The 67173-nt window shown below is 34.9% G+C and overlaps 12 protein-coding genes across 14 annotated transcripts; 8 read left to right on the top strand and 4 right to left on the bottom strand.

Moving 5' to 3' along the window:
* Positions 1–2517: 2517 nt before the first annotated feature.
* On the bottom strand, positions 2518–5075 carry RpL5 (ribosomal protein L5). Its single transcript, XM_066400757.1, has 5 exons — positions 4941–5075; positions 4429–4679; positions 3430–3621; positions 2846–3122; positions 2518–2797 (listed from the first exon to the last, which is right to left on the bottom strand). Exons 1-5 carry the CDS (start codon positions 4941–4943, stop codon positions 2588–2590), a joined length of 933 nt encoding a protein of 310 aa, XP_066256854.1. The 5' UTR covers positions 4944–5075; the 3' UTR covers positions 2518–2587.
* Positions 5076–5616: 541 nt separating this feature from the next.
* Positions 5617–6840, top strand: RpL18A (ribosomal protein L18A). The gene is made up of 4 exons (XM_066400827.1): positions 5617–5730; positions 6082–6311; positions 6464–6590; positions 6651–6840. Exons 1-4 carry the CDS (start codon positions 5713–5715, stop codon positions 6804–6806), a joined length of 531 nt encoding a protein of 176 aa, XP_066256924.1. The 5' UTR covers positions 5617–5712; the 3' UTR covers positions 6807–6840.
* Positions 6841–7421: 581 nt separating this feature from the next.
* LOC136415879 (dehydrodolichyl diphosphate synthase complex subunit Nus1-like) lies at positions 7422–8652 on the bottom strand. The gene is made up of 2 exons (XM_066400747.1): positions 8211–8652; positions 7422–8055 (listed from the first exon to the last, which is right to left on the bottom strand). Exons 1-2 carry the CDS (start codon positions 8509–8511, stop codon positions 7613–7615), a joined length of 744 nt encoding a protein of 247 aa, XP_066256844.1. The 5' UTR covers positions 8512–8652; the 3' UTR covers positions 7422–7612.
* A 217-nt stretch (positions 8653–8869) lies between these two features.
* On the top strand, positions 8870–19738 carry Girdin (protein girdin). The gene is made up of 19 exons (XM_066400733.1): positions 8870–9270; positions 9918–10173; positions 10232–10392; positions 10451–10580; positions 10632–10749; positions 10802–10883; positions 10936–11134; positions 11321–11427; positions 11590–11803; positions 11863–12272; positions 12328–12660; positions 12732–12941; positions 13080–13301; positions 13363–13851; positions 13972–14210; positions 14270–14345; positions 14692–14959; positions 16811–16993; positions 17624–19738. The coding sequence occupies exons 1-19, from the start codon at positions 9214–9216 to the stop codon at positions 17803–17805; spliced, it is 3936 nt and encodes a 1311-aa protein (XP_066256830.1). The 5' UTR covers positions 8870–9213; the 3' UTR covers positions 17806–19738.
* An 840-nt stretch (positions 19739–20578) lies between these two features.
* On the bottom strand, positions 20579–23029 carry Tasp1 (Taspase 1). The gene is made up of 7 exons (XM_066400851.1): positions 22843–23029; positions 22650–22778; positions 22173–22367; positions 21774–22040; positions 21224–21464; positions 21026–21173; positions 20579–20924 (listed from the first exon to the last, which is right to left on the bottom strand). The coding sequence occupies exons 1-7, from the start codon at positions 22859–22861 to the stop codon at positions 20805–20807; spliced, it is 1119 nt and encodes a 372-aa protein (XP_066256948.1). The 5' UTR covers positions 22862–23029; the 3' UTR covers positions 20579–20804.
* Positions 23030–23500: 471 nt separating this feature from the next.
* LOC136415803 (protein FAM185A) lies at positions 23501–25589 on the top strand. Its single transcript, XM_066400628.1, has 5 exons — positions 23501–23610; positions 23660–23994; positions 24047–24240; positions 24293–24476; positions 24686–25589. Coding segments are annotated over exons 1-5 (1062 nt in total). The 5' UTR covers positions 23501–23608; the 3' UTR covers positions 25033–25589.
* On the bottom strand, positions 25581–29399 carry LOC136415802 (ATP-dependent RNA helicase DDX54). Its single transcript, XM_066400627.1, has 13 exons — positions 29084–29399; positions 28856–29023; positions 28670–28799; positions 28386–28611; positions 28060–28228; positions 27789–27999; positions 27518–27732; positions 27206–27409; positions 26845–27004; positions 26494–26650; positions 26305–26440; positions 26105–26252; positions 25581–26051 (listed from the first exon to the last, which is right to left on the bottom strand). The coding sequence occupies exons 1-13, from the start codon at positions 29264–29266 to the stop codon at positions 25867–25869; spliced, it is 2292 nt and encodes a 763-aa protein (XP_066256724.1). The 5' UTR covers positions 29267–29399; the 3' UTR covers positions 25581–25866.
* A 534-nt stretch (positions 29400–29933) lies between these two features.
* Positions 29934–32328, top strand: Adck1 (aarF domain containing kinase 1). Its single transcript, XM_066400565.1, has 9 exons — positions 29934–30118; positions 30172–30397; positions 30538–30747; positions 30799–30925; positions 30980–31184; positions 31238–31487; positions 31542–31720; positions 31778–31911; positions 31966–32328. Exons 2-9 carry the CDS (start codon positions 30173–30175, stop codon positions 32172–32174), a joined length of 1539 nt encoding a protein of 512 aa, XP_066256662.1. The 5' UTR covers positions 29934–30118; position 30172; the 3' UTR covers positions 32175–32328.
* A 2174-nt stretch (positions 32329–34502) lies between these two features.
* On the top strand, positions 34503–37158 carry LOC136415775 (uncharacterized MFS-type transporter C09D4.1-like). Its single transcript, XM_066400566.1, has 8 exons — positions 34503–34936; positions 35187–35372; positions 35844–36024; positions 36084–36298; positions 36350–36453; positions 36507–36617; positions 36669–36781; positions 36834–37158. The coding sequence occupies exons 1-8, from the start codon at positions 34634–34636 to the stop codon at positions 37025–37027; spliced, it is 1407 nt and encodes a 468-aa protein (XP_066256663.1). The 5' UTR covers positions 34503–34633; the 3' UTR covers positions 37028–37158.
* Positions 37159–37404: 246 nt separating this feature from the next.
* LOC136415776 (heme transporter FLVCR1-like) lies at positions 37405–39815 on the top strand. 2 transcript variants are annotated; one of them, XR_010752649.1, is made up of 9 exons: positions 37405–37844; positions 38047–38317; positions 38371–38556; positions 38608–38788; positions 38833–39044; positions 39099–39206; positions 39259–39369; positions 39424–39560; positions 39612–39729. XR_010752649.1 is itself a non-coding variant. In XM_066400567.1 (9 exons), the coding sequence occupies exons 2-9, from the start codon at positions 38063–38065 to the stop codon at positions 39785–39787; spliced, it is 1362 nt and encodes a 453-aa protein (XP_066256664.1). In that variant the 5' UTR covers positions 37405–37844; positions 38047–38062; the 3' UTR covers positions 39788–39815. The 2 variants fall into 2 exon arrangements, 1 of the variants encoding a protein (XP_066256664.1); XM_066400567.1 differs by having other exon boundaries at positions 39099–39202; positions 39612–39815.
* A 1642-nt stretch (positions 39816–41457) lies between these two features.
* LOC136415810 (uncharacterized MFS-type transporter C09D4.1-like) lies at positions 41458–43630 on the top strand. Of its 2 annotated transcripts, XM_066400637.1 has the most exons (8): positions 41458–41507; positions 41574–41697; positions 41753–41938; positions 41994–42174; positions 42222–42412; positions 42464–42567; positions 42782–42892; positions 42952–43630. In XM_066400637.1, exons 1-8 carry the CDS (start codon positions 41476–41478, stop codon positions 43238–43240), a joined length of 1218 nt encoding a protein of 405 aa, XP_066256734.1. In that variant the 5' UTR covers positions 41458–41475; the 3' UTR covers positions 43241–43630. The 2 variants fall into 2 exon arrangements, with proteins under 2 accessions (XP_066256734.1, XP_066256733.1); XM_066400636.1 differs by having other exon boundaries at positions 41460–41697.
* A 2336-nt stretch (positions 43631–45966) lies between these two features.
* Positions 45967–50353, top strand: LOC136415945 (cathepsin L-like proteinase). Its single transcript, XM_066400868.1, has 4 exons — positions 45967–46146; positions 46214–46558; positions 48553–48847; positions 49958–50353. The coding sequence occupies exons 1-4, from the start codon at positions 46063–46065 to the stop codon at positions 50293–50295; spliced, it is 1062 nt and encodes a 353-aa protein (XP_066256965.1). The 5' UTR covers positions 45967–46062; the 3' UTR covers positions 50296–50353.
* Positions 50354–67173: the final 16820 nt, after the last annotated feature.

Below are 67173 nucleotides of genomic sequence, written 5' to 3' on the forward strand. Positions count from 1 at the left end.
AAACATCTACCATAAATTCGGATTCTTGACCATTTGGTGATCTAAAAATACATAGTGGTACCATACTAACAGACTGGTAGGCGAGAAAAGGAAGATCGATCGAAAGGAGTTTCGATTTTCTTTCTAGAATTATGCAACGGAAACCAAAGCTAAATTCCATTTTTTTTATCGACTCTTATTAGAGCACCTATAAAGTCTCTGAACATTGAATGTCCTAGTCACTTCAGGAATATACTTAAATGAGGTCATCTTACTTTAAAAAATCCAGTGAACCATAGTAAAGTTTTGGAGTTTCAAATTTGGTAGGTATTAAATTTGCTTGGTACATTTCGTTTGGCTAGCAGCCTAATTTGGTTTTATTCTCTAAAACTGACCAATATAATCTAAAGTGGGTATATACTTATGTACCTTTATTTCAGTTTTTCACCTACATAATTTCAGCAAATAATAGACCTGGGGGAACTATACACGAAAATAAAAAAATATATATATATATCAAACACGGCAATCCATGCTTGCTTTTCCTATTAATCGCATCACCGAATGTTCACATGAAAACTGCGTCATTGGCCACGGATAAGCTGACCATATAAAAGCCAATAGCCCAGTTTACAAGCCATTGTCGTTTCGATTCTTTAAAGTTAAGCTTCGAATTTCGTACAATCTTCAACTGGTACTTACTACGGTAGTCCTATTTTGCACTGGAGTAAAATGGCACCACCAACCAGCACACTGATCGGCTCGGCCTCCCGTTACATTGCCGGAAGAAACGCTGTACAAACCGTCTACTGGAAAGGGTCTTCAGGGAGCAGCCATAAACTCTTGAAGCTCTCCAAGACTTGCAACTTTGGGAAGTCCACCTCTAGCCCTCCTCAAAAGGTCAAGGAGTTGCAGCAGGTTAGGTTTTATTAGAGCGGGGATGACTGCTTAATATTGTGATGCTTTGAACTTAAGAATAAGCGCTTAATTTATTATTATACAGTTTCATTTACTACTTTATTTAAAGCTCGAAATGTGTGAATTATTGGGTTATGCCAAAAGATTGAGAATAATCCTGGCTAAGTTTTGCTATGTTCATTTATTTCTTGGAAACAAAAATAACCACCCGGTCTACGATGTTTTCAAAGACAACTATCATTTTGGTTTCGAAATTAGTACATTTCCTCATGTCCTATGTTAACGTCATTATGTCATTTAGTTATTACCAGGTATTAATAAAGTACAAGTAATTTATTGATTTACTTAAACATTTTTGTATTGTTTCTTTGCGCCGCATCACCATGCATATATTTCTTTTTCAAAAGAGCCGTTTCCCATTAGCACTTGATTTCGAGGAAACAGATACAGTTGAAATATTGTGTGTCTGGATAGCAAAATCCCAGAATAATTACAATTACAAAACAATTATCACCAACGGTTACAATTCACTACAGCAATTAAACCAGATATCCAAATTTCTGTTCTTAATACTTTAGTGATCCACAAAGAACAGAAACACTTCGAAGTCTACATACTTACATTACTCAAAAATACCAGTTTTGATCTTCGATGTCATAAGAGATGCAGAGTTGGTCAATTTAATGGTCATTTAGAATTTACTTTAATATTGGAAAAATTCCAAATATTTCCGGAGACAAGCGTGAAAAACCGAATGTTTCTAAAAATCTGTAGATTATTCTTATTTTTGCAGGATTTTTTAAACAATAACTTTTAAATGATAATTGTTTTAAATAATGCCAGTTTTACTTGAAAGGAACTGCTGATGAAAAAAATTTACAAATTGACTACTAAAGAAAACATCGTCTTTATGGTTTTTGTATTTGTTCCCATAGCAGATTTCAGAATAGTATAATATACAACAGACGAAAGGTTGATATCCAACATGATGCCGTAGGTAGAGTGCTTAGTCGTTCTAATTCACCCAGTAATAATTTTTTTTGCGATTCTGAATTAAAACAATGAAAATCAAAATCCAAAACTAACTTACGCAATATGGTGAACACGTAAACATGACTAACATTTCAAATCCAATTCTCATTTTTTTGCATAATTTCTCCAAATGTCTATTTGATTCTAAGGTTAATAATGTTTAATTTCATTTCCCACTTATCGGTTGTTGTGTAATTGCAACCAGTGGATTAACCACAAATCAGACTTGTAAAATACTATTTTGAGCCATTACAAGAGAAATAAAGCTTCTTCTTATTTCACCTATGAAATTAATCAAATTTCTGAAATGAACATAAAGAGCCCATCTAATAAAGTAACTATTTACAAGATGTTTAGTTATTGAAATTGGTATTTTATATCAGAGCTTTTTTGAATATACCAATTCACCTTTTTATCAGCATTTTTAAATTCTATAGTTATCAATATGAAAAGCTATTTTCGTCAATTTTTGATATTGAACAGGCATCATTATGTGTTAAAGTGATCATTCTGTGTTACAAAAAAAACTCCCAGTTTCTAATATTGCAATTTAAATTTTGGTATAGCGAATGAAATAAAAACCACAAAGATAACATTACTGTGTATTTGGAACTACACAAGAATGCAGGATTAAAAAAAATCAAATTTATAAATAAAATTAATCTTCTTGATCCTGCAACTTGGCCAAGAAGCTCTTCTTTTTCTGCGCAATGCGGTCTTTGCGCTCGAGGAGGGTGAGCTTCCTGGAGTTCTTTCCCTTTTGAACAGGCAGGGAATGAGTCGCAGCAGGAGCACGCTTCTCGGCCTTCTTTTCTGCAGCTGGATCAGCTCGGATGGCAGAATGGGCATTCTTGTAGATACCCTCGATCTAAATTTGAATAAACTAGTTGCTCAAAAACAAAAATAAAAATAAAACCTGGTCAGCATTAATTCCCAATTTGATATACTGGCTGAACTGTCTCTTAAATCCCTCTGGATCATCCTCCTCCAAGGATCTCATGTAATCAGCAACATGTTGACCGAAAATGTGGGCCCTATGTATCTCTGCGTTGAAATTCTTGGATTCCGCATCATAACCTGGGAACCTCTTAGTGGAATGCGGAATATTTAAACCGCCATCGACTGCGCCCTTCATAGCCGCAAATACACGAGCTCCTGTAGAAGTCCTATTTAGACCTACGTCAAGGTAACACCTAAAAGAAGAACTCTATTTATCAAGAGGAATTTCAAGCATCTAAATTAAGGATTTCTTTGTTAAAAATCAGAGACACATTATAATCAAAGAAGAGAGAAGAAGCATCAGAGGACAGAAGAATCCTGATTTGGTGAAATACTCACCAAACCAAGCTCAAGTCTACTTTTGCCACTTCAAATCAGATGACGCGCATGTGTCAAAAAATCATCACACAATCTTTTATTAAGGTTTATAAATGTATTAATTAAATGTTTTATGGGCCAAATCCAAATAACTAGTAATATTGGCATAAAAGATGTAGTTACCTGAAGGCGTTGGGTCCTTGTTCGGGAGCCTCAACATTATATGAATTTTGTCCCTCCTGAACACTTCCAGTGACTTCAAGGGAACCTTCATAAAATTTATCCAAGCCCAATTGCTTCAAAAGTCGACGAGCCACAAGAAGCCCAGTGCAATAAGCAGCAGCATAATTGGTCAATCCAACTTTGACACCATACCTTCAAAAAAACAAACAAAGATGAACCTCACATAAATGAGTACTGGTATATTTTTACATACTGAGTAAAATTGACAAGTAAACATTAAACTGATTTTAATAAAATAGTTCTGTTGGAGCAAAACCATAATACATATTCTATTTAAAATAACAGTTCATTGAATGTTGTTTCATGAAAACTACAATCTGTAAATATTTTCAATATTCACAAAAGGGTGAGCTCATGATCTGCTGTAGTCCAACTGCGACACTGTAATTTTATTAATTAAAAGAACAGTAATTTTGTTTGGACGTCAAAGCTGTATCTAAAAACAAAACTTCCCCAAAGTTAAAAAATTAAAAGTACAATTTTGTAATAATAGTTACATTCCCTTTAGAATGTTTCATTTTATATATAAATACAGATTTACATAAAGGTAGTTCTCTAAATTAATAACTATGATGCTGAGACCTTCATGACAACTTCAAATTGAAGAAACTTGGTCTTAGTAAGCCAATTTCATTAAATCCAAAAATACAACTGTTATTACAGCTCTTGCAAGTCATTAGCACACTTCATGTGAAAATGAACATCTCATTAAAATTTTGTTCAATTTTAAAGTCAGTTTTTCCACCAGCCCATGATTTGATTTCAATATATAGTTTTTAAGGCATGTTTAGTAAGTTTGTATTCTTTTGAGTTGTACATCTGGGATGTACGTTAAATAAATAAAATTTTGTTTTAAATCAATTTTCAATTTTACTCAATTTTGATTAAATTTTCTAAATAAATTATGTTAACGTCTACTATCATCTGATTACAACTTACCTTGGCAGTTCATGTGAGTATGCAGCACATACAATCTTGTCCCCTTCAATCCTAGAGTAAGCCACTTGGCAGGTAATGTCTTTATTGGACAGACGAACAATTAAACGGTATTTTGGGGTATTGTACTTGTTCTTCACTTGTACAATGAGACGTTTACGGGCATAATAATCAGTTTTTCCTTCCCTGCGCCTCTTGAATTTGACTTGAAACCTCTTGAAGTACTGTTTGTTTTTAACAACTTTGACGAATCCCTGGAAATTTGAAAAATTGTGTAAGCGTGCTAGGGAATACTTACTGGACCTCCAGTAAACATTTAAGTTTTAGTAAACATTTAAATCTTAAATGCGACAATTTCCTTATGCAAGTTAGTAATACTTCGATACTTAGCGAAAGTGAAAATAAATCTCCAAACATCGCAGCTCCTATATGCAACGTGGAGCAAAAATCCGAATCTTAAGAATCAATACACACTGCACTCGCGATGGCCACTCACAGTTTTTGACATTACTCACCATTTTTGTTAATTAATTAAAAAAGTTTAAACGCTGCAGTCTCCACAATGCTGTGAAATGGCCGCAGCAGTCAAAACGAAAGAGAGCGCATGTTGATGTTTTTTGTCAGTTGAAGTGTTAATAAATTGACTTTTGACAAATGCCAAATTATTTGAGGGTTCAAGCTGCAGTCGGCACTTATAGGGTTTTCAGTGCTAATTTCTTTACTTTGGCATTGTAATGTCGACAATGTAAAAATTAGGTGGCCACAAACCCAATACTACATATTAGAATTATGTAATTTGTTTTAATTTATTCGGTTAGTCCAAAATTAATGCTTAGTAAAAGAAACGCACAAATTGGGACACGTTGTGTAAATACCCTGATATAGAAAATTTTATTAGCGTATTAAAAACCAGCTATATTCTTTTGAACCCCAGTCTCACTTTAAATACTATTCCAGAAAAATTGTAAGGTAAAAATAATACGTACCTCTGCCCCACATTTGCTTATACTATAATGTTATATTACTATTTCCGTACTGAACTGTAATCGTAACTAGCGGCACATCAACAGAAGGGTCAAATACGTAATACTTTCGTTTAATTAATTTAAGATTTCAGGTTACATGTCCCTCTACTTACTCCAACTACTTCAAAAGTTTAAGTTTAAAATTACTATCTATAGATTTGACAACAGTGCGACATCTACATTAGTAAAGTGGAATTCAGTTGACAATTGACGTTGTAGTCATCGTCCATTTTCTTTTTCTTTTCTGTCGAAAACTGCAGCCATGAAAGCCAAAGGAGAGGTTTGTTTAATTATTTTTCCTAAAGTTAAGGGTATTTTTAAGTATTTCATCGGCAGAGACTGTTAGTTATTTAGTATATTTTGTCACATTTTGGAAAAGTTCAATTTGGGATTGAAATTACTGCTAGTTTCGACAAGTTGGGTTCAAATAAACTGCCGCATTGTACACGTGCAAAGCAACGTTTAAAAGAAAATTAGAATGTAATAAGATAAACTGTGATGAATTAGTATTAAAATTATTAAGAATTTAGTTTTAAAGGCACTACATTACCCTTTAAATTAGTTTCACTTGATTTTTGATCAATATAATTTAGGTTATAAGTCCTTACTAATTTTTTTTATTTTTTCCCAGTTGAAAGAATATGAAGTTATTGGGCGCAAGTTGCCCACTGAAAAGGAGAAGACGACCCCCCTATACAAAATGAGGATCTTCGCTCCTGATCCAATTGTCGCCAAATCACGTTTCTGGTACTTCTTAAGACAACTGAAAAAGTTTAAGAAGTCCACTGGGGAGATAGTGTCTGTTAAGCCTATTTCAGAAAAGTCCCCAACAAAAATTAAGAACTTTGGTATTTGGCTCAGGTATATAAGCAAAGAGGGGATTTTTTTTCTAGTTGTAATAATTCCAAAAAGCAAATTGTAAAAGTCTTTGATTACTTCTTTAATGATATGACTTTAAAGCTTATTTTAAATTTTCCAATAAGCTATTATTAACCTCATCTTTTGTCAAATAGGTATGACTCTCGTTCAGGAACTCACAACATGTACCGAGAGTACAGGGATTTGAGTGTTTCTGGTGCAGTTACTCAATGCTATAGGGATATGGGAGCACGTCATCGTGCTAGAGCCCATGCAATCCAGGTGAGTTGCTTCTTGGTACATTTCTTTGATCTTTTATGCTAATAATGGAAAAATATTTAGATTATTAAAGTAGAACAAGTCAAAGCGGCTGACACCAGGAGACCTCAGGTCAAACAGTTCCATGATTCAAAGATACGTTTCCCACTTCCTAAGCGTATCCAGCACAAGTCCATGAACTTGTTCTCTGTGCGCAAACCAAGAACATATTTCTTGTAATAATATGTTTTTAAATAAATAACATTTTTATTTACTGATTTGTTGAGTTTATGACTTGAAGTTCCCTTTTCCACCATAAAATTATTTTTTTAAAACTATAACCATGATCCAACTTTAATCCAATAACATGTTATATAAATGATATTCATGTTGTTTTATGTGTACAAGATGCTCATTTGTTGTTGATAAGCAACATAATTCCCATTTGGAGTCTATTGAACTTTGTCTCTCTTCAAGCAACCAAAATATTCAGACCTGAATTTGAAAAACATTCATCCTATATATTACGTTTGCAGTTTCCAAACACAGATTAACAAAAAAATCAAAAACTTTATTATTTATCTATTGTTATAATGTGGATGTACAAAGTCAAAGTCTTGACAAATGGATACCTATAGTCAAATGGACTCCACTGGAAGGTCAATGATGATTTTTTATAACATGATTTGTATTTAACATGTTTACACTTCTGAAAAGACATGTTCATTCTTTTTATTTGTTCAGTTGTGATTTATGTGATCAGTTCACTTTGAACCAGCCAGTTAAGACTAAATTTGGCTATAGTTATTTATATTTTTCTCAGCATAATTCCCTTTTTTGTAATTGTAATATGCATTTTCAATTGTTAGGACTAACTAACAAATCATTTTATCATAAAGATACAGATATAATTTTACATTTCATTTTCTTACAATAGCTAATTAGCACAAAAGAACGCCTCTTTATAAAATTGTATAAGTTATATATTTTAATAATAAATATAATTATTTACAATCAACAAAATCCACATTAAAACTAGTTACTGTTTATTTACCAAACCTTTGCTCACAATTCCCATAAACATATAATTGCTCTAAAAAAGTTCTATACCTTAACCGACGATGTGACTTTATACTTAAAAACTCTGTTACTCTTATCTGCCATGGGGGGTACCCTTGAAGGTTTAAATACTCCCCAAAATTTATTGCTAAATCTGGATCAGGAAAATTGAAGTCTTTCTGTAATGCTTTACCTATGCTTTCAATTGAAATATCACTTTGATTAATTGTAGATTTGGAAAGGTTTCTGGCGACTTGGACAATTGCCTGTTTCCCATTTTCTCTGGACAAAAGTTTTACATGAATTTTTTGACCTATGAAACCATTTTTATAAGTTGAACTTGGGCTGTTGTGCCAAATGACGTGATTGTTAGGCGGCAGTGTCTTTGTGATGGTCTCTTCAAATTTGTCTTGGTGCTTTTTTAAAGTTCCTAAAACACACAAAAAATTTTAATAACTTTGTTACACATTGCATCACTTTTGTTTTGTGTGTACATAGTTGATTTAAAGTGCTTCACTTTAACAGAATTTAATTTTCACCTTACAACATTTAATGTTCAATTCCTTTAAAAATCTCCTTTTTTACCTTTATGATCATAGAAACTAAGGAAAAGGATTTGGTTCCCTATACACCATAAAATGATATTTGCTAGATCTTTAAATGAAGGTTGCTCATTTCCCAATAATACTGTTATATGTTTGGGAATTTTGTTCATAAGAACTTCCCCATTTTCCTGGCATTTACGGCTGGGAGAAGGGCCAAACTCGTGACAAATATCAAGGAAAACACCGCCTATTTCTTGGAGTACATTAACTAACCACCTGTAAATTGAAAATAGCGCGTTCACGAGGACGTACAACGTCCTGTATAGCGGAGCACTAGCCATTACAGTCTGGTAATATATCCTTTTCACATGGTTTAATTTATTTATCAGGAAAAATATCTAAAAACATCGTGGCAGAGCAAAAGTTTACCCGACCCTTATGATTTTCGATTTTGAAGGACGTTTGACGTAGCGGCTCGTGATTGGTTGAGTAACATACAAGCTGGAGATGATCAGAAATTGATAGTTCGGCCAGAATCAAAATGAACAGAAACGTGTACTAAAGCCACTAATAAAAAAGAAGAAAAATAATATGAAATGCTGGTTGGAGCGATTAGAACAATAAAAGTACTGTAATGGAGTAGTGAGGGTCGACTTAATTGAATTTCACAATTTGACATTGACAAGCAACTAAGGTAGCGTATAGCGGGGGTCTTGTTGCAGTTTTATTTATTTGTTTTTATTATTTGGTGTGAAATGTGTGGAGAAATTGGCTTCATTATAATTATTAATGACATTTAAACTTGTTATCGGTCTATGGGCATTGGAAACGTGATATTTGCCTTTAGTACTGCTTCCTACGTTCTTAAAAGCAACACAGTTTATTGACCCTCGATCTTCCATCCGTTTTCTTGTCCTGTTTGAGGTCGTGAGAACCAAGACAAATCCTTTTAACAACTGCTATAATTTCCGCACTTTCCTCATTAATAGTTTATCTATAATGCTTCTCAAGTGTCTCCCTCACAATTGACACCTCATTCCAAAATGGCAGCTTCAGGTGCAACCATTGAGGAGTTTCTGAGTGGGCCTTTGGTGAAATGGGTAAGTATGCACCCCCAATTAATGCACATATTTTAGCTGTAGACAATTGAAATAATACACTGTACATAAATTGGAAATCTCTATTTTCATTTTGGTTTCAATCTTACTTTATATGGTATGAATTGATTTTAGAAATACATAGGGTTTGGGTCCAAATAAAAAGAATTAGGGTCAATCATACAATAATGGTTCGAAGGTTAGTTTAGCTAAACCCTAGTGGTACCAAAACCACCACATATTCACACATTCACAATTCTATTCTTATGGAATAATTAAATTAGCTGAACCAACTTTGGAACCATGATTGGACAACTGGGCCTTAATGTATTGTTAACTTTAACTATAAGCTACCTTTCATACAAACTTTGAAATAGAGCTTCGGTAAGTATTGGTTAGGCTCATAATTTATGTGGAAACTGGCTTGATGTTAAAGTTCACAGTACTTTGATAATTTGGTCCTTATAGACTTACATAATATAAGCTTAGCACAAAATAAAAGAGTTAAACCAGTTCAAATATGGAAATCAATTATTTTACCCCTGTATAAATAAGGGACAGCGATAAATATGTATAATGAAAAAAGATAATAGATAAACATAAAACTTCTTTATAAATCCAGTTTTAGTCTAAGCACACATTTTTTTCAGCTATCAACTTGTGTCAGAAAACCTGACTCCCTTCAAGTGTATGAGACATTCTTTGATGGGGCAGCAATAAATGAGGTTTTACTACAAATCGATCCAGAGCCTTCCTTACCAGTGCCTTCTCTATCTAATCTACAGGGCCTTCACATTACTGCTGCTAGAATTAAAATTTTTCATTCGATCATTAGAAATGTTAAAACTATTTATGAGGATGAGCTAGGGCAGCTTATAATAGGCCTCCCCGATTGTGTTACCTTAGGTAAGTTGTGGTGCACAGAAGATGCAAAGATAGTTTCTTCATAATTTGACTGCTTTAGGGAGAGCTCCTGGCTCTGAAACTGCTTTGGATCAGTTGAAATTGCTCATTTTATTATTGTTGGGCTGTGCAGTTCAAGGCCCTACAAAAGAAATATTTATTACTAGAATTAAGGAATTGGATGTGATTGCTCAACATGAAATTATGCAATGTATCAAGCAGGTAAATTCACATAATTTTTAATACATTAATAGAAGATAATTTGAAACATTTTGTTTAGGTTACCGATGACCAAAACTTAGTTTTGACTACTGATTGGACTGAACAAACATCACAAAAATTATTCTGCCATGTCAAATCACTCACCTCTGAAAGGGATAAATTATTGCAGCAATGGGTTATTGATCTAGGTTGGTACTTATGTCCAGAGTAGTAATTTTGCTTGATGAAACCATTTTTAGGACAAGAGGACATAATGAATGGCACTACTAAAGGTGGTCAAGATGGAGTTGAGTCAAATCACTTGGCAGTGGAATTGGCAGATTTTAAGGCCAGATTGAGAAAACAAAGACAAGAATTGTAAGTTTGTTTTGGGAATTTTAACAACTTCTATACATAAGATATTTTTTAGAGATGAGAAGACTGAGATTTTAGCTGAATATAAAGAAGAATTGGAGCACGTCAGAAGTTTGGTAGCTAAACTGAAGAATGAGGTACTGTTTATCTATATAAATGAGTTTTATTTCATTGAATTGGTTTTTGTAGAATAGCGATTTGTTGATTGAAGCTCGGAAGGCAAAAGCGTACAGGGATGAAGCTGACGCCATGCGTGAAAATGCGGAAAGGGCGGACAGACTCGATATGGAAGTTCAGAGATATCGAGAGAGATTAGCTGATTCTGAATTTTATAAAGCTCGAGTTGATGAACTGAGGGAGGATAATAGGGTGTTGTTGGAAACTAGAGGTGAGTGATTAATTATTATTGTGTTTCAGTTTTTCAATGCATTATTAGTTTTTGTTTTAAGCAATTTTAATTTCTCTGATGAAAGAATTTCCCAAATTCCGTACAATAAAGCTAGTTCATTGATTAAAGCGCTAGTGTGTACTATGTAGAACTTTAAAAAGTTTCAAAGTTCTAATTTTGTTTTAGAAATGTTGGAAGAGCAGTTAGCAAGAGCTCGACAAAGGGCAGATCAAGTATTGGAATTAGAAGCCAAACTGTTGGCGAGTAAGCAGACTATTAATGAAGTCATGTTGGTAAGAAGAATGTAATGTTTCTTATAAACTTATTAGTGGTGAAATCAATGTCATTTTTGATAATGAGTGTATGAGTATACATCCACCTTCTGGTAAACCTTTTAAATAAAAATTTCAATGAATGAAGTAACAATATTTCAAATGGTTATTTTTATCTGTTAGGAGAGAGATGCAGCCAGAGATAAAATCCAAGAACTAGTCGATGAAAATGTCCAGTTGCAACAAGTAACCAAGTCCGCATTGCAAGAATCCAGTTTGGGAAATATGTCTATTGACTCTGATTTGGAAGAGCCCAATTCAGGAGACAATAGTCTTTCTGAGCAATTAACCAGCAATGCTCAAGCTCGAGCTTTGAAATTGGAATTGGAAAACAAACGTGAGTCGCAAAAGTCAATATAAAAAAATAATTGTGACGTTACCTTTATTATTTTCTAGAGTTACTTAGTAAGCTTGATTCTCTCAAAGAAAAAAATTTCTATGAGAGCGCCAACAAAATTTTAGACCTGGAAAAGGAAAAAAAGAAACTGCTAATAAAATGCGAACAACTACAGGAGAATTGTGATCGATTGACAATACAAAATTCCGAGCTAGAAAACCTCTTTAAAAACGCCATCCAAGAGAACCGCAAAGTCCAAAACAGTATGGATTCCTTAAAACTGATGTCTGACAAACAAAGTCAGGACATTCAGATCGAAAAATTGAAAATTGTGGAACTTGAGAAGAACATTGCAAGTTTGTCCAAAGAGAAGCAGAGAGTGCAAGCGTTGTGTGACGTGGTTAAAAAGAGGGCTGATGATGCCGAGAAATCTTTAAATCAAGTGTCTGAAGAACTACATAATTTACAGGCTAGTAAAAAATTCAGTGAGTTTTTGACATACTTATCAATTCATCTTTAAATAGGAGGAGTTAGAGAAGGGTAGAGCAGCGGAAAAATTGGGTAAAGAGCTTCAAGATAGAGTGACGGGTTTGGAAAAAGAAAACACAACCCTTCAAAAGGAAGTTTTAAAACTTAAGGGGGTTGTTGAAGAAAAGGAAGTAAGTCTCGACAAGAACCTTGAAGAGAAGTTGAATTATGAAAAAGATATTGAGAAGTTGAGCAGTGAAACCTCAATCTTAATGGCTCAACTAGAGAAGTTGCAGGAGTTTGAACAGAAAGCTACTGAATTAATTTCTCAAGCCTCTGTTCATTCTGAAACTATTGCTACACTTCAGAAAGATTTGATTGCAGAAAAGGTGAAATTTTAACATGTTTTAAAGCTTTTTATCTGACTATTTAATTGAATACTATTGACTGCTATTTGCAGGTGAACAACGAAAAGTTTAAAACCAGTTTAGAGAAGTTAGGGCTTAACCTGGATATATTGGATAACGACGTTAACATTATTATTGAAACGATGTTGGAAAATAGCGAAATTTCTAAGTGCCTTCAATCTGTTTTCAAAGGAAAGGAAGTGGTTGTAGAAAAAGAGACGCCTTGTAAAACATGCCGGTTAGAGGGAGATTCCTTGAAACAGGTACTAGTTGCTCCTTTATTTTTATGGTTGTAGTGAACTACTGAATAGAGGCTATTTTTTGTTTATTTTGTCCTTTAATCTAGTTATTATCCCTTCAAAATGAATTAAGTTGCTAAAACTAACCTAAACATTTTATAGGCTGAGGAAGTAGCAAAATCAATTAGTGAGCAGTGGAGCGAACAATGCGACAAGCTCTATGCTGACATTGCTGCTTTACAGTCTCTTAATGACTGTCTGCAAAATGAGAATGCCACCTTAAAGGTGGACGTATCCACTTTAAAATCCCAAGCTAATTCTTTACAGGCACAACAAACCGCCTTGCAATTGGCCAATAGTCAGTTAGTTGCAGAAAAAGATGAGGTGGATATTTAGAAGCAAAAGCGACAGAATTTCTGATATTAAGGATATGATTAATTTTCAGCTGTCTAAACAACATCAGCAGCAACAAACCGAACGCAAGAAGCTTTTGTCGGATCAAGTGACTTTAAGAACTTTGCATGAACAGCTGAATAATGAGTATGAGGAGGTCAAATTAGAACAAGAAAATTTGAGGAAAATAAACCGTGATTTGCGCTCTGAAATCCGTAGTTTGAAAGAGCGTAACGATTGTTTGGAAGTAAAAGTCTCAAACAGCGAATTGGAAAAAGTGAGTTTGAGGACTGATTCGGTCAGTTTGAACAATTTACGGGAGGAGCATTCAAAACTAAAAGACGACTTCAGAAATTTGTTCACCGCTAGCGGGCGCTTAAAAGTCGAATACAGAAATGTTCAAGAAGAACTGAAGACGTTAAAGATGGAGTCAAGGAATTTAAGGTTGAGTCAAACGGAAATTCAGGGAGAATTGAGTTCGAGGTCCGACAGAGTTGCGGGATTACAGTTGGATAATGCCAAGTTGCAACAAAAATGTGATGTAAGAATTTGGCTTTTTTTGTATTTCTACATTTAAAATTGCAGTATAATCTTTTCTAAGTATCTTAACTTTTTCTAATAAAAAGAAAACTTAACGAGACACCTTAAATTTTCTTTTTAGATGTTATTTGAAATGAACCACTCCCTTGATTCGGATAGGCGCGCTTTGATGGATCACGTATCCCAACTTTTGAACCAATACTGGTCATTATTGAGCCATTCTTTGGAGGATAAAAAGCAATTCCATTTAGAAGAAAAGCAGTACTCTGACAAAGTAAACAACTTGTCCAGGCAGAAGGAAAAATTAGAGGAAAAAATAATGGAGCACTATAGAAAGCTTGACAATGCTTCAGCGAAAAAGTAATATGATTATAGAAATGGTTTTAATGATTGTTTAATGACGGAGAAAATGTTTACAGAAAAGGTTTTGGAGCTACATTAGTACGCAGAGTTAAGAAAGCGAGTTCGGATATAATGAATAAGGTTCCAAGCAGGGTAAGTGGATTTTCTATTTATATTTCAAGTCATACGGTGCATCTTGAGGGTGTCGTATCAGGAGTTAAAACATTTTCAAACCATTCGTTTCATAGATATCAAGATAGAAATTTTATTTTATAAAAAAACAATATACTGTACCATACAATATATTAGAAAGGGACTATTTCCAAAATCTAACGAATAATGTATTTAAAATGTTTTAATATAAGAAAAAATTTAGACCGATATGAGATTTTCCTTCTATCTAGCTTAGAAATAGGATTATTCTTTTAAAAATGTGTAATTTTGCCTACCCTGTACACTGTAATAACACAACATATAAATTTACCCGATTATGTTTTAGACTCGTCGATCGTGGCATGATGACTCTACCCGATTGTCGCAATCGCAGTTTACCCTAGCCGGTCAAGGTTCGGGCGAATCGGACAATAGAGAGTCGGATAATAGCGCCGAAGATGTAGCAGTGAGTAATCCCCGAAATACTTCGAACCATTTGGAACCCTTTCGTAGAAATACAACCGGAACTGGCAGTTTGCGCGCCTGTAAGCCAAGAGACGAGGTGGCTTTAAGGCGCTCGCATAGAGATTTGAGCAGCAGGAGTAGCATTGCAGGTACACGTTGCTCAAGTCTAAGTTTGAGGTATCATTTCACTTTTGAACCCCGATCATTTGTCCTGTGGCATCATATTTTAATTTCAGTTATATACAGTAGTGGCCAAAAGTAGATGAACACCTATAAAACATAGCATTTCTAATAATTTATACCATTAAGTCTCTATAGAATCTAATATTGCTATTCCGCCAAATAACTAATAGAATGCTTTATAAAAAAAAAAAAAATACAAATAATGGGTTTCTTATCAAACATTGTTAATCTACATAGAAATAAAAAATAGCTCTGGCCAAAAGTAGATGAACAAAAACTTTTAAATATTTTTGATATTTATCGATTCGGTTTTAAACGTTAGTATCTTGGTGGACGATAGTAGTAAGCCACTAGAATAATTTATTAAAATGCCACGAGGTGTTTATGTTTCTGAAGACTTAAAAATAAGAGTGTTAGCTGCGAATAATGCTGGAGTGAGTTAAACACAAATTGCAAGGCAATTTTAGCTAAAAAGATCCACTGTCTGCATGTTAATTAAGAGGTGCAATCAAAGGGGAGATACCACAATTAAGAATAAGTCGGGCCGTCCTAGAAAAACTGACCAAAGACTAAATAGGGCCATTAAGAAGATGTCTATGCATGATCCCTTTCTTTCATCTAATCAAATAAAGACCAAAATAGAAGAAATTGGTTTGCCTTCTGTCAGTTCTAGGACAATAAGACGTAGACTGGTAGAGGCTAATTTGTTTGCCAGAAGACCGGCCAAAAAACCTCTGCTGTCAAAGAAGAACGTTAAGGCCCGATTACAGTTTACAAAGGAGCATCAAAATTTGACTGTAGCGCAGTGGAAAAGGGTTTGTTTTAGTGATGAATCTAAATTTAATATGTTTTCATCTGATGGCAATGTGTATGTAAGACGTCCTCCTAACACTCGTTTATTGCCCAAATATACCAGACCAACCGTAAAGCATGGAGGAGGATCAATGTTAGTTTGGGGATGTTTTTCTGGGTACGGTATCGGTCCACTTTATAGGATCAAGGGAATAATGGACCGATTTATCTACAGGGACATATTAAAAACTCACATGTTACCCTATATCGAGGAAGTTTTGCCGGTCACGTTTATTTTTCAGCATGATAACGACCCCAAACATGCGTCAAAGATAGTTAAGAAGTTTTTAGAAGATGAAATAGTACCTGTTATGACATGGCCCTCGCAGTCACCGGATCTTAATCCAATAGAAAATTTATGGGAGATTCTAAACAGCAAAATTAGGACAAAAACCTACTCGAATAAGAACCAATTATTCATAGCATTACAAGAAGCATGGGCGAGCATGGATCCATCTGTTATTGAACATCTCATAGCGTCAATGCCCAAGAGATGCAATGAAGTAATAAAAAATAAAGGATATTACACAAAATACTGACTAATAATACTGTCTCAATGGTTTAGTTAATAAGAGTTTATAATATTTGAAATGATGTTTATTTTGTTCATCTACTTTTGGCCAGAGCTATTTTTGTATTTCTATGTATATTAACAATATATGATAAAAAATCCATCATTTATTTATTTCTTTAGAAAAGGCACTCTATTAGTGATTTGGCGGAAAAATTATATTAAAATTTATAGAGACTTGTGGTATGAATTATTAAAAATGCAGTGTGTAATACGTGTTCATCTACTTTTGGCCACTACTGTATATGTATATTATGCCATAATAATATATAGTCTGTCTTAAATAAGGATTTCCAACGTAGCATTAGTATTTGTTTTTACGAACTGGTAGTGTGAAATGTGCATGTCTTCATCTCATCATAGATCTATCTTTGTGATTTCTTTCTCACTTTAGGTGACCAACCATTCACAAGGGAACCCGGAAGTGCGTTGAGCTTAGGTTCGGTGGGTTCACGGCGAACGGTGTATCTTTCAGAAGATGATACGGGATCGGTAGCTGCAGCCCAAACTCCCGAAACCACCAGCCAGACGTCCAATCCTCCTTTGTTAGTTTACAACCGAATATCTACAGTTATCGGTGAGTTTAGACATTAACTCGTTAGATTAATAGATGTCAAATGACGAATCATTTTACAATAAATCAAAAGCAACGATGAACGCTGCTTGGCATATACAGAAACTGAACAAAAATAAACAATAAAAAGATACATGTGAGTTCGTGGTTCTATGGCATACTTGACTAGACATTTTTTAGGACACATGATAAATAAACAACGTCAACAATGTTCAATCGTAAATTTCTTAAGACCTGTTTAGGTATAGGACATGGTACATGAAATACACTTAGAATTTTACGTAGAATTCAAAAATGAAATAAAAAAAGTGTTTCCATTTGAAAAAACAAAGTTGGTGGTGGTATCTGATTTTTGGACTACTCTGTATATATGAATTTACCATCAATAAAACCATAAGAAGAAATAAAAATTGACGTGTCCAAAGATTTTGGCCGCATATGTTCGGCATCTTAGTTATATGGACTGTTCCATCCAAAACTTCTACACTGTATATTTCAAATATTTCATAAAATAGTCGAAATTTCCTATAGTTACACTAAGACGTCCTATATAAACATCAAAATTTGCCCACTCAGTACATTCTCATGTGAAGCCTTTGAATACGTGTAATCTTAGTAAAATTCTCTTTATAGGAGCTGAAGCTAGTCAAGCTCAGGCGCGCCGGCCTGTGACGCCTCAAAACAACCAGGCATCGACGTCACAACAAAATTCTCAAGCTTTAGTTGGATCAGAGGAAAGTGGAAATATCACAGGGGAAAAGAAAGACAAAAATTCCAAAGAAACCGCCATTTGGTATGAGTACGGTTGTGTATGAGTTTATAGTGTGTCTTACGAATATACAATATCCACGTAAACAAATGCATACCACCTGCATGTAATCCATTCAAGACAAGAGTATTAAACAGGACAATAGTCAGCCCGCTATTACACTGAAAAAGTTTTTAAAACAAGTTCTAGGTGTATTGGGCATAGAATTAAGCTATGTCTGGTGTATTTAAAAAAAGAAAACGTCCTGTATATTAAACAGTTAAATAATTCAATTTATATTCGATTAGGCGCGCGCAACAAACACTCCATCCAAAATGAAACAAGTTCAACATTGAAACGCCGTCGCCTTTATAAAATATTGATTGTTCTGGTGACACTACCGACCATTCAGCGGCGACCAAGTTGATAATCATACGTTTGGTTTGTTTACATGGATATTTTATATTCGCAAGACATACTATAAAATGAAATTCAAAAATGTGTGTTTCGTTTGCGAGAAAGTGTTTCGAAGTAATACGATGTTAAGAAACGAGGGTCTAACTTTTGAATTATCAGTTGAGTGAAACTTTCTTAAGACAATAATTAATTTATTAAGTAAACGTGATTTTTCGCTTTAGCAAGTAGTTTCAGAAATTGGCTTCCTATAATATAGTGTTTTAAGAGAGCGGCATTTAAGCAATCATTTTTTTAATGGTATTACATTGTTGTTACTCTTTGGTATTACATAATTGGATCTCAAAAAATTTAAATTGGATAACTTAGTGGCCGGATTCTTATATGTGATGAAAATCGTAGTTTGTTTACTGTTATATTGGCTACTACTAATAAGGTATACAATTTAAATGGCAAATTTAAGAAAAAATCCTTATTTTATATCTTAAGGAAGTCACCTATTTTATAATAATTTATATTATTATAAAAACAAATATATATTTATTAATTTTTCATATGTAAGTAATTTTTTTTAGTTTACCAGCAAGAGTAATCTCTAAAAGATATTTGGTATACTTGTAATACAACATATCCTTACAATATGTGTGTATAAGTCTTTAAAGCTTTTGCTGGTCGCACGTATTTTAAAGATCGTCTCATACAATTCAATACCCAATTTAAGAGACTTGGCATGTGTCTGATTTAAGCAAAATTCGTCAATTCTTGTGGTTTTGCTTGTTTTTAATTTTTAATAAACACTGGTTCTTAACCAACCCAATATTTCACTATTGATCACTACTTACTACTTATTTGTGAAACTTACGAGCTACTTAATTTTCAATTTATATAAGTACTTTATTGTACTTGATTTGGAAGGCTGCTAACTAGGCCTTGATATTACTGTTTGTGCTAATGGTTCTAGTCGACCGACTATTTTTGACGTTGCTTTCAACGCAGTCCAATGGACGAAACAGAAACTAACACAAGGCGGTATGATGTTGCTCATACAGTTATCACAATTAGTTATATTATAATATGCCATTATTTTCTTGTCTGTTTCTATTGTAACCTCTTCAAATCAAATGATCACTTTCCAATTTACTCAGCTTGTATTTACATGTAGGTGAAAAAATTAGTTAGTTGTCGACTAGCTTCAATATATTTTCTGAATTGTGATAATAAGTGTAAATCGAAATCATCCCGGGATGAACCATTAAATATGACATTTACAGATGACGTATTTATTTTTATACCTCTTTGTTAGTATATAAGGCACACTGTAAACTTACCTTTACTACATATTTGTACTTACCATTTTATAGTGATATTTTTAAGATATTTATACATGTTTTATACTATTTATGCTGTGGTTTTCCATAATTTATAGTGAAAAAGATCGCTTTACGAGTCGTAGATCTCGTAGAATGTTATGACTAATTTATGAGTCGTTTAGTTTGGAGAAATTTAATGTTAACCTCCGAAATTTTATTTGTACATAATCTAGACAAATAATTGAAAAGCAAGCACTATACAATGAAGTACTTTAACGTTTTATTGTTTCCGTACAATATCCCCTCTTCTAACCAGCGAGATTCATTTAGACGATTGGTTTTGTTGGTTTGCAACATTATCTATATATAAGTTCGTCAAAGACATGATTCTATTACATCGTGTTATGCGAACAATAATAGTGATTTTAAGCCAATACCAAATTAATAAAATTATTCAACTTTCATAGGGCTGACTTATTTTTTCAGTATATTTGAAAAAGCAAAAAAATAGCATTGTCTTTCTATGTAGTTGTACTTTACAACGAGTGATCATTAAAAAAACCTTAGTTTTTTAAATTTATTTATAGTTTATAATTTATTTATTTATATTTATTAGTTAGCACATAAACATAGTTTATGTGCATACGAATAAATAAAAAGGTAAATTTATTTTTTAATATTTTAATGCAATAATTATTCTTCGTTCAAAATCGAAAAGTTTATCTTTCAGATGGCTGCTAAATCCTACCAAAATCAAATAGGGCATAAGGGTCTTGCACAGATTAACAATACAGATACCTACCTACCCGATAATAGGTTTCCCTGAAAATTTTGAGACAGATAACCGTTTAGCAACAAAGATTTAACAATCAAAAAGGTTATTTATAAAAGAACCGACTTGGAAATCAATGCTTCTCGATCTGAATGGATAGCTCCCGTGGAATTTAAAAGTTAATGCCACATCTCTATTATTACAAAAATTTTTTCATACACTCTTTCGCTGAATGAATTATATCTTAAATATCGATATTTAAGACAATTCCATAACAACACAAGTTCGAACTTATTGGCTATAATCATTACACTTTACATTTTTTTTTGATCTGATTTATATTTTTAACGACAGGAACTTATACAGTGTACACATTAAATATTCGACAAGTTTCAGGCGTTGAAAAATTATAGAAATATTCGTTCATAGTATTTCGAACTTTTTATTTCAGGTCAAATCAAATCTATTTATTTTGAACTGAATTGACAAGATCATGTTATCTGTCGACATACAATTTCGTCTTCATAATAAGAGTGAGGTATGAGTACGATATCACAGCTAATGTATTGTTCAACTACACAAGTTTATTTGTTCAGGAGTTAATAGCAAATTTATGAAGTGAAATGCTGTTCCGCCGACATTTACCGATTTGCCTTCGAAAGCATTTTCTGGTAACTCTGAAATTTGACTCTGAAAAGTAATATTTAACGTTACGTACTAAACAAACAATTTGTGATAAGACATTGTTTTACAGGTCACAATTAGGGAAATTAAATTACAAAACTACTTACCTGAGCTTTTTTGTCGCCTTTTTTCATGTAACCAACGCCTAAAGACATAGAAGTATGTCCCCACATTACATTTACTTCCCCATTCTTATTATCAGCCTTTAATACTAGAACTCCTCCTATTTTAGGAGTGTTCGCTCCCTTCAAATACCTGTAAACAAACCATTCATACTTCTGTTTAGATATGATTCGTTTTCCTACTTTGAGTTAATAAATTTGTCGTTTAAACTATTATATAAATCGACTGTAGGACAGTTCTTTTCTCGGGCCATGTCGTCGGCTACAGTTTTGGCTAGTAAGGTTTGCACTAGATGTTCTCCACAGCCGGTGGTGCATACGGCTACGCTGGGTTGTAATTTTTTGTCTACACTATCTGCCCAAACTCCAGCACCGAACTGGGCGGCTTGACCCACTCTACCTGGTCGTTTTAGGAGTAAACCACCTAAAGCATTAAGGTTTTGAAAACAATTTCAATGCTTTCCTATTGCACTGCTCACAAAAAAGAAAGGTACTGTAAATATTTAGATTTATTGCCCTTGCGCCCGTTGTGTTAATACCTTAGCGACTCTAAACATCAGAATAAAATTTCATAGCAAAAATTGACTTGATTTGAGGTCTTCTACACGCACCTGTTCTCTGTCCATTGTGCTGCGAGCCATCCTGTATATACCAGTAGAAAATTTTGGTGTTGATCTTTTCAGTGAGCAGTTTAGTTTACAATAGAGCACTAAGAATTATATTTAAATTTCACCTGAACTACAACCGGCGGCAACATCTCCGTGGTTATCTATACACACAGCCCCTACAGTATCCATAGACTCACTGTAATCCATCTCAACTCCATCTTTATGATTTTGGACTACACCAATTTCGGCCGCATCTAACCTTGCCATGTATTTTGCTCTCTGCCTTAAAGCTTTTCTGCTCACTAATTTTGATTCATTGACGATTTGCATTCCAGCTTGTTTTGCATGTTTGTATGCCCCTTCACCCACCATCAGACTTGGGGCTACCAGACCTTAATAATGTAATTAACAATTACTTATGTCTAATAAGTGTAATGCCCAAGAGAAAATTATCTATAATTTTTGAGAAGACTGTATAGACACAAATTAAGTTGAAAAACAGCATGAGTGTGGGCCTTTCATACCTAGTGGCATAGGATCAAATTGTTTCTGGTAAATGTCAAATGCCAAACTAATGGGATTTTTAACTTTTCTTACAGCTCCGCATGCTCCAAATACCAAGTTTTCACCATTCATTATGGAGGCATCACCCTCAACTGTACCGTCAAGTGTTAAATTTGAGCCAAAGCCTGCATTGGTTAGAGGGTCGTCTTCTAGAACTAAAGATCAAACATTATAAGTGGAGGTAAAAAATTGTAAGAACTGAGCGGTAAATAAATGAAGAAAAAGATCAAATCATGAAATCATGTAACATTGCCTCAATTTGACTGACTTCATATATTTTATGGTTATCATAATCATCATGGTTGAGCTCGAAAAACAGATAATTCCAGCTTTAATATGATGGATGTATTATACAGATTTAGGGCAAGATAATGGAATGGTTACTAGATATTCGAATGTTCTGTTAAATATTTAAAAAGTTAATGCACAAATAATACCTCGGATAGCTTCCTCTACAGCCTCTATTGAACTTCCATTATTTTCTAGAATCCTCATACCACTTTTGCACGCTTTTTTACAAAGTTGTAAATACTCCTTTTTTTTTGATGAACTGTAATGTCCAGCACCTATGTTCATAAAAAATCATGAAAAAATAACGTATGTATGGGAAAGGCCTTTATATTCTCTTACCGCAATGGACTGCAATCATTATTTCAGGCGAATAATGGATAGTGAGGTGCGAAATGAAAATAAACTATTTAAATACAAAATTAACGAATTGAGAAGAATTTGATTGCTGCAACTGGTATTAAAATCAATGTAACTTCCTAACTGCAAATTAAAAAGAAAATAAAAGTGAAGTTTACTGCAAAAGACCTTGCGTGGCAGATTGCATGAAAGCTGTCCCAAACTTTTCATTTGATAAAGGTTCAACCAAAATCCTGTACAAAACATAGGGATTGTCGGAGGAAGACTGTTCTGACAGTAATTCCAGGTTTCATCATCAGAGGGACTACTTCCCCTACCAACGCAATATAAAAAGACGTTCTCCTGTTAAGGATGTTGGCGCAAGGATATTCTTCCGGCCTAAAAATTTCTTATATGACTCACGTCTTTTTCCTGAAATCTCCCCTGTGCTTTTAAACTACCAATGTCCGTCTGCTTCGTTCGGCATTTAACAGTTGATGGCTACTTGCCGCTTAACTAAGTTACTGCCCTAGTACTGAACATAAAGTTACCTTAATGTTCACGCACCATTCCCGCCCCCGAGAGTGGTCAGAGCTGCTCACACTCAACGAGTCTGAACTTCGATACCAAGGAAACGCCTGAAGGTTATTGAAGATCTAAGAAGAAGACATGATTATGTTTAAATTTTTTTGATGACATATGTGTGCGTTCGCTCACGTAGGGCCGTTTTTTTGCAACAGTCGAAGGACCGTTTTGAACGTTATTAAAGATGTATGTATTTCTCTACAATTTCTCATTACTATCTAACACTTTTTTCTAGGCTGTTCATAAAGCACTTGCTAAATCCTAGCCTCATTCTGAAACCTGATACGGGGCTATTTCAACTTTACCGCAAGTGTTCCGACCTTTCCATCGTTAAGACTCAACTGGAAGTTCCAACATTCTGTGATATCCATGTCGATCTTGCTTGTAAAGTTCGCATTAAGCCCCTGAATGTGCATAAGTACCACAATTCAAATGCTTTTCTCTTACAAACTGACCAAAAGTATGACAATGCTATTGAGCACTATGTTGATGGAAATAAGGTGATTGTTAAAGGCCATGAGAACCTTAATCCAAATACCCTTTGCAGCATGAAGGCTCCAGTGAAAGCAAGTGTGTTGTTATATCATATGTTAATTAGATTCATTCTTTATGGGCATTACAGATCTGCACATAAAGGCTCAAAACGATGTGTCTGTGGGTTACTTTCAAGGAGACAAGTTAAAAATTGAAACTGAGAAAAATGTGTTTGTTGATAGGTTTCAAGGAGATACTATTGATGTGTCAACCCAAAATGGGAATATAGTTTTACACAATTTTATTCAAGCTGCCAATATATCTGCCAAAACAACTAATGGGGTAAGAAGGAAGTTCCCTCTGATACCAGTTAATATTTACAAGCCAATTTCAGATTATTAAAGCTGGCAGGTTGCAAGGTTTGAACCTGAAACTTAAGTCTTTGGAAAAAGGCAATTTAACAGTGGATTCATCTTACTGCTCTGAAAGCATTTTCGTAGTTGAACATGGAAATATGGAGCTTCATAATATCCACAAAAACTGTAAAATATTCATGATGAAAGGCAATGTAATATTGAGTAAGTTGACATTTATGTAGCTGGCATATAATGATTATTGTCAAGTCAAAATCTGCTATTTGGTAACTTTGATATTTTTAACAAAAAGATTGCAATTTACATCTGATATTGGAGTTGTTATGATTTATTTGGCATGGCTAAACATAAAAATCACATAGCATTGACTTGACACCTATAAAATTGCATAATATTAATGTAAATTTATTTAGCTGGCTTTGATGGTCAACTCTCAATGGTGATCAATAATGGATGTGCTGATATTCACCTATCCCGTATTATGGGAAGTTCTGACATCACAATAAAAGACAGTGGCAGTTTAATATTAAAGTTGACTGATTCATGTTGTGATAGTAATATGTTTAAAATAGCCTCACCAAGAGTTACTCTAATGAACACAATTAAAGACTCAAGTATCATAAAAGAAGAAAACATGGTTGTGTTGAACTCAGAAAGCATCAGTGCAAATGTAGTTTTGGTAAATTGTTTAAATTCAAATGTTAAAGTGGAAACCACCTCTTGGCAAGAAATGATTGAAATGAAGCTTAAAAATAAATAAAGAGGAAGGTAAAAAAGGGAGGAATTTACAAGGTGATTTATTTATTTTCACTTGAATGCAGTATTGTGGTACAGGAAACATATTATAGCTAACAGATATAATTTATTTGTTAATTATATCTACTGATATTTCTCTCTATAAAATGAAATTTTTGACGCTTCGAATTAGGTCTGGAATGTTCCTACTATATGTGTTAAGCTTGTATAGTAATTATTTCATAGGAAAGTAATAAGATAAATTGCAATTAAAGTAAATCACCTTCCACCTGTTTATGTGAATATGAGATTGTCTTTATTTTAAAGGCACAGTGATTATATTATTTGGGTCTTATATAATTTTTTTTTTTTTTTTTTTAGTACGTGTGTAGTACTTTTCTTCACCATTGCACATGCTCAATAGCAATAATGTATTGTTACTTAATATATCAGGTGTTTTTGCCACGTGATTTGGAGGACCTGTTTTGCAGAAACTCAATATACCATAGTTCCATAAGTATCATTTTATTTTGTACTTAGTTATAATTTAAATGCCATTTTTTGTGGCTCAAGACTTTATGCAATCAAAAATAAAGGAAATAAATGCAGTAAAACTCGTTTTATATTTTTCCGATATGATATCGTTATATATGAGTAATTTTTATAACAGGAAAAAGATAAAGAAACAAGTCAGAAATAATGCTTTTCGTCAGCTTTAGCTTTAGGAACAATATTTTTCCTAAGTACTCATATAATGTTAATCTGGTTGATGTGGGTAAATACTTCGAATTTTAATTTATACATTACTCTATTCAAGACGAATACAATGATATCTAAAAACTTTCGACTTTGATTGAAGCTATTTCTTATGTCTTCCTTTTTTTCCTTTCCCCTTTCCCTTCTTCTGCCTGCGTTTTTTCTTCTCAGCCATTTCCCTCGCCTTCAATATCTGATCCATACTTTTCATTTCAGATTTCCGCTGTTTATTTTTCATTTTATCGTTATGCTTAGCCCAATGTGTATAGCGTTTCGGTGCGGTAACGCCTAGAAAGAAAATTTCACACATAACAGTTTATTAACTCACATATTTGCCGTACTTTGCTGAGAAATCTCTTCATCGTCTTCACCATTTTCTACATTCTGCGCAGCCTTAGTTTTGTCTTTCCACTCTGCGTATCTGTTACTTTTATAAGTAGCCGGAATCCATACGCCACTCTCGGTTTTAATTTTGCCTTTTTTCGGATTCTAAGTTATAAAAAAAATGAGAAAAAGCCTTGTGCACTGCTTAACATCGTACATCAATGGTCACCATTTTTTTCTTTACTCGATCCCATTTTTTCAACGATTGGTTGAGCTTAAACATCTGCTCCGAGTCCCCAGTTAGGTCCAGTTGCACTTTGCTAGCCTCATTTTGGAAATTGCCCACTGTGTATCTTTAGAAGAAAAATTACATTTGTACTTGAGACTTTATTTCAGCACAACATACCCTTCTTCCGTATGCTGATCGCTAGGAGCGTAAGGTATAAAGATGTCATCTCCAGTTTTGACTCTCTTAGATTTCTTGGTATACAGAATGTCCATTTTTCGCTTCTTAGGGACGATGACACTTTTGAATGTACTGTTTATATCAGCGTTTGTACTATCTAAAGTTGTATATGAATTCAAAACCGAGTATTTCAAGTTTCAAGATTAGAACTTCAAAAATAATAATTTAAATATACATATACTATATTATATGAATCTTAGTACTGAGAACTTAATGATATAAGCTTAATTACGTATGTTAGATCGTGAAAACCTATGACAGAATAAAATTTGTTTGCATTGTTTTACTTACTGGTTAAAGATGTTACTGGCTTATGAAACCCTTCTTGCTCAGATAATTTTTCTTGCTTTTGTTGTTTATATAATTCTATTTTATCTTTATGGGCTGCTCTTTTTTCTTTCATAGTTAGATACTCCTGTGATTTGTTTTTTCCACAAATTTCAAAAATAGTCTAAAACAATTATTCTATTTCAAATACCTGTAGAAGAGAAATGTAAATTTTCAATGTCTTAAGAATGCTTGACACAGGGTGTCCCAAGTATTACTCTCAACATGAGTCTTCGAAAACCTTTATAAATATGGAGTTAACTAAATGGAGATAATTATAAACAATTATTAAAATAAGAACCCAAGCTGCGATTCTTTTACTTACTCCTTGTGGTCGATAATTCTTCATTTGATCAATCAAATTCTCTCTTTCAAATTTTTCATTAACATCGGTAGTTTTAAACATCGAATGAAATGAACATGAGTTCAAATCTAGCTCTTTTATCCTTTTCGAACTATCAGCCGACGCCACTTGACGAGTCTTGATGTATTGTTTATACGCGTTTTCTATACTTGTTTTTGCCGATATCTAAGAACGAACATAAAATTGTGAAATTTTTTCCTTAGCATTAGCAACTAAAGCAATTCATTTACTTTTTTAGTAGCTAATCAACAGTAACATTAAAAAAGTCCATACCAAGTCTGCACGATTTTCATGTAATACCAATAAAGAACTAAGTTGATCTTCCACAAGGTCTTGTGGCATCCTCCCAATATTACCGTTTTTATTATTTATTGTAATCACCGACATGGGGCGACCAAGAAACAAGTGTAAATCCAATAAATACGCTTGTTCATCTGGAGATATTAACGAATAAGCTGTACCTGATCGACCTGCTCTTGCACACCTCCCTTAAATCAGAAAATAAAATCTTTCTGTTGGTATTTGGGAATTTTCGGAAATTTACCAACTCTGTGAACAAATAACTTGGCCTTTGCTGGGAAATTATAGTTGACGACATTGTCTAATTGAGGTATATCAATACCTCGAGCTGCAACATCTGTGACTACCAAAACTTTAACTTTTCCAGTTGAAAATTTCGCGGTGTTGATTTTACGGGCGGAAGGGTCTAAATCTGAGTATATATAGGTGTTTGAAATGCCCATATTTTGGAGGACCTAAATTTGTTTATGGTTGTTAATAATTAATATATATTTCAGGGGCAGATTTAACAATACCAAATGGATATATTCGACGTGGTATTTAGTTGCAGCGAAAACCACAGTTTGCTGTTTTGAATCAATTATTGTTCTTAGTAAGACTAAAAGAGCAGCTAGTTTTTCTTCAGGTCTTACAATTAAAAATTCTAGTTTCAATTCATCGGGGAGTTTAGTTTCCACATCCAGTCTGAAAAATAATAATAGAAATAAAAGCATTTTTATTCATTTCTGTATTCTAAGAGATCCTAGGTACTATTTTTTGGTGGGAAATTATTAATCATACTTTAATGAGTTTTTTATAGTTCTTATAGTATCACTTTTGTATTTGATACACAGCTACTCACCTCAATAACACTGGATCACTTAAACCAGCTTTAGCAAAGTCTACCAGAACTTTTGGTAGTGTTGCAGAAAACAATAATGTCTGTCTCGAGTCAGGCAAACGCCCTACTATTTCAGTTAATTGCTCACTGAGTCCCATTTCAAACAGGCGATCAGCTTCATCAAATATCACATACTCTATGCTGCTTAATTTCAAATCCATTTCAATGCAAACATGAAGAAACCTCCCTTAAATAACCTCAATTTCACACAAGCACCTTACATCCTGTTTAAAAGAAGTAAATACCTGGTGTAGCTACAATAATATCAGGATTGCCATGTATGGCTGAAAACTGATCTTCCATTGAGTCACCACCTAGAATTACTGCAGCCTTGAGACTCATGAATCTGCCAATTTCTTTAATAAATTTTAGGGTCTAAAAGATAACTAAATTAAATATGATATGGGTTTTAAGGTTGAAGAAAATCAAACCTGTAGAGCCAACTCTCTTGTTGGGGACAATATTAATGCACGAGCACCAGCTTTTGCACTTCTCATTTTTAGTTTTTCAAACATTGGAATAAGGAAAGCTGCAGTTTTGCCACTGCCAGTTCGAGCCATGCCAACCACATCTCTGCCTTCAAGAAGCAGTGGTATGGTCTGTGTAAAACTACTCATTATAAGAAAACAATATAGTTGTATTGGCAAAGATTAAAGTACCTTTCTTTGAATTGGTGTTGGCTGCTTATAGCCCCTTTTAGCGATTCCCTTCAGTACGTTAAAACTCAAATTCATAGACTGAAAGCCCCCCGACTTTTTTCGGGATTTCTTCTTTACGTCCTCTGTTTCGTTGAAGATTTCTATGGTTTTGTTGGGATCTGCAAATCCTGGTACGTCCACCATTTTTAGAGGACTTTCCTATCTCTTTTAAAGGACACTTTGTGATTAATAATTTTTTGTTATAAACTAGTTAATTCGAAAATAAAAATACACAAAATTTCTACCCGCTATTCCTCGTTGCCAGTCTTAAAAACAGATAGTTAGGTTAATTCGGCTGTCATAAATCAAATTGATTTATCAAAACTTGTTAAATTTGTTTTTCTTTATCTCATAGGAAAGACAAAGAAAAATATTACAATAGCTACTCTTAAAAATGAAACTATTTAAATAAAATCATTGTGGCAGTGCCACGTTTATCCTAACGAAGTAGATATGGGGAAATGGTGAAAAAAGGATTTAAAACAAAAAAGGTTAATTTAAGTGTGTATAAATATAATAACTCGAGAATTTAATTATATGATACGTTTCTAGATAAAACTTTAAAATTTGGGATTCAAGAACTCATAAATATCAGAGAACAGTAATTCTGCAGATATTATTTTAGTTTGCATGTTTGCATGTTTAGAAAGGCAGCACTGTATTCTTTCTGACCTACAAATATTGGGTTTGAAGGTTATGAAATGATTAACTATTGTTAAATATTTAATTAATTCTTTATATATCTATTTTTATTGTATTTTGATCAATTTTCAACAAAATGTGATATGAGTAAACATATTAAGTTATATGTAAATAAATAATTTCCGTACAATATCTACTGGTATCCTTTTAAGGCTCAGAATTCAATTTTTCATTTACTGAAATTCAAGGAAGTTCACAAGTACAGTTAAGTAGTAAAGTAGTGGAAAGTAGAAAGTGACCGCAATATTCTCATTAATACATTTTCAGTTAGTCTTATGTATTGTTTTATTCAAAGTAAAGTGGATAATTTGATAGCTCATACAATAAATGTAAGACAAACCTTCCAGAATGTTTCCCAATCGAGTTCGATCAATAATAAAGTACACTTTAATTGGGGGAGCCCTTGGAAGTACAGCTCTTAGTTTACAACGTAATCAGTTTGAATGGAACTCAATAGGAATAGTTCGATTGAGCAGAGCAGCTGTGACAGTGTTTAAAATAGGGTCTATCTATAAATATGATTTGTATAGCAAAAAACTTGATAAAAAGTCTGTAGAGTACAAAGAACTGAAGGTAGGTTTTACTAGTCTGTATTCTTTGTTATGGGTCACCTTAATTTCATACATTTTTTAGCATGCCTTTCTTACCTAAATTTACACAATATTTAAAATGTGATATTCTACCAAATACTTCATAAAATTTCTGTTTTTAAGTCAATTTGTCACAAAAGATCAGCTGAAAAACTTTTAGACCTGTGCTGTGCCAATAGGGGTGTGTACATCAAAGTGGGGCAGCATATAGCTGCCCTTGATTATTTGTTACCCCAGGAATATGTACAGACTATGAAAGTTTTACACAGCCAGGCTCCTTCAACTAATGTGAAAGACATATATAAAGTCATTAAAGAAGATTTAAAGAAGGATGTGAGTTTTACTTTTAAATGTAACATTAAGGTCTCCTGACTGAGAAAATAGATTTCAGAAATATTTGAGTCCATTGATCCTGAACCTTTAGGCATTGCTTCATTAGCTCAAGTTCATAAAGCTACGCTCAAAGATGGAACGGTTTTAGCTATAAAGGTGCAGCATCCCTATGTGCAGGGTAGGTATTATATGATTTTCTCCCTATAACATGTCTTACAGGAATATTTTGAAGGCAACTCTAAGGTGGACATGAAAACTATGGAGTATTTGGTAAAAATAATGAGTTGGATCTTCCCAGATTTTAAATTTCAGTGGCTAGTAGATGAGTCCAAGAAAAATATTCCTCAAGAGTTGGATTTTGTCCAGGAGGGCAAAAATGCTGAGAAAATTTCCAAACTTTTTGAAAATGTTGAGTGGCTTAAAGTACCAAAAATTAGGTGAATTATTCTTCCAATGTGCAAAAATATGTATTTACTTAAACATTTCCAAGATGGGAACTTACAACTTCAAGAGTCCTGTCCATGGAATTTGTGGAAGGAGGACAAGTGAACAATTTAAATTACATAACACAACACCAAATAGATCCTTATGAAATATCCACAAAACTAGGCCAATTATACTCAAAAATGATCTTTATCCATGGGTTTGTTCATAGTGATCCTCATCCTGGCAATATCCTAGTTAGGAAAAGTGAGAAGGGACACTGTGATATTATTTTATTGGATCACGGATTGTATGCGGTAATGGGAAATTTTGGTTTTAACTTTTGTATGCTCAGAAAAATTGATGTTTAGATACTAAAAGACGAATTTCGAATTAATTATGCAAACTTATGGATGAGCATTCTGGATAGAGATAGAAAGGGGATGAGACAATATAGCAAAAACTTAGGGATTGAAGGAGATATTTATGGATTATTTGCTTGCATGGTGACTGGGAGAACATGGGAAACCATTATGAAGGGCATGGACAGGTATTATTATGGAGTTTAGGAATCTTTATATGCTCAGGCAACTAAATAACGTTTTAGGCAAACTTTCACTAAAGGAGAAAAAGACTTTGTTCAACAACAATTCACAGGTCTACTTCCGCAAATTTCCTCAGTTTTGGAGAATGTTAATAGACAAATGTTGCTAATTTTGAAAACTAATGATCTGATGAGAGGTAATCATATATTGGAATGTATATAAACCATTGTTTAGTGGCAACTTTCCTCAGGTATTGAACACACGTTAAAGACGAACGCAAGAATGGGGGCTTTCAAAGTTATGTCCGAATGTTGTGTACAGTCAATTTATAATCAGAGGTATGGAAAGTGTGACAGCAGTTTGGAAAAGGTGAAAGTAATATTAGCAGAATATTGGTGTTTGTTTAAAATAGGAGTTTATTATACGTTTTTAAATTTGAGACATTTCACAGGGATTTGATTCTGGGGATTATAAGATCATAGTCGTAATGTGTAAAGTATATTATTATTTTTATTATGTTAATTATTATTAAGAATATTTATATGGTACTATTTGTTTAGGTTCATTTTAGTCGTTATAGGTTTGGATTAAATTTTATAAACTAATTTTTAAAATTATTATTGTTTTTTTTTTAGTGTCACAGAGTATAGAATGCTATTAGATAAACAAACTTGATCTATAGACTGATAAGCTGCTACTTGATATAATATATATTAGGTCGTGTAGTATGAAATGAGTAGAATTGAATTGAAATTTTAGTCATTTTTTTTTCATATGAAATGTTTTTATTGTCAATCGAAATATGCACCACCATTATGAATACACTTCTGCAATTTAACGGGAAGTTCATTGATTCCCCTGCTGTAAAAGCCTGCAGGCCGGGAGTCGATAAACTCTTGGAAGGCAGCTTTGACAGCCTCGTCGGAGTTGAATGTTTTCCCTACCAAGAAGTTATCCAAATTTTGAAAGAAGTGGTAATCAGTGGGTGCTAAGTCGGGTGAATGCGATGGATGGCGAAGAGTTTCCAATTCCAACTCCTGTAGCTTGGCCAAGGTAACTTGTGCGGTGTGTGGCCGCGCGTTGTCGTGCAACAATAGCGGTGCGCTTCGATTGACTAATCTTGGCTGCTTAACCGTCAGTTGCCTCATCATTTCGTCCAGTTGTCGGCAGTAGACATCAGCCGTAATCGATTCACCAGGTTTCATGAAGTTGTGATGGATGACACTTGCGTTGGATCACCAAACGGACACCATAAGCTTCTTTTGATGAAGATTTTTTTTCACGTAATGTTTTGGTGGTTCATCTTGATCCAATCACTGCGATGAACGTCTGGTATTGTCATATAGGATCCATTTCTCATCACAAGTAACAATCCGATTCGAAAATGGATCGTTATTATACCGGCACAACAAAGAACAAGCTTCGAGACGTCGTTCTTTCTGTATGTCGCTCAACTCATGCGGTACCCACTTGTCCAGCTTTTTCACCTTACCAATTTCAGCCAAATGAGTCAGTATTGTTTTTTTGGTTACACTGAATATTAACGATAATTCGCTTGCACTTTGACGTGGATTCGCTTCCACCACGCTTCCACACTTTCAGATAATCGTTATCCACTTGAGTTTCAGGTCGTCCACGTGGTTCATTTGTTAGGTCAAAATTGCCAGAACGAAATTTCATGAACCAACGAGATACTGTTTGCTGTGAAGTGACTTCAGTACCAAACACATCATTAATATTGCGAGCCGTCTGAGCTGTTGTGGTTCCACAGTGGAACTCATATTTCATTAACACACGAATTTCACTATTTTGCATGGCTGCACAAAAATTTTTATAAAAATAAAAGTTTTCAATAATTTTTAACATTTTAAACTCTGATCGAAAGAGGAAGAATGTGCCTTTTCCACATAAAAAAGTCAAGTCCAAATATAGATTTAGAGTGAAGTTATTCGCAGTTGAATGTGGCATTTCGAGAATCTACTCATTTCGTACTACACGACCTAATATAAATCCGATAACGTTCTAGTAATAGAAATTAAATATAAAAAAAAACACTAAAATCGACTGAAACTTTGTGGAGTACTAAAAATTAAATAAAATTTCTAAATTCATGTGTCAATGAAGGTAAATTGAAATCAATAATCTTTTCCAATCAATCAGCTGGATCCAAAGAATTGTAAAAAGATCTGATTAAATAAATATATTAATTTAGACAATAATGTCAGCAAATATTCACAATGTAAGCACATTACCGTCGTACCAACGGTGTTGCTTTTCACGAAACACGAGTCTCATTTTGATTATGTTTTTTTATCTAATCAAAATGCTGTTTGTCGTGAAATTATTGCATAATGAAATAAAATTTCGGGCAAAATACGATACTTAATTTACTTTTTTACTAATAAAAAGAACAATAGGTCTACGAGCGTGATGGCTTAAAAGAGACTTGTGTAAGAGAGACTTGTGTAAAAAGCAATTATATTATTCCCCTACTAGATATACTTAAAAGTCATTATGAGCAGGTAAAAACAATGGACCATTAAAAAATTAAATATTTTTATAAACAAATTTATATGTATAGCGACCAGATGCCATAAAATGCGATAATAGTCAAGAAAATTACCTCTTAACTATATTCCAAGAAATCACAAACTCACTAAATTACATTAGAATAATGGTTTGTGGTAGACAGATCAATAGTAGTAACTCCATTTAATATGGCTTGCCTTAGGTAAGTTTTTCTGCAATTTATTATTAGTTAATACCAAATTTATGACAATATGTGATGCTTATCGCTGCTGGCGAACAAACATGATCGCTAAAAATCTGTGTACCCAATTAAACACAAACGCCGCACTTGTGTGGCAGTCACTTCACACACAAAACGATTCGGTGGCAATAACAGAAAGTGATTAAATATGCCAAAGAAAGTTCTAGTGAATTTAGGTGTGCGACACTCCCTAGTGCCAGCAACCAGCAAAAACTTCCTGCAACAAGACAAAGAAACGGTCAAAGCTTTGAAGATTCGCTGGTATATTTTGGTTGTGTACTTGTTTTATGCTGGCATTAGCTGCTTCCAATGGGTGGAATACTCGATACTGACCAATATAGTGATGAGATATTACGACGTCAAACTCAGCCTAGTGGACTGGACTGGAGTGATGTTCATGATTGTCTGGCCCTTGTTTGTTTTCCCTTCTTCCTTTATGATTGATAAGTGGGTTAGTTTGCAAATAAAAAATTCATTCATCCGTTTATACAGAAAGACTTATGAAGACATAAAATTTTTCACCTCCTTTTGCCATTTGGGTGTGTGGGTAAAACCCTACAGTAACACAGGGGTTTCTTAGTAAAATGCAGAGATTTTATTAATAACTGTGCTATATCTTTCATCTTAGAGCTTTTTAGTTATCTCCATTTGTCTCTGTCATTACATTTTCTACTAATTTTTCTTCTATTTATGCATTTTAGGGTCTACGGTTTGCTGCTCTTACAGGATGCTTCTTGACGACTGTAGGCACTGCTATAAAAGTGTTCTCCATCAATCGCAATGCGTTTCAAATAGTTTTAATCGGACAAGCCATCGTCTCCTTATCCCAAGTCTTCATATTAAGTTTACCGCCTAAGTTGGCCTCAACTTGGTTTAAGTCGAACGAGGTAAGATTACGTTTTCTGGGACTGAAATATGGATTTAAGCGCGCTTCTTGCGCTGATGGGAACACAAACAACGAGAAATAAACTGAGAAAAATTGTAAAAAAGGTAAAGTCGTTTACTTTTTAACGCCAATTCCCAGTGCCTAATCAGGTCACAGTTAAATAAAATTCTCTTGGTTTTCTAAGAGTTTTTATAACTCTTGATTACTGTTCATAGAGAAGGTAACATATCGTCATGGTGGTATTTCGGGGAGATAGTACTCTGCAAAATAATAAAAAAATGCTAATAGGCTCATTGTTAAAAACGTGCCATTCTCGATATACAGGGAATGTTTAAAAAATTAGGCTTCACATTACTAAATAATCAATAATAAACGATTTTCATGTTTACTTACTTACATGCGAAACTTCGAATCCAAGTCTTACTGAAGGGTTTCCAGATATATGACGACGACTCTTTAAATTGTGTTGCAGTTATCCACAGTATGTTCAATAGGAATCTTTGGAATGCAGTTGGGCAGTGCTCTTGGTTTCCTAATCCCTCCCATCATTGTAAAAGACGAACCAGATCTAGATGAAGTTGGGAATGGCTTAAAGGTGCTTTGTTGGGCATTAACATTTGCCGTTATACCTGCCTTCTTAGCAATTTTAATTTGTCAGTTGTAATTAGATATTAGGCTCCTATGCCTTCATATGCAACAACATAAATTCTAGACTTTCCACATGAGCCCAAGTACCCTCCAAGTTTCGCTCTAGCCGATGCAAGAGCAAATGTCGAAAAAGTAACTTTGAGCACCTATCTGCTGGAGCTTAAGGAGCTCATGACTAACATGGGGTTTTTGATACATATGTTGGTTTACAGCATTAGCTACGGAACTTTTTCCGCTTTTGGGACGCTGCTCAACCAGGTTATCCTTTCATTCTTCCCGGTAAGCTTTACAGCAAGCAAAATTGAAAAGTGGCAAATTAATGTGTTATAGGGCGCTGTCGAAGATGCTGGACGCATGGGATTGATCATGATCATGATTGGAATGTGCGGGGGATTTTTAACTGGAATTGTGCTCGACAGGACTCACAAATATAAGTGGGGTTTTGCCACTTTGGAGGAATAACGTTTTAATGATAATTTACTTGCAGAGAAAGCAATATCGTAATATACTTTGGGATAAGCTGCTCGCTGACCGCGTTACTGCTAAGCTTACACTTTAAAGAAATTACCTCATCATACATAACTATAGCAATTTTTGGGTCTGCTTGGTTAATATTGACCGTATTATAAATTTCATGGGACATTTTTAGATTTTTCGTCAATGCCTACATTCCAGCTGGCATAGAATTCGCTTTGGAGCTCACCTATCCCGTCAATGAAAGCACTACTACTGGGCTGTTGACCGCTGCTTCACAAGTTTTGGGTATGTGCATATTGTCAAGGAAACGGTTTTCTGTACATAACTCTTTATTTAGGCGTATTATTTACCCTGGGTTTAAGTCATATAAATCAAACAATGGGTACTTTGTGGTCATTGATCATTCAAATATCCCTGCTTTTTGTGGGCACTATTCTGTCTATGTTGGTTCCAAGCAACTTGAAGCGGCAGCAAGCTTACAGCAGAGCATCAGGAACATGGATAGGATTTATCGAGCTGCCTCAGAGCTAACTTTGACCCATAAAGCTACATAAGAGTTTTTTCATTAGATATCTTAAGTGTGTTACGTTATGTATGTGACTGTTTTGAAGTTGTTATGCTTCAAAAAGTGTTATATAAAAATTCAAGAGCTCATGTTTAAACAGTTGATCAGTTCATAAGTTTAGATTGCTGGGCAACTTTTTATACAACTTCAACGTAATGTAACTCGTGGAATAATTGAAGTTTTGCAAGCTCATATTTCGCCGGCTTATCGATAAGCCTTTGATAACAAAGAACCTTAACGCATTAAAATCACATTGGTAAATAAAATAAAATATGTTTTTTCATTATGTTCGCTCTCAACATATACCTAAAAATAAATTAAGCAAATACACTTACAAATTTGTTTGCCTTCACAAATTATCAATGCTCCCAGTCCTTTATTGTTAAGCAGCTAGCTTTGCTTAACAATATCACCTGTACCTATCGCGACTCATCTAGGCAGTTAGCTATAGCTCCTGGTGTATAGATTTTCAGAAAGAGTGCTGTACTAAGGCCAAATTATACTTTAACCACGTGCAGTAGTTAATTATTAAATTACTCCACCACTTAGGAAGTTTATTGTGTCTGAGGTTCTTCACACACTTACCTCATACTTAGTTTCGCATCGAAAGTGCTGGATTAAAGGCAGCGTTACAACAGTCCCAAGTGCATTAAAATCAGCTAAAGGAGCTTCGCATGGAGTCTTGTACTGACATCGGTTTGAATAAATATTTATTTCAATTTCATCTAGGAACTCTACCTGATTACGGGATATTTGGAGACACTTGACTGAGTTTTTTTCTAAGTAAGTAAAGGGAGTACAAAGAATCCCTGGTTAAGAGTCTTGGGAATTAATTTTGATTTTTTAAAATTTTATATGGATTCTGAATTCAATTCCGAACTCGGCTAGGATATGCATACAGTAAGCAAAATTTGTTTCCAAGCGCCGTTGACCTGGACTTTCTTTGATACATCTTGATATTCTGATGATCGCAAGCACTTTTTAGAGAAATATCTAAGATCATGGAAGAAGGCTTTAAATTACAAGAAGAACCACAAGCTCAACCTAGAGCATTCGCTAGAAGATGGTTAATTCTGGTTATATTCATCCTATATTCCGCAGCAAATTCATTTCAATGGATGGAATATTCCATTATTTCCAACATAGTTATGCGATATTACAAGGTCAGTTCCGTAGCTGTGGACTGGACCTCAATAATCTATATGCTGATTTATCCCATTATTGTTGTACCTGTGTCGTACTTCATAGAAAAAAAGGTAGAAATACCTTAGAGCATCTGAGATTCAAATTTCATATGTCTCATTCATAGGGCCTAAGATTTGCAGCACTGTGCGGGGGAATAGGAACAGCCCTAGCAGCCCTAATCAAAACATTTTCTATACAAGAGGATTTGTTTTACATGGTACTGTTGGGACAAGGAATAGGGTCTACTGCCCAAGTTTTTGTGCTCTGTTTGCCCTCAAAAATTGCTGCAGTTTGGTTCAAGCCGTCCGAGGTATGATTGGGGACCTCTGTATTTAGTAAAACACAAATTCTTTCTTTTCAGATCTCAACTGCATGTGCTTTAGCAGTTTTTGGAACCCAGCTCGGCTTTGCCTTTGGTTTCGTTGTGCCTTCAATAGTAGTGAAGAACCATGAAGACTTGTCCCTGGTTGGATCAGATTTACAACTGCTCTGCTGGCTTCTTACTGGCTATATGGTCCCTGTGGTGATTGTTCTACTATTTTGTAAGTTTATGTGAAATATTGTAATATTATATGTAGAAATGTAGCTTTCCCTGAGAGGCCTCGCATTGCTCCTTCTATCGCTCAGCAAAGATACCGAAGTGAGGTACCAGAAACCTTTAAGGTTTATGTTAAATGCTTCGTTAGTCTCTTCAAGAATAACGGTTTTACACTGCATACTATTGCTTATGGAATCAACATAGGAGTATTCGCTGCAATTGGGACGTTGTTAAATCAAATTATTCTTGAGTATTTTCCGGTGGGTAACAGATTGTAATATGCGAAAGGTGATCTAGATCAATGTTTATCACAGCACTGCGAAGAAGATGCTGGAAGGATTGGTTTGCTCATGGTTCTCGGTGGTATGCTGGGCTCCTTAGTCTTTGGGCTATACCTGGATAAAACCCATAGATATAAGTGGGTTGATGGGAATTAAATTTCATTATTAACTGCTAATATTCCTCCCATTTCAGGGAAACTACAGTACTGATTTACTATGCCGCTGTAGCAGCTACAGTCGCATCCATGTTTTCTCTTCTCACTTACTGGAAAGCTTTGGTGTATGCAGTGTTTGGTGTCGTTGGGTAGGTTATCAAGAAGTGATTGTAACTAAAACTGAAGTTCTCTTTCTTCCACAGAGTATTTACAAATGCCTATATGCCTGTGGGGTTCGAATTGGCCGTGGAAATCACTTATCCAGCTGATGAAAGCACCACCACCGGAATACTAAATGCCATGACACAAGCTGTAGGGGTTTTAGTCACTTTGTTCTTGGGTTTGTCCCACATTTGATTATACATTTGAGAAATTAAACATTATTTTATAGGGAAGTTCAATGCCAAATATGGGGCATTTTGGGCATTAGGCAGTCAGGCTGCATTGCTTCTTGTAGGGGCCGTTATCACTGGTTTTGTTCCCAATCAGAAGAGAAGGCAAGATGCTTTAAAGACAATTAAGGATCATTTGACCGAATTGCAAGAATTGAATGGAGGGGCTACATAGAATTATTTAATATTTTCGTAATAATGTAAGATCGAATAGAAAAGGGAAATAAGGTAAAAAGGGTTTTTGTCTTACCTGTGCGACTTACTAATCCACATACTTTCAGGTGTATCTCTTTTTTAAACAGAACATCCCCTTTAATCGACGCTAAAATACTTTGCAGTGGAATGTTTGGAATGCGGATATAACTGATTTTTGTGAACATCTATTTTTTTTATTAAAGGAACGCGCACATTTAAATATTAAAGGGAGTTTTAAACCATTTTCGAATTAATATTTCAGAGAACTAAAAAAGATAAACATGTAAAGCCTTATATCGTTGGAATCAGCTTAAAGAGAGCCTTCCATTAAAAATACATTTATGCTTGAAGCTACACTGGTGGAGAAAAGTGGCTAAAAAATGTTAAAATTTTCAATATGTCCCATAGATACTCTGAATCACGTCTGTTTAATATTGAGAAGAAATTTCAGGTGAATTTTTGCATAGGCCTTAGAAGGCTCATATTGGCTTATTTTTATAGGTATTATTTTGGTTTAAAAGGATTTGGTACAAAATGTATTGCCTTACTATGCCTAATACTGAAACTTTAATGTGCCCCTTGGGAAATACTTTTCTGGAACGAATAGTTTCCAGTACTAGTATGTGTCTTGGTGCGGAGGGAGTGGTGGGGGGGCGGGGGATTCAAGTTTGGATGATGGCTCAGAGAAGCGGCCTTTCCTGGTCGGCGGTCATTCCTGAAGGCAGTGGGGCGGTGATTAAAAATTTCGCCCAGGGCGCCAGTATGCTGCAGTTATTTTTAATTGGTTTCGCAATTCGAATATGTGATATATTTGCATAATAAATTCTAATAGGATTTTTTCCCCGAGCACAGTATGCCTTTAGGCATTCTATTTGATGAACCCATATCACAGCGACCTCTAGGGAATGAGTGCCAGATTCTTGGGTTACTAATGCGGGAAAATAGCACATTTTTTCTCGCCCTTGGAAGGGAAAGCATAACTTTCCGCATTCAAATGCGCGCAGCACAGTGCGCTTTTCCGCACGCGGATAGCAAAATATTTTCCCTTATTCCTTTCTAGTTCAGGTAAATGAAAAAGTATAGCAATACACGAGCTTCGCACTAAGGTTACCAATGGAAAAATCTAGGTTTAATTTGATAAGTTTAGACAAGAACGTTTACACATTTATTTAAACCGTTTGGATTTTACAGCCTTCGACAGTACATTAAACTGTATATTTATATAGGGCGTCAATTCACGAGAGCTATGCTAGCAATCGCATTTCACTGAAGCGCAACTTTGATTGCAATCATACATTCTAAAGACTAAATCTTTGAACACTCCGAAAATATTATGAAACTAATATTTTAATGTTGTGTAAGTTTGTTTGTTAATGAGTTCATATTGCTTATACCGGGTGGCCCATGAACTAGCCAATAATCTCTGAGTTAAAGAACTTATGAATTAGGGCCCGTGGAATAATCATATTTCTAATGTTGAGATTACTTTTCACCTATTTCCTCTGCGTAAAAATTGGAAATTCTTATTGGGCACAAGTTCTACACATTAACAGTTCCACTGTGTATGGTAGGAATTTAGTGCTATCATTCTTCGCTATCTTAGTCCAATAATCAACACTTTTCAGTATTCATAGTATTTATTAGATCACACAACACAGCTAATCTGTCATGGCCGCGCTCAAAAGTTATAAGAAACGATGGTACATCCTTTCGGTGTTTGTGTACTACACCTTCATAAACACCATTCAAATGACTGCCTATTCCAGCATTACGGAAATAGTGGCTAGGTACTATAATGTTAGCCATTTCAGTGTCAACTGGACATCTTTAATTTATATGGTTTTGTATCCGGTACTTGTGGTACCTGCCTCATACATAATCGAAAAAAAAGTATCTCGTTTAGTACTAACCATCATAATAAATACGCATTTTTAAATTGTTTTAGGGTTTACGTGTCGCCTGTCTTTGCGGTTGTTTGGGAACCGCTATTGGTACCGGCATTAAGGTTTTTTCAATTGAAAGATATCGCTTTTGGGTAGTGATGCTGGGTCAGGCCTTCACGGCATCCGCAATAGTTCTTATCATGTGTTTACCGCCAAAAATTGCTTCTGTATGGTTCAGGCCCAGTGAGGTGTATATTTTCACTCAAAAATGCTTTCTATATTTAAAAAAGTATTACTTTTGAGGCTTCAATGGCATGCTCTTTGGGCAGCCTTGGAGCTAATTTAGGAAATGCTTTCGGGTATCTCCTAGCTGTGTCTGTAGTTCCTGATAGCAAGGACCCAGCAGATATCCAAGGAGGAGTAAAGTTTCTTTCCTGGATTTTGACCACTTTGATGATCCCGGTATCCCTGGCAGTGATATTTTGTACGTAGAGAGCAACCTAAAGTTCTGATTATTAAACGGGTGAGTAGATTTTCCAGCGAAACCTCCCGAAGCCGAACAGACTCCAGATGGTAATACCGGCACTAATAGCAGTTTTTCATGGAAAAGCATAAAGTGGTCCAAAGCTTTTCTATTACATACGTCAGCCTATGCTATAAATATTGGAGTATTCTCAACACTCATAATACTTTTGAGTGAATTTGTGAATGTTCATTTCGAGGTAAGTTGAAGATGTGGCGTCCATGCAGGTCAGTAAGCTTTTATGATGTAGAGTGCAGCAGAAGACGCCGGCCGCATGGGCTTCTGTTTACTCGTCTTTGGTGTTGTTGGCTGTGTTGGTTTTGGCTTTTATTTGGACAAGACTCATAGATATAAGTAAGTATCTTTGAAACAGTTTTATTAGATTCAGTCTTTCGATTGCATTACGTTCATTTCCAGTAATAATAGTCTCAGGATTTATACATGTTTATACATTCATTGCCAGTATAGCTTATGTAGCTATAGCTAAGCGAGCTTTCGCAACATCCTCATTGTTTTCATTCAAAAACTTCATATTCATCTGATTCTGAAAAATTTCGTGATTTTCTAGGGAGTCCTGCATTTTTTTGTTTGCATCCACGGCTGTTTGCATTATCGCCCTCACAGTGGCCTTACAAGAAAGCTCTCTTATTGCCAGTTACATATTTTGTAGCATTCTCGGGTCAGTAATCAACATTTCCTTCCGTAAAGCTCTTTTAAATATGACCTAAAATAATCCAGGATTGTGATCAACCCCTACATACCAGTTGGTTTCGAATTTGGCATCGAGTTGACCTACCCTAGCGATGAGGGCACCGTTGCTGGGTTTCTTTTTGCAACCTCTCAAATTGCTAGTTCAGTATTTGGAATTTGTGTAGCTCAAATCAACAGTTACGCGGGATCTGTGGCGTCTTTGGGCACTTTGGTAGCGTTGATGGTTGTCGGTACCGTAATTCAGGCTTTGGTGCCTAATAAGTTGAAGAGGCAAAAGAGTCGTCTTGTGGGGTGCCAGAATGAGGGAAAATGCTGAATGTCAATAATTAGTGTTATTAATAATTAATTATTGATATTTAGTAATACACGAGATTTTTTTAAATTTACAGCCGTTTATGTATTATGTATACAGGGTGATTGGGATCTAAAGGGACAAACTTTAATATTGGATGGAGGGTTCTGCTGTGATACCATATTAACTATTAAAATGTTCCCTTAGGGTATTAACAACGAAGATACAGGGTATTTTATAGGTATGATCCAAATCTTCTTTTGTTTATATCTTTTTTATGGCTTGAGATATTTTCTCAAAATTTGGTAATTTTATGGTACTGTCTATGCCTAAGAACCTCTAATAACAAGAATTGAAAAATTCCAAGTCCGGACTATTATAAGCGGTTTTGTTATATTTCCTTAAAAATAAAACACCCTGTGTATTTTTCCAAAAAAATGCATATGTAGTTATTTAGATCATGATATAGTAGAAATATCTTCACATCTAGTTTTTGTGCCGCACCTCTCCCTTTGTTTGTCAAATTAATTAAATGTCTGATAATTTAAAATTTTTATCATAATTATAAGAATTTTAATTACAAGCATTTCCAAATAAAGTAGAAATTACTATTTAGTTAATCTATACTAATGAAATTAGATTAAAAGAGTACTAAAAGAAATAAAACAACTCGTTTTTTCAGATTTCAAATGAGTAGGTCTTGACACCCTGTCAACCACTAACTGCTTACAATAATTGACTGTTGTTAAAATACTTTTGCACAGGTACATTTAGTTGATTCTATTTTATTTCAATTTAATCAGTACTTTCTATTATTTTCTTCTTTTCTCTCTTCTTTTACTAAGTGTATTATTAGAAATTGCAAAATACCTTACAGTTTTGCGAATTCTAAAAAATAGAAATTGATAGATAAGAAAGAAAGACCTAAAAACCTAAAATAGGGGAACGGTTTATCTTGTCAAGTAGTAATATTAATTATATTTACCGAAAGTGATTTTTATTTTCTAATCTCTAAAATATCATCATCATCTTATTATTCTCTACATTGGACGAAAAATAATAGGTACAATTTAGGTACTTGTTTGAACCACTGTTCCTGCTCCAGTACTCTATTTTCTAAATAGTGTGAATTGATCGATTCTTTCAATTTCATTAGATGGATACTTGTTGGATTTTAGTAAAACTTCTTGATTAAAGCAATCTAAAGTTTGATTAAGTTCCTTAAAGGAAACTGGTTTTTACTCTCAGATTTCCACTAGAGAAAACTAAATATATTTAATCAGGATATACCAATTGCATTATTTCATTGAAGTTAATATTATGTTGTGCTATTAGTCGATGACGATGCCAAGATAATAATCAATCATGAACTTGCCATGAAGTATTAACCAAAGCTACTTTTTTTATACAGGGTGTTTTATAAGAGTATGTCAAAAATTCTGGGGTTGAATCTGTGGGTGATTTTAATAAAAAAAGGTTATATGAACATGGGTCCGCCTTCGTTTTTTCTCTGATGTACAGGGTGGTGAAAAAGTACTTTTTTACTTTTTTCCTAATAAGTTCGTATCGCCATTAAATATGTTAAGGACTTTAGGTTATTGTTTTCTTGCCGTAGTTTGCTTAGTTAATTTATTTGTACTTTCATCCCTTAAGTTACGCCCATGTGTATCGATACGTATTTGAAGGATTCCATCTGGGCGCCAGACCATCGTACCCATCAGGCCATATCGAAGGGCTCTTTATGGCTGGGAAATACGCTGCTCGTCAAAGGGAGCTTTCTAAATTGGACCATTGCCGCGATCCGCAGTTCGGCGGATTTGCAATACTTCAATGAAAGCGGCTTGTATAGGTATTTGCCAGATGGCGGCGATTTGTGACCTTAGGCGCAACCATTGCCCGTAAGGGCTTCTGGTATTGGTGCGCCCCTGGTTGGAATTCCTCGGGTTTAGTACTTAAGGGATGATCGCAGTAATTTTGCTCTCTTTGACCAGTGCTCGCTCTAGACATGTGATCGTAAACGTAGTTCGTAAACTTCCCAACTAAGCAAACTCCCACTTCATACTTAGACCAATACGTTACCATTATTTATATAAGTGAAAATTAATACAGTCCATTTTCGTAAACCAAATTGTTGTTTTCGTGGTTTTCGTTTATCGAAGGAGCCTCAACAAAATATTTTGATGAAAATTGGAGATTGGGGATTTCCCATAAAAACACTTAACGTTGTAAACAATATTCAAGAGATCTTTTTTCCACAGAAATATGGGATATTGATAAAATTATGTTTATTTAAAAAACAGTGGCCTATCACATTTTTCATTTAAAATGTTCAGGATCACATCAATGGGGACGCCACTGGTGAAATTAAAAACATTGTTCTCCCCTTAAAAGATGCGTCTCTCCCCTTGTTTTACGCTCTCCAATTTTCATTGCAATATTTAATAACGGCACCTACTTTTTAGGAAAACCCTGTATTTTAAACAGGAAGCGAAAACGGCCACATGTTCATATGATTTTTTCCTTAAAATCATACATTGATTCAACCCCTGAATCTTTGACACTATAATATTATGAAACACCCTGTATATATTTTCTAATTAACTCCATTCTGTGAGGTTACATGAACTATATGCTATTCAGTCTTTCGATTAATGTTTGCAAAATAGTAAGGGAATGATTAATCGAGATTACGAGTATTGGTATCTAATCTCTTCCCAAAACTCCGTTTTTAGCTAAAATCGCTTCATAGAGAATTAATGGATTTCGTACAAATAGCGGTATCAACATTTCAAGTCACTCATTGTAGTTTTTAACTTGATCTAATTTACATTTGAGAATACTGAAACATGCAGAGTGTACTTTTTTGCATTGTATTACTGATTGCCGAAATATGCGTAGGCACAGCAATAACATCGTTCAAGAGCTTTCAGGTAAGCCCACATTTTGACCACGTTTCGCAATAACTGCATTCTGATTAACCAGCTTTACTTGCTTTAGCTACAATATAACAAGGTATATCAGTCAGATGCGGAACTGAGTCTGCGTGAGCAGACTTTCAACAGCAACGTGCGGAAAATTGACGAACACAATCAATTATATGCCCAAGGGTTGACCACCTACACGATGGATATTAATCAATTTGCAGATATGACTCCAGAAGAATTCTCATCAATGTTAAAGACTATACCGTTGAGCAACGTCTCATTGAACCAGGATGCGAATGGAGGCAATATGAAACTTGATGACAGTAAACTTCCAGAAAGTATTGACTGGAGAGATTTAGGGATGGTTACTGCAGTTAAGAATCAAGGAAACTGCGGGGATTGTTGGGCATTTAGCACAGTAAGTGAGGTTCTTTTATGGAGGAAGAAATTGAAAATATTTATTGCGCGGTGGGTCGCTTTTGCCGCACTGATTCGAGTGCGGTAAATAGTTCAGTATCGCAAGGCGGTACCATCTGACATTTTATTTTTGAAACTTAATGTAGTATCAGCTTCATTGACTTCACTTTCCACGCAATTGATGCGGTTGAGGATAAAGTATTGTATATGATCCGCTTGGTACTTAGTTATTACCGCTCACGATTGATTGCAATTTCGTCGCATCGCCCCGGTTTGTAAATTGCACGTGCGTGTGGTAATAACCTAATTACCACCCTTGTTATATAATATAGCATTAGTAAAAGGGGTCTCTTTATATGAGTTCCCAAAATTAAATAAAGAAATACACATTCCTCAAAAAGCCTGTTAGGAAACTTAAACCAGGATTGACTTTTTTTTGACGAAAATTTTCGACTTAAAATTTCCCGAATTTCTCGTTCGGGAATTTCAGGATTTAGATTAAATTAGATAGAAATAACTGTGCAGTTCAAGATTTGAATGTAGCTTCTGAAATTGAAGAAAAGAAGTGGAAATGAAGTCTGCAAGCTCAGAAATGCGAATCCAAACACGTCGACTTAGATTTTTCTGTCTACCAAGGAACTACCCTAGAAATTATTTTGAAAGATTTAAAGAAACCGAACCAACCTGAACTAAATACATATTAAGTTTTTATGCAACATGAGCCTGAGTAAATCAATAAATTTCTCGTATCAGCATGGATTGTGAATTGCTCTCTTAATAACATGCAGCTTTCTGAGGAATTACTAACTTATTTTGCCATAATTCGATAATATTGGGTTGAAATTTCAATTATGAGATATTCGTTATGGTTTATATTAATACGTCCATGTGCATATAAAAGTTCTCATATTAAAATGAGATGAGAGATAAGATTTTAAAGTGGGTGATAATTTTTCAATTATTTTTTGTGTTTCTGGGTAAATATTATTATAAATGGCCTCTTATCAGTTTTTTAGTTAGGAGAAATTTAAGATTTAATGACATCACCTTCAAACGTTTTCAATTTTGAATTTGTGTTCCATAATAATCACATTGGCAAATTTAGTTATTGAAGATCGCACCCTGAAAGGCATAGAAAGTGACAAAATTCATGTCAGAATTACTTGTTTTCATATGACTTTGGCTTTGCTTCCAAGCTACAGAGTGAAAGTGAAAAATTTTCTGAATATGGCGAATGCTCGCATTGTCTTTGAATGGCGTTAAAAAGCAAAAAATATGGTGAATAGAGATTTTTTACGTAGATTTCTGTGGTATAAGGTATTGCAATCTATCATTCTTAGTTTTCGTGTTGCACGAGAAACTTATATTTTAAATGCGATATCCCGAAATATTGTTAAATATTTTAAATCGTTTAATTAAGAGGTTTAGAAAAAGTGGAAAAATATTACTATTTTTACTCGTTTTTTTATACAGTTTCGGAATTCGCTTGTCTTTTAGTGTTCAGAAAAGCAAAAATACCATGCGTAAGTCAATGACGTAGAATACAGTGGCGTCATTGATTTCCGTTCAAACGGCATGTATTAACCCTAATAAAACTATTGAAAAAGTAGATTAATAAAAATATATAATAATAAATGTTCGTGTTTTCGAATCATACATACCATAAATTACTTTAACTCGAAAACTACGAACGACACATTACATGGTCTACGCCACTGCATTCTAAGTAGAGCTTTTTATCGAATATCATTTTTCTTTTTATGTAGGTTCTGCAGTATTTGAGATATGTATATCGTAATGATGACGATATCTTAATATCTTGTACTCAATTATGAATTCATGGAAGTGTTCCATCACAACAAACATACTTATAAAGTACACGTTTCTCTCCAATAAAAAAATATGTAACTCAGAGGTCGTCACCATTTTACCTATATTCACCTGTTATATTGTAATGATACGATTACCAATAATAAATAATTCTTTCTCCTACAGACAGGAACTTTGGAGGCACAGCTAGCAATGAAAGAAAATACCCTCGTGGCCCTAAGCGAGCAGAACCTTTTAGATTGTGATACAAAAAAAAACCAAGGATGCAACGGTGGAGCAGTACAATATGCATATGAGTACATAATTCAAAATGGTCTAACATATGAAGAAGATTACCCTTATCGAGGTGTACAAAGTTCTACATGTCAAAAAGGAAACCGAAAGGCAGTGACTCTGAAAAGCTATCAAAATATCGAACAATATAATGAAACTGATTTGAAAGTAGCAGTAGGGATTGTAGGTAAGTTTTGAAAATATCGACCATTTTGTCTCATTTCTGACAGAACAGTTAATCCTAAATCTAAAAATATTTTAGAACGAGAATATAATAATGGCAATCATACACGTTTGTAGAAGTATGTGTTATGAACGAAACGAGTAGTACAATTCTCTAAACGTGGATGATGCTCATTATACGGGAGTGTAATTACTATATTTTGTTCAGGGCTAACCATCCGTACTTTCCACAAATTAACTGACAATCGCCTTTAAATAATTCTGTTGTAAGAAGCTGTTGGTATTTATCTACCTTTTAGTGCCAAATACCAGTGAATAAATAGGCCACAATTAAATCGATTTTTCTTAATAATTAAAAGGCTTTTTTGGATTTTTGTTTACTTATAAAGATTCACTTTGAGTAGAGATTAGATCATTCATTTTGAGTAGTATTTCTAATTCATTAAGCTTTAAATCACTGAACAACTAACAACAAAATTTATAATACTTTGATGATTGCTGCCGCGTCTCCACGTCGAAAGTTCAAATTTAAGGCCTACTGAAACTTCTAATTTATGGCCTACTAAATTCTCTAACGGCCATTATGCATATGAGAATTTTATTAGCTCTATTCCATAGGGATGCATATTTGCGAGGCTTGCGGCATTTTGTATTTATTATTAATGAAGTACATTCCAAGAGACAAATGTTATCGAGCGTGAATGAAGAAATCATCATTCACGTTCAATTAGCATTTGTTGCAATTTAAGGATTTATCATCTTATCATTCATAAACAGATGTGAAATTGTTATATTTGTATAGAGTCGTTTTGAGAATTTGCGAAAATTACAGTTTACGAAATTGTTGGTATTTGTAGCTTTCAGCTATAAGGTAATTCATGTATGTAAATGTTCCATTAAAACTTCTGCAAGATTAAGAAAAGGCTACTTTCGTAAGTTTGATATATTGCCATAGTAGATTATCGCACCTTTACAAATAATAAGTACTTTTACGAGTGTAGAATAGCTGAGGTTTAGATATATTTTTGGAGTTTATATGATATAAATGATAGATTGGTTTGTTATAAAACTTTAATAATTTGGAAACTATATGATCGTAACTTTTTTTTTTCAGGACCAGTTTCTGTTGCAATAAACGCAAATCCGTTACAATTTTATAAATCCGGCGTTTTCAATGAAGTTTGTTCAAACGAAATTAACCACGCTGTTTTGGCGGTCGGATATAATACAACTGATGAAGGTCAAAGTTATTGGATTATAAAAAATTCATGGGGAATAAATTGGGGAGAGGACGGCTATTTTAGGTTAGCCAGGGGATCTGGGTTGTGTGGAGTCGCAAGACAAGCTTGCTACCCTATAGGAATAAATTCTGGATCTTCTAAGATACATGTTTTCAATATAAGCGCAGCATCTTTGATTTCTGGCATTATTTATATGATTCTCAATAGATGAGAGCTTTATGTTTAATGTTACATCAAGTTTTAAATAAAGTGATTTTATCGAAGTTATTTTTGAAGAAAAAAGCGTTTTCTTTGCTGGAGGCAGACAGACAATCCCGTCCACGATCAGACTTTAACTACTTTGAATTATAAGCGAATAATTTTCATGCAAAGCAAATGCAAATTCCTGATTCACTCAACCGCAAAATAGAGCCAAGATTACATCTTTAATCTTTTCGGATCCAAAAGCTCCTTGATTATGTCTAAACTCTCTCAATGGACACATTTGTATAAAATGAATTACTAAAGTATGCGTGTGGCACTCAATCTATGTAAATTGCCTTAATTTCGATCAACTTTAATAGCGAGGAGAACTGGCAACTTTTACTCACTGAAATCTTATCTTAGTCACGAGCATATTCTATACGTCGATATTTTAATAATCCTCAAAGTCTTCGACATCCAATACCGGTTTCTTTGTTTTATTCCATTCAGTGAATTCGAGGGAAATTTATTTCTTTTCTCCCTCATTTCGACTCGTCTTCACGTTTGGAATTCTCCGAAAACTCATTTTATTCAAATTAAAAATTGCGTAATATATCCCTCAAGCAGACCTTAAAGCTGAAGACTGTCACATTGCCCTTTTTTGCAATAAAAGTATCCGAAAAACGTAATAAGGGTAAAAGCATTGAGGAACTAACATATATGTTCGACCGTATCTTCTTGTTGCTGCTTTGGGTTGAAACAACGAAAACGCTCCAGCAAAATCATTTATCAAGCTTAAAAAATTACTTTATGTTTTAAGTGCATCCAGTTGAATTTAATCAGCCCAAATTACACGAAAAAGTCTTATTTTATAGACTGGAGGCAGAAAAAGGGCTTCCCTAAGGATGTGCTTAGGGCAAATCATTAGCAAAAGGGGGATTAGATCTTGTCTAGTAGCCGTCTTTCCCAATGATGGATTGCAGCTTTAGGGACAACGCTTTTTTCGGGAGGTATTTACATCGCCAAAAAATATTTGGTTTAACTGAGACTTGACATCAACTCGAATTACCTGAGGGCACGACCAACTGTGACTTTTTAAATCAGCAAGCAGATATTAACGGAGAATCATGATAAATTGATATAGACGTTTTGCTGACAATTTATTCTCTCTTTGCATCTGAACAAAAAATGCATAGACGAAGATGTCGACATAATTCCATCAGTAGTTGCGGTGGCAATGGCACTGGAGTTACTTCAATGGAAATTTATTTTGGTATGATAGTCGGACTATTTAACTTTCCATTAAACTCAGCTATCTTCCCCCAATGGTGATGGTAGAACTTGGTCTGGCTTGGTGCATATTTGGCATTTTTGGATAATGCAATAAATGCCAATACACAGCGGCGGCGGTAATAGAAGTGTTTTAATAAAAAAATGATTCGAATGTTAGGGCAATTATTCGAATAAATTCCAAATTCTCGAGAACCTCAATAATTTCTAACTTCCAAGGCATCTTTAACTTGGAACCGACGTTAATTGAATAATTGATCCGCAATACATCTAAACTTGTGAATTGTCCAGAATAATTGATAGGCTTCTTGGGCACAGTTTTCATTGCAGAGAAGTTCCTGTAGGTTTCTCGATCTTTGAGCAGTTAGGCAAGTATTATTTGATCAATAATTTCTGCAAATTTGGAATCTCTTTAAGATAATTAACGGTCCTCGGTCGCTCGCATCGTTCAGATAATGGAGAAATTCCTGGACACATTTGTAAACATTTAAGAATTTTTGTATATCACCTCAACGAACGTGATATGCTGCACCATCCCCACAAATACTTCCTTATCTGAAATTCCCCACTGGCGATCAATCATAGCAGGTATCCATGGTGGTGCTACCATGCAGAATCTGGATGAATTTCCCAGTATATGAAAACATTTAGGATGAATTGTGTGTCCACATTGCTCACATCCATGGCCGATGAAACCAGTGAGTAGAAACATGTTTTGCCGGGTTATCTAACATCTTTCATTGCTACTTGAATGCCAATGCAAAAAATGCCGTTACCACTTTAATAACATGACCAATTATCCCAGCAAACACTTCTTCATAAATAATTTTATTTTTAATTATTTTTAAACTTTTGTCGAGTTTCAAGTTTAAATTGAAAATAATCATGCTATAAGTTGAATGGCGGTAAGGGTCATAAGGTAACTATGTTGCGAAAATATGCATTATACAATATTTTTCAAGGAGTAAATTTAAACCCCCTTGACTGATATAAGTGTCGAATTCTGGAAGCATTTACCTTTTATGATCCAAAAACTATGAAAATTCCTACGTCCTTGTAGCAACTAGCTGCACCAATGGACTATGCATGTTTCATGCAGGAAATTTGCAGGTTGGACTAAATTGTTGTAAACTACTGCAGAAATGAGCTTTACCATTTAGAAGACTTTGAAACATTTCTAAAAGATTTAAGGATTTTTTTTTCAAAATTTTGGATAGTTTACATTAAAATTTTACTTTCGGGGTTATATCTGAGGTTATGCAAAACCATCGGTTAATTCTGGTTAGTTCAAGATTTGTTTGGGAATCAAAGACCTATTCGAACATCCACGTGGTGACTCCTGGATGCCTCCTTCCCGAGTCCGGGTAACCAACCCTGGAGGAGGGAGGAAGAGATAACAGACGAGGAGGGCAGAAGGAACGACCTATTGCATCATTAGAAACCAAGTTCTGGGGCAAATACAACGCGAAATACCATGAAAGGTCTAGACCAAAAGATGAAGGGAACAAGCATCTAAGGGTGATCGTACACGTATGGATGCTACAACGCAAAAAGAAGCATATTAGAAGAAAATGCAAACATGCAGGAACAATTTCTATTGCCGAAGAAAAAAGCCAAAATTTCTGTCAGATGTATACATCAGCAATGGTAACAACATGATACGGCACGGGGTATAGGCAAAGTGATTGGAAGGAGGAAGAGTGGCGTTGCCCCGGAACTTGAAAGGACAGAAATTAAGTATGAGGAAGCGCGAAGCCATCACCAAGGACTTATCAATTACATAAAGGGCGATAAAAAATGCAACAAGACCGAAATGATCCAAAGGGATGGAATAAAAATACAACAGCTGAGAAGAGTGCGGAATCCACTGGCAGAAGACGAGTGGAGTGCGTAGTCCTCTCTGGTCCTGATGATATATCTCTCAGGAATACTTCCAGAGTCGGAAAAAGGTTTTTTCAACCCGAGGTTTTTAGTGGGTAGGTATTGCGGTGAATCCTATCTTGCTCGGTCGTCAGAATACGAGGTCAGATGTCCTTCGAAGATTTTAAAAAATATCGAGTTGAAGGGGGAAAAGGTCGGGTAGGTTCAGGTTAATTCGAACTCTTCGAAAAAGTCACGTCATCTAGGGACGTTTTAAACTTCATTGAAGAAAAACTGAGGTCGATTCAGGTTGTGAAAAATCTTTCGGTTCGGGTCAATTCAAACGCCATGAGGAACAAAATCGCGTCTGTCCGAGTGACTTCACATCGCGTGCGACAGGTCGATTCAGGTTAATTAAGAATTTTGAACAGAAAGTATATTAAAAAGAATTTATTTCTGAATTTTATTGTGTTACGTCGACACGAAATTTACAAACAAAACTAATTGAGTATGAATTTTCACATTTCCCCTCTCAAATCCCTTTGTTCTATCCTTCTAGACTGACATCGGTTTAACATCACTCTCCCGTTTAATTCCGAATCTCCTCGTAAAAGTCTAGTCAAAAGTGATGGACAGGCACACAACTTACCCTAATGTTTAGACCGGGTTTTCCCAGTTGTTCAGTTGAATAATAATTGTATTTATGTCTTCCCGTCTGTGTGCCAAATTCCTTCCAGTTTCACAATAATCATTTCAGCATAATTAAGGCAGATTAAACTGTGAATATAGTCAGCTCAATACAGCGAGATTGGAAAGAATGCAGTTCCGTAGGGACAATTTAACAATATACCAAGCTATACCAAGCCCATACCTTACGAGGGACTTGTATAGTCATTAACCTGCTATTGTGTTGACCTGTTCCCAATCCCAATCGGACTATGGTGAGCTTTAAAGTTGCATGGAATCCTTTAGAAATGGATCTCGCGGGATTCATGTCAGAATAGAGAACAGCATTGCCACTGGCTCTAAACACAGAGGCGGAGGAGTTAGACCTAAATTGGATTTTTCACAACTCGTTCTAAATTTAAATTTAAAAAAGCAGCAGATATCAAAGGTGATTGTTCCAAATACGTTTGTTGCGAATATAATTTCCACGTATATTGCGTTCGGAAATAGCTCTAAAGAGTCGACGTCACTGTTTTATAGTGTGGCAAATGCCGTATCCATACCGCGTGGTGCGTATTCAAGAGAATAACATATTTGAGACACGTGAGCCGAAATGAAATTCTTTGACAAATGGCGGCTACCTGGGTTACATTGAAATCTGGATCGGGAGTGAAACTCTCCTCGTATATCGTAAGGCCTGATTGAAAAAGAATTGGTAAACGGTCGATTTTTCCAGCTTTTTATGGACGCGTCAGTCTCGGGGGAAGGATTCCAGGATATCCAAAGAGTATATTAAAGGGAATTTATTGTTGGAAATTCTTTGAAATTAAAATGGGGGAACGAAAACAGCACTTGAAACAAGAGATGTGAGTCGCGTTTTCAAATGAGAGTTTAAATAATCCGTGAAAATTCCAGAAAATGGTGTTTATTTGGCGCGAATTCCTCATTTTTGATATTGGCTACCAAAAACGCCACCTAAGAGTTCTTGAAGCTTTCCAACGGTTTGCGGGATTTAGGATGAATTTTTCAGTTTTTGGCTTTCCAGCTTTTACCGAGAGTAATTTTGTATTCGTACAGTGTTTTCAGTTCAGTTTGATAATCCGGGAGGCTCCTTAAGGGTTTCCTTGGATGAACGCATGCTCTTACATTACTGATTTTTTGGGCTGTATATACTGCTGGCCTCCTGTAAATTAGCTTCGGATAAACCAAATCATGGATGATTTCATCATATTTTGGAAATTGTTCATCTAATAAGAAACGTTTAATAAAAAAATTAAAGTTGCATTTTTTTTATATAAATAAATTTCGATCATCTTTTTCAGAATATTCTCAACGATTTCCTGTTTTTTCCCGATTTTTTTCTTAAGTTTCAGAGTTATTACATACGAGATATCGGCGATCGAAATTGTAAAAATGACCAAAAAGGAGGTACGTCTCCTAAATAAAAGGAGGTAATCTCCTAAATGGCTTCAGTTACAAGATTGATTAAGATGGGAAAGAAAGAGAAGTTTCCTTTTATGGAGGCCGGATTTAATAACGTTTTTCACTGGCCGCACTGAGGCTTTGTAAAAGTATCCGCAATTTATTAACTCAAGAGGAATATAAAGTTGGAGATATCTTTGCATACGAGTGCAAATGAGCAACCAGTGTTTATATATTTTGCTTAGTCTCTAGATACGAAAGAATAAAAAAGGAAAATTTCCCTAGTTTGATCACTCTTGCACATCCCACAGTTTTTGAGATACTAACAGACTAAAAAGTATTACTCACGAGAATATTCGTGGAATATTTTTGAATTGTCGCGAACGTCATACGTTTTGGGGTCGCTACTTGAAACTTTCAAGTATGCGGGTTGCAACCCGCAACATATATAAGGAAGTCTTGAATAGAAAAAAGCTTATTACAAAATTGCAGAGTAAGATCTAAAACTGTGCCCAATCTGACTTAAGTCCAAAAAAGGGAATTTGCGAAAGATTCCAATTAAGTGGCAATTCTAAACTCTCCACTCCGTTTACTTTCCATGGAAGATTTCCATAATTGAATTCCATCGGAACGATGTTATTTTTTGCTTGCGCGGACCCTTTAATCGCATATCTCGGGAGAGCCAGAATTTTCTTTGCAAATATTAAAATTAAATTGGGTCTCGGAAAAATATCCACGCCCGATCAATTTTTACCTTTAAAAAGGTCTTTCGAGGGCTTTAAATTAAACATGGCTCTTGTCGGCGTCGATGATGGCGAGCTTGCGGGACGATTTCCGGCGTTTTGGACAAAGCCTGGGAAAATTATCGAATATTTCGCCCTGGAGGTATTTGAATGCGGTTATATAAAAAAAGTTTTGAAAGGAAAATAAAGTGGGGTGAAGAAGAGAATGGAAGGGGAAACCTCGAGGGTTTGAATGTTTGTTTTTTCGTAGATTAATGTGGGACTTACTAAACGAAGAGAAACATATTCCACTGCAACGTGGCAAGACTTGCTATGAAGGGGAGAGTTTGAACGTATTTGTAAGAGCGGAAGCTAAATCCAATGACACTTGCTCCCTCGGAGAACAAAAAGTTGAAGTCAAAAACACGGTAATCCCCAGGCGATTCAATTAAAGTTTCATCCCTCTTTCCGGATATCCTATTCTTTCTCGTTTCCTCAAATTCGCTCAAAGTCACTTTACTCAATTATTTTCCATTAACCTAAATAATGTTGTTTCACAGTTTTACAGTTTCGAAACCATATTCTGATTTGCGAAACCCTTCAGCAGTTTTTAGGTGGATAAAGATGTCCCTAAAGTCTCATTCTAACCTAAACCCAATTTTATTAAGTTAAATGCTTACTCGCGATATTCGCATATTAAAGGTGATGATACCCTAAAAGCATAGAGGGGTTGCCCAAAAGCCCCACTGGGCCTTAGCAACAGAAGCAAGGAAAAATGTGGGAATCGATGTGGAAAATTTAAGCTGGCGCTTATTCAATCGTTCGTTTAATTCGAGAGTTACAATTAAAGATATACATGGCCCTTTTTAAGCACCATTTAGTGGGGAAGTTACGGGGAAAATCTATTTGTCCCATTAATTTAAGGGCCAAATCTCATTAAGCGATTCGCCTATCTATTCAGGAGTTTAATGAGCGGAATGTGTTTGTCAAAGAGTGGATTGGGTGAGTTAAATGTAATGACATTTGTTTCTATAATCTGCGAAGGGAGGTTTGAGACAGATTTAAGCAAATATGGTTTATAGGTTTAAGGTGAATTGTGTTCATTTTTATTTAACCTTTTTCTAGAAATCCTCTGTAGTATTGAATAAATCCTGTGAAACTAAAACAATAAAGTGCAAATCCCTTTTCTCGATGTACGATCTCGATTGCTATACTTTTTTGTACCACCTTATATACGAAAAAATATTTTCCTGCAATGGGTTTTTCTTTACAGTATAGCTCGACGCTAGAACGAATTTCCTAATCCTAAGCAACGACTGTTGCAGGACCCTGTATTTATATATATGGGTTCCTTATATTGGACTCCCTTATAATCTAATGGGTTTAAGTCGGGACTTCGTGGAGGTCATCAAATCTTCACTACCCGGACTAATCTATTGAGACGAAAATTTGTATTGAAGAACTCCCTTACATTTATAAGGTAATGGCACAGGGGCGCCACTGTTTCTGGGACATCGTGTATATATTCCAACTTGTTCAAAATCTCGGCGCGCCATGGACTATAGATGTTTTCCCCCATACGACGTACAGTGTCGCTGAGTAGCGACAATCGTTTTTCTTAAATATTTTTTATTAACTTCCTACTTAATAGAAAATAATCACCAAAAGTTAAACTAAATGAAAATTCCATAAAACCCAAATTAACTTCCTAAGGAAGTAAAACAAACTAAGACAAAAGAAAGGAAAAAATGTCGATTCCATTTTAGCAATTATCCCGGTCTGTTATTGGCATTGTTCAAACGCAGAAACAGATAAAGCCGGTCCCTGGGACGAAAACAATCAAAGACGGACAAAAGGATTTGATGTCCCTAAGACGGGGGATATTCGCCAGAGTTGACTTTCCGCCTGATGGGATTTCCACTTATAGTATGTGGCCGATATGGGTTTGTTTTTTACTGGTTCTGGGATTTCATACCAACTCCATTTAAGACTGCATCAGGTTTCTATGGATTCAGTTAAAGAAAATAGTGCTAATGTAAGCAAAATTATGCTATCCTGGACCTTTTCTTGTATTATCCCTTTTGGAAATAATGTCTGACATGCTGGTAAGGGTAGTCGAAGTGACAGAATTTCATAGAATTTTGTCCCTTCAGTGCATTATCAACGTATATTTGTCCAGCAAATATTTGGTTTTATTGTTTTCCATGGAGGCCATCCTATTTTAATAACAAACTCGAATTTAATCATAAATTTAGAATATCTAGCAACTTTAAGATTGCCAAAAGTTGCACTGTAGAAATAGTGCGGAAAGTATTACTTTACCGCACGCTGATTGCTGTTGCCTGAACAATCTGAAGCGGATTTCCGTCAGGATTCCAGTGCAGTAAAATACTTTCGCACGTCTTCGGTATATTGTGCTTACGAGCGAAACAAGAAACGGAGAAAGGTTATTCTCAATACACGAGCTTGAAATATTGCTCACGAGTTGTAGACAAGGACTATCATGCAAGTGAGAAAATGTGAGTTTCACGAAATGGTGCACGCAAAGAAACATACTCATTTTATGAACGCTAAGATTTTCACATGAAGTCATAAACTTCCAGAAATGCCGCAATTTTTAAATCCAGTAAATTTATTTTTTTCATAAGGAAAAAAAATAAATATACAAACAAAATAAATAAAAAAAGGAATTAATTACCGGACTGGAAATCGAAACCGGTGTCATCACATGGGAAGTCCGACATCAAAGCCATTAAACTGCCCCGTGTCACTGGATCTATGCATGATTATTTTCATAATGGCCGACTAAGCGATGATTTTGACGTTCCGCTGAACATTTAATTTCCAAATTAACGTTTTTTTGCTGTTTTCGAGACACGCGGATAGCTATTAGTAGCGACATATTTCGCCTAACAGATTAATACAAATATATTTCCCATTAAAATTTAATAAAATTTTATGTGTTTTTTAGTGGTTGATGTTATGGAATTTGCTGCTTTCTAATTGGCTAGCACTTAGCACGTGATGGTTCTAACGCATCACAGCTGCAGGATATTGCTAGATTACAAACTCTCATTCGATACGCGTTATGAATATTTTTGTGTAGCTGCACAGGTATGTCGGGGTTTGATATTGCTTATAAAGATTTTTGACATTGATAGATGTCACTTTGCTTTTTGCGTGACAGATGTCGTCAAACGTTGACGTACAGTACCGAGCAAAAGTGGAAAAACATTTGAGTTTTTGTAATATTTTAAATGAGTATTAAAAATAAAAATGTGTTTTACTTTTTTATATAAGTAAAACACAAGAATTTTTCCTGCTCACAATAACATTATACTGAGTGATATTTAAAAAAACGACGAGCAAAAGTAAAGAAACATCGTGAAGAAAAATTATTAATGATAAAACAAGTTAATATTTAGTAGCGTAGCCTTTATTTTTGATAGCCTCTAAACATCTTCTTCTCATAAAACCAATAAGTTTCCTTGGGCACAGCGTTCCAGGCTATTTTAATGGCCTCAAAGAGTTCAGCAATGTTTTTGAAGTTTCCAGGATGTTGAGAACGGATTTTTTGATCAATTAAATCCCATAAGTATCCTATGGGATTCATATCGGGACACTGTGCCAGTCACTTTATGATTGTAGCCCCTTCATCTTGAAAAAATTTTTTTTACAATTTTTGCCGTATGTTTCGGATCATTGTCGTGTTGTAAACACCAACATAAAGACATGTTGTCTTCTGCATACGGCAGCATAGTGTTAGTTAAAATCTCTAAATATTTGTATCGATCCATGATTCCGTCAATTTTGATAATAGATCCTATTTCCCAACCAGAAAAACAGCCTCATACTTGAACATTCCTTTCGCCGAGCTTAATTGTGCCCAAAGTATACTTCGGATCGAAACTTTTGTTAATAGAATGTCTTACCCATAAAATACCATCCGAGGAGTATAAATTAAATTTACTTTCATCGGAATTTTTTATTTGTTTTATACAGTATATTAAAGATGAATTTAAGGCACATAACAAAAATTGCTTTACTTTTGCTCGGTATTCTATGGATGTGTTAGGAGTTCCTAACTCACACGTGTAGAGGGAAGAACAAAGGAATGAGGGCACAGAGCAATAAAGTATTGAACATCCGCGAAGAAGAAACAGACACAATAAAAAAAGTAGACAAAAAAGATAATAATATTGATAAGAATATTCAGGAGAAGATCATGAAATGTGAAAAGCGCCGCCTAGTCGGCCGTTCTGACAAATCAGTCTGTTTAAACAGTGTATAAAAATGCGATAAAGAATTCACATGCAGTAAAGTGATTCAGTTTATGTAATAAAGTATCTATTTCTCAGACTAGAAATTGATATATCGCGTCGTTCTGTCCGAGCTATTTATCAGAAAAACCAATTTCCATGTCGAATTTTTTTAGCCCGACCTAGAACTACGACCCTTTCCCGGCCCCTTATCGAGAAAAGTAAGGAAATAGCGGAAAGTTGGAAAAAATGAAAAGTAGAGTTGATTGATTGATCTCGGGGCAACAGTCAAACCTTGATGGATGAAACTGAGGCTGACCGCTGCCTCCTATTGGTCGACAAGACAACCATTGTTTGTGATCCTTTTCTTTTGCCGTTACTGCGACATGCATTAAGAATGGAGACACAGAAGAAACTTAACACACAGAATAAGGTTTTATGACTTCAAAGCACGCATCTCCTTAAGGGACTATAAAATGGCGGCTGTTTTGCCCGTTGACAAACTGTTTTAGGGGCACCTGTAAATAGGGCCAACTTCATACAGTATTTAGGGCATAGAAAGGATGATGCTTATCGGAATTAAAAATTTAAGAAGGAAGGTTCAAGTAAAATATTTCGTGCGCTTTTTAGGGGCTTTTTACTCTGTTACGTCCAGAAACTCAGAAATATTTTAGGCAGCTTTAAAGTTCAAATAGTACACGGTTTAGCGGGAAAATAGCTAGGAATAACAATTTCAGTTGAGGCTACACGACTAGCGCTGCGCTTGAACCGTTTCCATTTGTTCAATAAAAAGGGGGTTTAAAAAATGCAATCCATTAGCCGGAGCTCATCCAAAAATTTAACGTTTGACAGTGACAAGTGACCAGGATCAAACTGGACTCGCGTTTCGAAGGGGAAAAATTAGCCGCACTGTTTAGATTTATTCGGTATTTGGTTCGTTGTGTAACAAAACAATTTTGAAATTTTTCCCTCATTTGTTTTGTTAAAATAGAGGTCCTGTGGTTGCCAATTTGAGCGTTTGTGCCCCGGTCGGGCAACAAAAACTCGAGCCTTATGCGAGCACGAAATCTCCTCTTATAAAAATATAATACGTCTAATTTATGCTTTTAAGCTGGCACAGTACAGAATAGTTCTCATCATCCGGCTTAAGGACATATAATCTAAGGCAAGAACTAATACATCCGCGAAGTCAGCCGAGATGCTGGCAAGTTGGAGTCTTATCTGGAAGTCGTATATCACTTGGTGTGTCTCTGGATAATAATCCCTCGATACTGGAAATTTAGTCGAGGGCACAAACTTTTTGTTCCCTAATAAGCATTAATTTGTTTTGAGAAGATTTAGAACCGCAGCAGCGCAGATGCACATTTAATCAATTCCAGTCAGGTCTAAAGTTTGATGTTGCACACAGAATCCGGACTACAGCAGTATATTCGTATAAGCCGACACAATAGCCCCCATTAATTTGTCATCACCCTCCTCCCTGCTTTAGTGTTAAAATTTCTCCATAGGCGCAAACGCCTGGAATGGTTGCATCTCGGGCACGTGATAAGGATCTTTATGGCCATGTTATCCAGAGGGGAAGACACCAGATAATGCTAAAATAAGTGCCTATAGTTGGACTTTGTATGGCCATTTACAGATAGCATTGCGGGACAGCTTTTGAAGCTCGTTATAAGTCTTCTGGTCCTTTCGAGTACGTGGGTGGAGAGCAAATTGTACTTACACCCGGGGTTGAAGAAAAGCGCACGGACATTTCGGGCATCCTTTTCTTTGTCGTACTGGGGTCTATAGTAATGTAACGAACAAGTATATTAATGATGGCGATTAATAATATTCGAGGTAATTTAAGGCGGGAACTTAGCGAACGCATTAATAGAAGTCGGGAATATTAATCGCTCATTAATAGAAGTGTTAGTTGCAGCATTTGCCTGTCGGCTGCATCGCGAACAAGTCGAAAAACAATAAGATTTTAACTATCTAACTATCCTAACTATTTTAACTAGTGCAACTATCAGATTTAAAAGCTCGTATTTGCGGCGTATTTGCATTTCCTGCAGACCAAGTGAAACTTTGGCAAAAAGGCCCACATTTTAGTCATAGCTTCTGTAAGGAAGTTGGGGTGATTAGCGCCCAATTTTTTTGTACCAAGTCCTTGCAACAATTTGTAAGAGACGCCATTTTAGAGTAAAATATTAAGCGAAATTATATGTGCCTGATGCCTAGTTTACGGCATACTGAGGATCAACGCTTCATTAAATTTGTTTTTCATTTTGCGTCTTCTTCAAAATTACTAAAAACTCTAGGGTCGCAAAATCTTTTGAGAACCACTTCTCCTTAGAAAAATTTATATTAAGTTTTTCAATCAACTTCATAAACGTAAGGAGACGCTCAAACACATAAAACTTTAAGTTAGAAAACTCCCACCTCTCATCGCTTTATGTGATAAAGCGTTATTTAAGTGTGATATATACATACTTTAGATAATGACGCCACTATATAATAAATTTCGTTATTTCATTTATGTGATGAGACGAAAAATATAATGGTGGAACAATTCTTGTATCTCTCGTTAGCAAGAAGTGACTTGATAAATCGACCGCGTTCCTCAAATCAAGCTAATGTTGGTTCCATTTCTTGTAAAGTGACAACATATTAATCTGAGAAAATCGTGTTTATGGGCGAAGGGAAAAAGACAAATACGCACTCCAATTTCGAGCTATTTAAGACGATGTGTTTCGGCGTCAGTGTTTTAGTTTATTTCGTTCCCTTTGTGCCTTGTGTGTCATTTCTTTTTTTATTGGAATGGACGGAACAACTTGAAACCGAGCCAGAACATCATTAACTATTCCAGTAAGAACATTGTTTCTATGACCCTCTGTTAAACCTCCATTCCGTGTTCATTATATCCGCTCTCGAGATTTTCTATGCCGCAGAATCCGCCGATATTATTATCATAAAACAGTATGGCGGAAACCGCTCGCTAGCGCCTTATTTATCTCTCTTTACGTTTTCTTTTTCCGACACTTTGAGGGAAATCTTTAATCACTCTAAAAACTTCCCCACCATTAACTTCAAACTTTTATCCTCCGGTATTTTACTTTTTTCGCGCGGACGTTATGGAGGCTTCGCTAACAAATGGCACAGCTACAGCTTTTTAATTTTATTTACCAGACCCTTAAGAATATATGGTATTTAATTTTTCGGCAATGAAGGAAACCGAACTTAATGTAAATTCATCTTTTTCCCGAGGGTTTTTGTAATTTGTTAATTTGTCATTTTTCCTGTACGTCTTTCGCATTTAAATCGCAAAAAAAGACAGGTCTTTTTCAACATTTCCAGCTTTACAAGTCCACAAAAATTTTAACGTTCGATCGAAAATTCCTTACTTTTTATCAGGACGAGCTTCCTGTCTAAGAAAACTCCGGCTTATTAGACAGTTTTAATGAAGTGTCTGCGGATTTTTTGCCTCTTTCCATGGAAAAACTGAAGCCCGATATTAGACTGGAAATTACGCTGCAAGGACTCGAAATTAGTTTGAGAGATCTCTTTGTTTCCTGAGGATTCCTCGGCAACTGTAAAACTTAATAATGCTTGACTGAGCCAAAAACTTTACTATTTAATAGTTGGCAGGAATTATTTTGTAGGAGTTACAGAATTAAAGCATTCGAGCATACATTTTCAGGAAGTTTGTGCATTACATTTGATGTAATCTTACGGCACTTTTCAACGTTTATTCACGTTATTTTCAAGGCTATTCTGCTTTGAAACCTGAAGGTCTTTTAGGAAAGTTTTTCACTTTGTCAAGGCTCATTTAGGTGGAAAGCGATGTTTTGGATTTATATTTAAGGCCACTAACAGTGGTATATTCCTAATATACGTGTTAACCTGCGAAACTGGTTAAATTATTAGTTGCACAGGTTTATGTTGAGCAAACTGCTGCTTCGAAATTAAAATCGAAGAATTGGAAAAAATGGATTTTATCATTAAAACTTCTTAGCACTAGCATGTAGAATTAGGTACATTTTTATTAAATTATAATTTTTGGCATATTATCAAATTACTAAAAAGTATTTGCAGATACAGGGTGCTATTGAAAACTTTACATCCGGCTTATTTTGAACTACGTTCCAAAATTTAAAATTGCCGCGACACGTAATTTTTGTTTTCGAGATGGACACATTTTAGCATTAAATACAGATTCACCAGAAGAACCCTCTTCGCGGGGCGCATTCAACTTTAGAACCTCAAATGACACTATAGGTTGAGTGACACCTCATTCGAAAGGGTTTTTAATTCTGATTATTGTCATATAATTTTTCTTTCAATTTTAGTTCATCTGTTGTTGAACAAAATTTAACTTATGCTTAAAAATAAAAGACAATTTTGTATTGATCATTTAATTAATTGTTCAAAGTGTCAAATAGAAAACTACTAAAAATTTCAATTTATTTTCACTGTAAAAACTGTTTACAAATAAAAAGTATTTTGAATAATGAAAAAAAATTCATATTGATAACAAATTTACAAATCAATATCTTTTAGTCGCCATTCAGTTCTCAAAGAAAAGTGTTTAGTAGAAGTGTGTTTAGTAATTATTAAGTTTAGAAATGACTCATTCAAAAGACGAAAGGGTTGAGATAATTTTTCTCTATTTTAAAAATAATGATAATGCACGGCTTACGGTAAGAATTTTTAATTAGCGCCACCCAAATAAACACACCTCCGATGTTTACGTTGCTAGTTTGGTTCAAAAGTTCTGTGAAACAGGATCAGTGGAAAATAAAAAACGATAATTTCGAAACCCTCTTAGAAGTGAGGCTATGGAAATTACCGTTCTTGGTCATGTGGAAGCGGATCATAATTTGAGCATTCGTAAGCTATTTGAAATTTCGAGAGTTTCTAGTACACGTTGTCGACGCATTTTAGAAGCTTATAAATACCACCCTTATAAACTTCAATTAATTCAAGAACTAAATGAAAACGATCCTGACCGTCGTTTGCAATTTGCAGAAGAGATGACTAACCGACTGGTAAACGATCAAAATTTTTTTATATTCAATATGCTTTTCCGACGAATGCACGTTTTATCTGAATGGCTTGTTTAATCGTCATAACTGCTGTTATCGGAGTGACACCAACCCGACATTATTTAGAGAGGAACACACTCAACATCCGGAAAAACTTAATGTGTGCGTAGAAATGCTTGGAAATAGGATTATGGGATCATATTTTCTGTCAGGAAATCTTAATGGAGATATGTACCTTGAGCTTTTGAATAACTACATTTAGCTAATGATTGTTAAAACTATGGAAAATGATGACAATATTTTAGAAGACAATGTTTGGTTTCAACAATATGGGGCACCTCCACATTTTACAGTTGCAGTTCGTCAGTTTCTAAATGAAAATTTTCCAAATCAATGGATAGGCCGCCGCGGACTTATTGAGTGACCACCTAGATCACCTGATCTGACAGCACTCGATTGTTTTTGTGGGGACATTTAAAGTCAAAAATGTATGCCACTCGGCCGCAGTCTCTAAAAGAACTCAGGCGGTGGGTGCATTATTGCAAAATACCGCCTTATTACCCCTGAAATTTTTAATAAGCTCGTCGAAATGTTGAACAACATTTTTATTATTGCATGAAAGTGGGAGGTGGACATTTTGAACAATTATTTAAATGATCAATACAAAATTTTCTTTTATTTCTAAGCATAAGTTAAATTTTGTTCAACAACAGATGAACTAAAATTGAAAGAAAAATTACATGACGACAATCAGAATTAAAAACCCTTTCGAATGAGGTGTCACTCGACCTATAGTGTCATTTGAGATTCTAAAGTTGAATGTGCCTTCGTGATGTTGTTCTGGTGAATTTGTATGTAACGCTAAAATGTGTCCCTCTCGAAAACAAAAACGACGAGTTGCGGCAATTTAAATCTTGGAACGTAGTTCAAAATAAGTCGGGTGCAAAATTTTCAATGATACATCCTGTATATTGCTTTTTAAGACCTTCATTAAATTGCTATGCTATTCTGTGCGTAAAAAAAATAAAAATAGCGGAACAAGTTTTTCTCTATTTAGCTAATTTTATTGCTTTTCCCTCCTATATCCTTTTGCCCCTTACCAATCCCAGTGGCCGAAGTGACCTGCTTCGGGCTGGAAGAAATATCTCAAGAACTGCAAATTGAAATTTGGTTTTTGACCACTTTATGAGCCGCTCTACGTTGTTACCCTCTATTACAAAGAGAGGAAAATATATTCTCCGTTGTTAATTACATGTTATGAAATTAACATGTTCGGAACAACTTTGCGAGCAAAAATCCGTATAAAATTAATATCTCCTTTCAAATCCAGTATTCGCATTAGTGTCACAATGCTAAACCAACATTTTAAATGACAAACGAAAAATAAAAGCTGCGTTATTCCACAAACAAAAATGGAACAAAATCTGCCGTCGAGTGTCACAAAGAGCGGCAAAGTTATTTATAAAGCATTAATTTTTCCGCGGAATCAGCAACAGTTTGTTATTTTTCGGGTTTTATCTGCTTTATGTAGACGATATAGCTAAGCCAGACAACCCTAAATCAAAACATGAACGTTTATTCCATTTCGGTTTTTCGTAACAATATTTATTACCATACAGTCCAGATGTAACACCAAGTGTCAACAGTATGAGTCCAAATG

Source organism: Euwallacea similis, chromosome 21 (genome assembly GCF_039881205.1).
Source record: "Euwallacea similis isolate ESF13 chromosome 21, ESF131.1, whole genome shotgun sequence".
Taxonomy (NCBI): Eukaryota; Metazoa; Arthropoda; class Insecta; order Coleoptera; family Curculionidae; genus Euwallacea; species Euwallacea similis.

Excerpts from the sequence above, each read along its gene's own strand:
- RpL5 (XM_066400757.1), bottom strand. Across the intron at positions 3,123-3,429 it reads CAAGGACCCAACGCCTTCAG|GTGTTACCTTGACGTAGGTC; the intron begins GTAACTACATCT and ends TTCTTCTTTTAG. Across the intron at positions 2,798-2,845 it reads TGGGAATTAATGCTGACCAG|ATCGAGGGTATCTACAAGAA; the intron begins GTTTTATTTTTA and ends ATTCAAATTTAG.
- RpL18A (XM_066400827.1), top strand. Across the intron at positions 6,312-6,463 it reads AACTTTGGTATTTGGCTCAG|GTATGACTCTCGTTCAGGAA; the intron begins GTATATAAGCAA and ends TTTGTCAAATAG. Across the intron at positions 6,591-6,650 it reads CTAGAGCCCATGCAATCCAG|ATTATTAAAGTAGAACAAGT; the intron begins GTGAGTTGCTTC and ends AAAAATATTTAG.
- LOC136415879 (XM_066400747.1), bottom strand. The coding sequence starts at position 8,511 with ATGGCTAGTGCTCCGCTATACAGGACGTTGTACGTCCTCGTGAACGCG. Across the intron at positions 8,056-8,210 it reads TAGTTTCTATGATCATAAAG|GAACTTTAAAAAAGCACCAA; the intron begins GTAAAAAAGGAG and ends TGTGTGTTTTAG.
- Girdin (XM_066400733.1), top strand. The coding sequence starts at position 9,214 with ATGGCAGCTTCAGGTGCAACCATTGAGGAGTTTCTGAGTGGGCCTTTG. Across the intron at positions 11,428-11,589 it reads CTATTAATGAAGTCATGTTG|GAGAGAGATGCAGCCAGAGA; the intron begins GTAAGAAGAATG and ends TTTATCTGTTAG. Across the intron at positions 13,852-13,971 it reads AGTTGCAACAAAAATGTGAT|ATGTTATTTGAAATGAACCA; the intron begins GTAAGAATTTGG and ends TTTTCTTTTTAG.
- Tasp1 (XM_066400851.1), bottom strand. Across the intron at positions 22,041-22,172 it reads ATTTGATCCTATGCCACTAG|GTCTGGTAGCCCCAAGTCTG; the intron begins GTATGAAAGGCC and ends TACATTATTAAG. Across the intron at positions 21,465-21,773 it reads TGCCGCCGGTTGTAGTTCAG|GTGGTTTACTCCTAAAACGA; the intron begins GTGAAATTTAAA and ends TTAATGCTTTAG.
- LOC136415803 (XM_066400628.1), top strand. Across the intron at positions 23,995-24,046 it reads GAAGGCTCCAGTGAAAGCAA|ATCTGCACATAAAGGCTCAA; the intron begins GTGTGTTGTTAT and ends TGGGCATTACAG. Across the intron at positions 24,241-24,292 it reads CTGCCAAAACAACTAATGGG|ATTATTAAAGCTGGCAGGTT; the intron begins GTAAGAAGGAAG and ends AGCCAATTTCAG.
- LOC136415802 (XM_066400627.1), bottom strand. The coding sequence starts at position 29,266 with ATGGTGGACGTACCAGGATTTGCAGATCCCAACAAAACCATAGAAATC. Across the intron at positions 28,000-28,059 it reads ACGTCGAATATATCCATTTG|GTCCTCCAAAATATGGGCAT; the intron begins GTATTGTTAAAT and ends AAACAAATTTAG. Across the intron at positions 27,005-27,205 it reads AGAATTATCGACCACAAGGA|ACTATTTTTGAAATTTGTGG; the intron begins GTAAGTAAAAGA and ends TAATTGTTTTAG.
- Adck1 (XM_066400565.1), top strand. The coding sequence starts at position 30,173 with ATGTTTCCCAATCGAGTTCGATCAATAATAAAGTACACTTTAATTGGG. Across the intron at positions 30,926-30,979 it reads GCAGCATCCCTATGTGCAGG|GCAACTCTAAGGTGGACATG; the intron begins GTAGGTATTATA and ends AATATTTTGAAG. Across the intron at positions 31,488-31,541 it reads TGGATCACGGATTGTATGCG|ATACTAAAAGACGAATTTCG; the intron begins GTAATGGGAAAT and ends ATTGATGTTTAG.
- LOC136415775 (XM_066400566.1), top strand. The coding sequence starts at position 34,634 with ATGCCAAAGAAAGTTCTAGTGAATTTAGGTGTGCGACACTCCCTAGTG. Across the intron at positions 36,025-36,083 it reads CTTCTTAGCAATTTTAATTT|ACTTTCCACATGAGCCCAAG; the intron begins GTCAGTTGTAAT and ends CATAAATTCTAG. Across the intron at positions 36,299-36,349 it reads TTATCCTTTCATTCTTCCCG|GGCGCTGTCGAAGATGCTGG; the intron begins GTAAGCTTTACA and ends AATGTGTTATAG.
- LOC136415776 (XM_066400567.1), top strand. The coding sequence starts at position 38,063 with ATGGAAGAAGGCTTTAAATTACAAGAAGAACCACAAGCTCAACCTAGA. Across the intron at positions 38,557-38,607 it reads TTTGGTTCAAGCCGTCCGAG|ATCTCAACTGCATGTGCTTT; the intron begins GTATGATTGGGG and ends CTTTCTTTTCAG. Across the intron at positions 39,561-39,611 it reads TTTAGTCACTTTGTTCTTGG|GGAAGTTCAATGCCAAATAT; the intron begins GTTTGTCCCACA and ends ATTATTTTATAG.
- LOC136415810 (XM_066400636.1), top strand. The coding sequence starts at position 41,476 with ATGGCCGCGCTCAAAAGTTATAAGAAACGATGGTACATCCTTTCGGTG. Across the intron at positions 41,698-41,752 it reads CATACATAATCGAAAAAAAA|GGTTTACGTGTCGCCTGTCT; the intron begins GTATCTCGTTTA and ends AAATTGTTTTAG. Across the intron at positions 42,413-42,463 it reads TTGTGAATGTTCATTTCGAG|AGTGCAGCAGAAGACGCCGG; the intron begins GTAAGTTGAAGA and ends TTTATGATGTAG.
- LOC136415945 (XM_066400868.1), top strand. The coding sequence starts at position 46,063 with ATGCAGAGTGTACTTTTTTGCATTGTATTACTGATTGCCGAAATATGC. Across the intron at positions 46,559-48,552 it reads ATTGTTGGGCATTTAGCACA|ACAGGAACTTTGGAGGCACA; the intron begins GTAAGTGAGGTT and ends TTTCTCCTACAG. Across the intron at positions 48,848-49,957 it reads AGTAGCAGTAGGGATTGTAG|GACCAGTTTCTGTTGCAATA; the intron begins GTAAGTTTTGAA and ends TTTTTTTTTCAG.